We start from the raw sequence: 51,684 nt of genomic DNA on the forward strand, positions 1-51,684 counted from the left end.
ATCTTAGATCGTGCGATAGAACTGTGCTATTAGGATGATTCTGTTTTGATCTGTTGTTGTTTTTCTTTCAGTGATGCCTCCGAAAAAGGCGACGGCCGCCCAGAAGAAAAAGGGCGTAGTAGGAGAGACCAGCCGGGCTCAGAAGGGTACTCGGACCCTTGCTCAGATGATGCGTGATATTACATCCCGGCCAGCCGACTCTGCTACGTCTTCATCGTCAGAGGAGTCTGGAGCAGCTTCACCATTAGCTCCAGGGGCTTCAGCTCCCGCGCCTCCAGCTCCTCAGCAAGGGGCGGAGGACAGGACACTGAGAGAGGCTGTGCAGTTATTGACCACTCTGGTAGCGGGACAGGCTCGCAGACGCGGGCGGAGAGATGATGATGATGACGATAGGCGTGACAGCCTGAGGGTTCGAGAGTTTCTATTATGTGGCCCTCCAGAGTTTTACGGGTCTAAGCCCGACGAGGACCCCCATGACTTTATTCGGGGGATGCGGCGCTCACTAGATTTGGTCAGGGCTTCAGAGACTGAGTCTGTTGAGTTGGCTTCGCATAGACTACGGGATGTTGCTGCTCACTGGTATGAGTCCTGGGAGCTATCCAGGGGTGAGGGTGCTACCCCAGCTACTTGGGACGAGTTCGTGACTGCTTTCACTCACCACTTTTTGCCCCCAGAGTTACGGCGAGCGCGGGTTGACCGATTTTTGCATCTGCAGCAGAGGGGTCGGAGCGTCCGTGAGTATAATATGGAGTTTGATTCTTTGGCCCGGTATGCACCTGCCATAGTAGCAGATATGGCCGATCGGATGCACAGATACGTGATGGGGTTAGACCGCTATTTGATTGATGGCTGTATGGCGGTGGCATTGCAGGCAGACATGGATATTGCCCGACTACAGGCTTATGCCCTAGGTATGGAGGACCGACATAGAGCTGATTATTCTAGCAGAGATCGGGACAGGAGGCCGCCCAAGAGGGCCAGATTCGCAGGTTATTCTGGAGACTCTCGAGGCGGACAGCCTCAGCAGCAGCAGTCAGGCAGACATCCTCCTCCGTCAGGCCGGGGTACACCCCCACAGTTTACCGGCAGGAGATCTGAGGGTGTCGGATATTCAGGGGCAGGCCCGAGCTCCAGGGCTTCAGGTTCACAGTTGAACAGAGGTTCCAGCAGTCAGATGAGGCCACCCAGACCTTTGTGTTCCTACTGTGGGAGACAGCACCCGGGAGAGTGTTTCCGAGCTACGGGTGCATGCTTTGTGTGCGGCCGTCAGGGCCATCAGATGAGAGACTGTCCGGCTAGAGGTGGTACAGGCAGTTCAGCTCAGTCTACCGGGTCAGCCGGTGGTTCATCTTCAGCCTCGGTGGCGATGCGCCCTGCGGGGCGAGGTACTCCAGCACCAGCAGGCCGCGGCAGGGGTCGTGGCGGAGCTTCGGGTTCTAGCGGTCCTTCGAACCGCATTTATGCTTTAGCCAGCAGACAGGACCAGGAGGCTTCGCCTAATGTCGTCACAGGTATATTACTGGTTTTCTCTCGTGATGTGTATGCATTGATTGATCCTGGTTCTACATTATCATTTATATCTCCACTCGTTGCTGATAAAATTGGGATAGAATCCGAACCGATAGAGCCTTTTGAGGTAGCTACACCAGTAGGGGATTCTGTTATAGCCAGTCAGATTTATAGAGATTGTTCCGTGATTATCTGTGGCCGCTGCACTAAGGCGGATTTGGTAGAGTTAGATATGATCGAGTTTGACGTGATTATGGGTATGGATTGGCTAGCTTCTTGCTATGCTAATGTTGACTGTCAAAAGAAGATAGTCCGATTCCAATTCCCAGGGGAGCCAGTTATAGAGTGGGCAGGTAATACAGTATCGCCGAGGGGTAAGTTTATTTCATACCTCAAGGCTGAGAAAATGATCAGAAAGGGGTATATTTATCATCTGGTCCGTGTTCATGATTTAGAGGCAGAGGCACCGACTCTTCAGTCAGTCCCAGTGGTTAATGAATTTGTAGATGTATTCCCAGATGAGCTTCCGGGTCTACCTCCCGAACGGGAGATAGAGTTTGCTATTGATCTGTTGCCAGACACTCAGCCTATCTCTATTCCTCCGTACAGAATGGCACCTGCAGAATTAAAAGAATTGAAAGAGCAGCTGAGAGATTTATTGGAGAAGGGTTTCATTCGGCCTAGTGCGTCACCCTGGGGAGCTCCAGTATTATTTGTGAGGAAGAAAGACGGCTCGCTGCGGATGTGCATTGATTATCGGCAGTTGAATAAGGTAACCATCAAGAATAAATATCCCCTCCCCAGGATTGATGATTTGTTTGATCAGCTGCAGGGTGCCAGGTACTTCTCGAAGATAGACCTGCGATCGGGTTACCATCAGGTACGGGTACGAGAGGCTGATATTCCCAAGACAGCATTCAGGACCCGATATGGGCACTATGAGTTCAGAGTTATGTCTTTTGGGCTGACAAATGCCCCAGCAGTATTTATGGACCTGATGAATCGGGTATTCAGACCGTTCTTGGATATGTTTGTGATCGTATTTATCGATGATATTCTGGTTTATTCTCGGTCAGAAGCAGAGCATGCAGACCATTTGAGGACGGTACTTGGCACACTTCGGCACCAGGAATTATATGCTAAATTTTCTAAGTGTGAATTCTGGTTATCTTCAGTGGCATTTCTGGGACATATTATTGGGGCTGATGGCGTCCGGGTGGATACCCAGAAGATCGAGGCCGTAAAGAATTGGCCTAGACCTACGACGCCGACAGAGGTGCGTAGCTTTCTGGGATTGGCTGGTTATTATCGGAGATTCGTGGAGAAGTTTGCTTCCATTTCAGCGCCTTTGACAAGGCTGACTCAGAAGGGAGCTAAGTTTCAGTGGTCAGATGCTTGCGAGCGTAGCTTCCAGTTGCTGAAAGAGAAGTTGACTACGGCTCCAGTCCTGACTCTTCCGGAGGGTCCAGATGGGTATGTGATTTATTGTGATGCCTCTGGTATTGGTTTGGGATGTGTGTTGATGCAGCATGGCAGGGTGATAGCTTATGCTTCCCGGCAGCTCAGAAAACATGAAAAGAATTATCCTACTCACGATTTGGAGCTGGCCGCGGTCATTCATGCCTTGAAGATGTGGAGACATTACTTATATGGGGTTCACGTTGACATTTATACAGATCATAAGAGCCTTCAGTACATCTTTAGGCAAAAGGAGCTGAACTTGCGGCAGCGGAGGTGGTTAGAGTTGCTGAAAGATTATGATGTTGACATTCTCTACCATCCTGGGAAAGCTAATGTTGTGGCGGATGCACTCAGCCGCAAGTCTATGGGCAGCCTAGTAGACGTGCCGTCAGAGAGTAAAGAAATGGTTCGCGATATTCATCAGTTGGCTAGTCTTGGAGTTCGCTTGGCTGATTCTGGAGATGTTGGGGTTTCTGTTCGAGGTATTGCTGAGTCCTCTATTACAGAAGATATTAAGCGGCATCAGTATGAGGATCCTATTCTGGCAAAGTACAGAGACGCAGCGCTGGCACAGGAGAAGACTCCGTTTGAGATTTCACCTAATGGAGTGTTATTTCACAGAGGCAGATTGTGTGTACCTGACGTTGCAGGGTTGCGGCGACAGGTTATGGGCGAGGCACATTACGCCCGATATTCTGTTCACCCAGGGTCGACGAAGATGTACCATGATATCAGATGCCTATATTGGTGGGACGGTATGAAAAGAGATATAGCAGAGTTCGTTGCTCAGTGTCCAAATTGCCAGCAGGTTAAGATTGAGCACCAGAAGCCCGGTGGGCTATTGCAGGAGATGGAGATACCGACGTGGAAGTGGGAGATCATTAATATGGACTTTATTACAGGTCTACCTCGCACTCCACGGAGGTATGATTCTATTTGGGTTATTGTTGATCGGCTGACGAAATCAGCCCATTTTCTTCCGGTTCGGACCACCTATTCAGCTGAGGATTATGCCAGGCTTTATGTCAGGGAGATTGTACGACTTCATGGAGTTCCGGTGTCTGTTATTTCCGATAGAGGTGCCCAGTTTACAGCTAGGTTCTGGAGATCGTTTCAGGAAGGATTGGGAACCCAGGTGAGCCTGAGTACAGCCTTCCATCCCCAGTCTGACGGACAGGCCGAGCGCACTATTCAGACATTGGAAGATATGTTGCGTGCCTGCGTTATTGATTTCAGGGGTAGCTGGGACGACCATTTACCGCTTGTTGAGTTTGCATATAACAACAGCTACCACTCCAGTATTCAGATGGCACCCTATGAGGCTTTGTATGGCAGGAAATGCAGATCTCCGATTGGTTGGTTTGACGTGGGTGAGACTCAGTTCATCGGTCCAGATGTGGTCCAGCAGGCCGTGGATAAGGTGAGACTTATTCGAGAGAGATTGCTAGCGGCCCAGAGTCGACAGAAATCTTATGCTGATAAACGACGTCGACCGTTAGAGTTTCAGATTGGCGATTGGGTGTTCCTGAAAGTGTCGCCTATGAAAGGTGTTATGAGATTCGGCAAGAAAGGGAAGCTCAGTCCGAGATATATTGGGCCGTATCAAATTATTCGTACAATAGGCAAGGTGGCCTATGAATTAGATCTGCCAGCTGATTTGGGAGCGGTACACCCGGTATTTCATGTTTCTATGCTTCGTAAGTGTATTGGTGACCCTTCCAGAGTTTTTCCTGTAGATGATATTCAAGTCACAGAGGAGCTATCTTATGAGGAGCAGCCTATAGCCATATTGGATCGTCAGGTAAAAAGGTTGCGGAACAAAGATATGGCTTCTGTTAAAGTGCTGTGGCGGAACAATAACCGAGAGGAAATGACCTGGGAAGCTGAGGAGCATATGAAGAAGAAGTATCCTCATTTATTTTCGGAACCTACAGGTAATCCAATTCTCTATTTGACTTTGTTGTTTGATCAATAAATGTATGGTTGTGATAGTTGAGAAGGAAACTCCCCCAAATTGTTTGTATGACCCGTGAGATAAATCTAACATTCGCGGACGAATGTTCTTAAGGGGGGGAGGATGTTAGAACCCGTATTTTTGTACAGTGGAATAATCTGGATTAATTACGATAAGTTAGGGACAAAATTATTTCGGGATACAAAGTCGGGATTCTTGACCTTCGATTTTATTTTGAGATATAAGTTGTGCATGAATTTATTGGTATGGATCAATTAGGAAAAATTTGGGACCAAAAGTGATAAAATTAGAAGTGGAAAGTCATCCACAAATTCCATGTGGTGCCCACACAATTTGGTGTCATCTTTTAAGTGGTCCAACTCATTTAATGTGGGCCAAGGGACAACAATGCACTTCATATTAGTTAAAAGATGACCATGTATTCATCTTTCTCACTTCCCACAAAAAAAAAAAAATATCTAAAAGTTGAAGGAGAAAACCCCCAACCTCACGGCCAAGTTGAAAAAAAAAATCAAGATCAATTCTAGCCTTCCAAAAATTATTTCTTTGGCACAAATCAACTATATTGAGGTCCCTAAGTAGCGTGGAAGCATTGTGGGAGCGATCAATCCACTATTTCTCATCTTGTGGAAACCCTAGGCTTGTGGAAGTTGAAGATAAAAAGGTAAGATTTGATCTTGTTCTTGTGTTATGATGGTTATATTCATGTTGTAGTATCTTATTATGGTTAAAAATCATGAAATAAAGAATGGTGAAGTGGATGCCATATGTATGAGGGTTGGGCGTGTGATGGGTGTTGTTGTGTTGTGATTGAAATTATGAATTAATGTTTAGTTAGTTGATTATGATCATTGTAAGGTGAAGAACAATTGGGAATCATCCATATATGTGTATGTGTAGTGTTGATTGAAATGGTTCACATTATATGACAATGAGCGAATGAATATCGCTTAATGTTTTAATCGTCGTCGCTTTGAATTTTATGCTGGAAATGAATGTTCATTGGTTCAAATTGAGGTTGTAGATGTTGCGGACTGATTTGGGGGCTTTTGTATATTTAATGTAATTGGTATATGGGCGAGATAGTATTGTTAGAAGGTGAATTGTGAATACAAACCATAATTTGTCAATGAAGAAAAAGTTAGAGGGGCTGTTTCGGTTAGGGGGCTGTTTCGGGTAGCTGGAGAAAAATTTGGATTATTGGAAATGTTGTATGAATTGCTTAGAATGTCCTTAAATATTGTTGGTAGGGGCATGGGTTAGTATGTGAATGTATAAGCGTCGATTTTGGCTTGAAGGTAAGTTGTCGAATTGAATTTATGTAAGTTGTTGAATAGTGGAAAAAGAAAGCTATTGTTGTTGTATTGCTTTCCGAATTAGTTGTTGATGTTGTTAGGTTGGTTGTTGCTGTTGTTGTTGATTGATATGGCCGAGTTAAATTCTCGGGGTAGCCTATTTACAGGGGAAATGCCGCCCAAATTTCCGTAGAGTTAAGGGCGAAATTGGAATTTAATGCCCAAAAAGTCTTTAGCTAATGTTTGGCATTTTATGGCTTGTTTGTAGACCTTGGGCAGCCCGAATCATAGTTTGGACTTAGCTGGAGTTGGATCATATTGGAGAGCGTTTGAGGTATGTAAAGCAACCTTCCTTCTTTTGGCGTGCCTTAGTTTCACATAGGCTAGATTGGAGCTTTAAGGGAATTCCAAATTCGAGATCCGAGCATGTTATGATCCATATATATATATTCTTTGGCACTCTTATGTATGTTTTTATGAAATATGAACCATGATGTATTTGAAGTAATCGCTTTCCGAAATTCGCATGGAAAATGTTCGCTTTAAGGAATTTTGTAATCTCTGAATGCCATATTTTTCGCATAGAGGCTCGGATCGCTCCAATAATTTTTATAGGAGTTTGCTTGATGTATAATGGGTATGTTTTTCATAGGCGGACTCAGTTCGGGTCTATACTCGTCCGTGGGTCCCGCGACGCCCTTTATGTAAATTCGACAACTTTGAATCAAAAAGTGATAATTATTACTCCGATTTCAAATATGACTATTTTACTTATCCTTCGGATTTATAATAATGATTTTATGCATATGATTCCTCACTACTCCGCTCGTGCCTACTATGATATCGTTCGCCGGTTCCCGGGCCGGTTCTGTTGTCGTGCGCTTTTTGATATATTCCGGTGTTATGCTGTGTTTATGGTTCACCGTGCTCCTTGCTCGAGGGCCGGGTTCCACTTATGTTTGGCGTTATGCTGTGTTTGGCGTTATGCTGTGTTGTGATGTGTGACGGGGATTCGGAGATTTGAAACTTTCTGGTGTTATGCTGTGTTGTGGCGCCATCGACAGGCGGGCGACCACATTTTCCAGTGCCCTATGCATAATTTATACTTTGGGAATAAACATTTTGATATGTATTATTTTCTATATATCTGATTCGATTATTATTCAGATTTATTTCTGTACCTTCTGCTTTGCATACTCAGTACATATTTCGTACTGACCCCCTTCTCCGGGGGCTGCGTTTCATGCCCGCAGGTACAGACGCACAGCCTGGTGATCCACCTGTTTAGGACACCCTTTCTGCTATTCGGAGTGCTCCTCTCTTTCCGGAGCTTATACTTTTGGTATATATATTTATTAGTGCATTTGTATATATTCGTTCATGGGTACGGCGGGGCCCTGTCCCGTCATATGATTCTGTCGGTCTGTTTAGAGGTCTGTGGACATGTTTGTGGGTTAGGGTCTTTCTGTATGGATGTATGTACATGTCGTTTGGGTGATCCCATACGCCGAGGCGGCCGGTCCGCATATGTTGTTTGGGCGATCCTATACGCCGAGGCGGCCGGTCCGCATATGTTTATATCTTGCTTGGTTAGCCCTGTGTGGCTTTTGTTGGTATTTTCTGCGTGCAGGGTATATTGGATAGTCCGTAAAACAAAGGAAACTCTGCCGAAATTTTTCTGGAAATTACTTAAATTTGAAATAAAGCCTTGTCGGCTTCCGCCATATACTAGAATGAGTTGATGGAATTTGAGATAATACTTAATAGATGGGTTCGGGTGCTCAGATCGGGCACTAGTCACGGCCTACGGGGTTGGGTCGTGACAGAAGTGGTATCAGAGCGAGGTTTGTCCTCGGAGTGTCCACAGATCGTGTCTAGTAGAGTCTTGTTTATCGGTGTGTTGTGCACCACATCTATAAACAGGAGGCTACAGGACATTTAGGATGTTGTCTTTTCTTCTGATCTTAGATCGTGCGATAGAACTGTGCTATTAGGATGATTCTGTTTTGATCTGTTGTTGTTTTTCTTTCAGTGATGCCTCCGAAAAAGGCGACGGCCGCCCAGAAGAAAAAGGGCGTAGTAGGAGAGACCAGCCGGGCTCAGAAGGGTACTCGGACCCTTGCTCAGATGATGCGTGATATTACATCCCGGCCAGCCGACTCTGCTACGTCTTCATCGTCAGAGGAGTCTGGAGCAGCTTCACCATTAGCTCCAGGGGCTTCAGCTCCCGCGCCTCCAGCTCCTCAGCAAGGGGCGGAGGACAGGACACTGAGAGAGGCTGTGCAGTTATTGACCACTCTGGTAGCGGGACAGGCTCGCAGACGCGGGCGGAGAGATGATGATGATGACGATAGGCGTGACAGCCTGAGGGTTCGAGAGTTTCTATTATGTGGCCCTCCAGAGTTTTACGGGTCTAAGCCCGACGAGGACCCCCATGACTTTATTCGGGGGATGCGGCGCTCACTAGATTTGGTCAGGGCTTCAGAGACTGAGTCTGTTGAGTTGGCTTCGCATAGACTACGGGATGTTGCTGCTCACTGGTATGAGTCCTGGGAGCTATCCAGGGGTGAGGGTGCTACCCCAGCTACTTGGGACGAGTTCGTGACTGCTTTCACTCACCACTTTTTGCCCCCAGAGTTACGGCGAGCGCGGGTTGACCGATTTTTGCATCTGCAGCAGAGGGGTCGGAGCGTCCGTGAGTATAATATGGAGTTTGATTCTTTGGCCCGGTATGCACCTGCCATAGTAGCAGATATGGCCGATCGGATGCACAGATACGTGATGGGGTTAGACCGCTATTTGATTGATGGCTGTATGGCGGTGGCATTGCAGGCAGACATGGATATTGCCCGACTACAGGCTTATGCCCTAGGTATGGAGGACCGACATAGAGCTGATTATTCTAGCAGAGATCGGGACAGGAGGCCGCCCAAGAGGGCCAGATTCGCAGGTTATTCTGGAGACTCTCGAGGCGGACAGCCTCAGCAGCAGCAGTCAGGCAGACATCCTCCTCCGTCAGGCCGGGGTACACCCCCACAGTTTACCGGCAGGAGATCTGAGGGTGTCGGATATTCAGGGGCAGGCCCGAGCTCCAGGGCTTCAGGTTCACAGTTGAACAGAGGTTCCAGCAGTCAGATGAGGCCACCCAGACCTTTGTGTTCCTACTGTGGGAGACAGCACCCGGGAGAGTGTTTCCGAGCTACGGGTGCATGCTTTGTGTGCGGCCGTCAGGGCCATCAGATGAGAGACTGTCCGGCTAGAGGTGGTACAGGCAGTTCAGCTCAGTCTACCGGGTCAGCCGGTGGTTCATCTTCAGCCTCGGTGGCGATGCGCCCTGCGGGTCATGCCTTAATCTCAAGAAAAAAAAATGAGTAAAGTGAGTCGAACTGAATTAGTTTTAAAGACGAGAGTGTGTTAGTGCAAGGAAGATCAGTTACCAGTTTTAAATGGACATAGGATGAATATTAACTTACGGATCAAACTAGCCGTGCATACAAGAGAAAAAAACAGGCTGAAAGAGTCAATTCAGGCCAAGTTTCATGACCCAGCAAAATGATCTATAAGATGTATGGGAAAATCACGTTGTTGCTATTTTTCAAGGGTGCACTACAGCTCCTGCTTGTGGCTGGCATGAATTCTTTCAAAGTAAGTGAAGTTCTTCATCATCCATGCTTTACCTTAGCCTCTACTTTGAACCTATGAAGGTTTTTTATATTCATGCTTTTGTTGACTAACTTTTCTCATATTTGAGCATTCTTCATCTGCCTTTATGCCTATTTTCTTGCTTCTTTTACCTTTGTGCATAACACAATCAGCAGCTTTTTGATTCAATGATTGAAGAGGGAGTGAAGCCCACTTCAGAGCTCTATACGGCCTTGATTAGTGCTTATAGTAGAAGCAACATACTTGACAAGGCATTTGCTCTTCTTCACGCGATGATTGAGCTACCTCATTGTCAGTCAGATGTTTACACCTACAGTTTATTAATCAAGGCATGTGTAGATGCTAGCTGATTTGATTTGGTTGAGTCCCTTTATGAGCAAATGGTTGAACGTTCCATAGTTCCTAATACTGTCACTCAGGATATAGTCTTGAGTGGTTATGGTAGAGCAGGCAAGTATGCAGAAATGGAGAAAGTGCTTCTAGGGATGCTAGAGGGTGCTGACAGCCAACCTGATGTATGGACTATGAACACTATCCTCAGCATATTCGGCAATGAGGGGCAGATTGAAATGATGGAGAGATGATATGAAAAATGCCGTAATTTTGGGATTGAGCCGGAAATGCGGACATTTAATTATCCTCATTGGTGCTTATGGGAAGAAAAAGATGTATGATAAAATGTCGTCTGTAATGGAGTACATGCGTAAACTGTCATTTCCATGGACAACATCAACATACAATAATGTCATTGAGGCGTTCTCAGATGCAGGTGACGCAAAGAATATGGAATACACCTTTGATCAAATGCGTGCCGAAGGGATGAAAGCCAATACCAAGACCTTTTGCTGTCTGGTCAGAGGATATGCAAATGCAGGCCTTTTCCATAAGGTGATCAACACTGTCCAGTTAGCTGGGAAATTGGAGATCCCTGGAAACACTTCCTTATTCAATTCTGTTATTTATGCGTGTGCAAAGGCCGAGGATGTCCTGGAGATGGAGAGAGTTTTCAAGCGAATGAAAGATAATCAATGTCGACCCGATCTCATGACTTACTGCATACCAGAAAGAAGGCATGACAGACAAAGTTTATGATTTGGAACAAGAAAGCTCATGATGGCTTCCAGTCAGTCCAATGACAGCCACAATGATGAGGAAAAACCAGAGCTGCTGCCTACTTGAGAGTTAAGTATGCAATATTGGAGTGTCCAAGCTACATAATTTTATTTGTTTTATATAGAACTTTAGATTGCCTAAATCATCTAGCTGTCTTTCTGAAACTGATAATTGTCCACTGTCATTGAGTTTATGAAGTTTGGAGGTGACCCAGGCATGACTAAATACTTATTACTGTGTCAATAGAGTTGATGGTTAATTCTGGTGTACTTCAAATTGAAATGAAGATTTTGTTTTCTGTTTATATAATTGATTTCTAACTTTTAGTATCAGGCCATCCTGTTCTCCCAATACTGAACTGTTATGTGAATAAAACTTGTTATTTGAAGTTCAAGCAGGTTGTGCTCTATCTCAACTCACGAGCAATAGAAAGGGCGTCCTTGCATCATTTTCCTCACTTTAAACAAATACTAATAGATACAACAAGAACGCGGATAATGGATTTAATTACCAAATAGTAGTAGTTCATATGCGTAACTATATGATAAAGAATACTGGGACTGGCATGAATTGCCAAATTGGCATGATGATACAAGCGGATTATTTTATCACAATGAGACTGACTTCAATTTTCTTCTATCTGGCCTGTCCAAACAGAAGAGGAAATATTCTCTGTACAATAATTGGTGTCATGATCAAATTCTAGCTACTAATTAGAGCATGATATTTTTAGTAGTAATCCCATGCACAGTGACTTCAGCTTCTACAACACAAGCTCCTTTGACCTGATAGCGGTAATTGAATAACCAAATCGGTATAAATCTTGGCCATCCACAAGATGTATGTGATGCACTGAACCAATAGTTGGCTGCAACCAAAAGTAGTATAATGATGATGACATAATAATGCTCCATTAATCTTTTCAACACTTCATTAACTTTTATAGTACTGTACCGATGTTAAGTACCTTTGTCACTGTAATATCTCTCATTTTTTGAATCAGGGATACGCAATGTAAAATCTGCATATATTTGAGTGCCCTGAGAAAGGCTGCTTGATTCTGCTAATGTCAAGTATAGTGACAGGTGGCTGCCTGTGCCACTTCCTTTTCCCTTGGGGTATACTTGTATCTTCCTGTTTTAGTTTTATACGTACATACAAATAGCCATTATATATACATATTGAGTTACACAATTTGAGAAAAGGAAGCGAGTGATTGTACCATTTATGTTCTCCTGCTATGAAGGTCCTAGAGTCTTCACAATTTGCAGTAATAGCAGAGAACGTGTTGATCTTCCAGGTGTGCTCAAAGCTAATGGGATCTTTCACCATGGAGAGACAGTCCCCTCTACCTGGGAACTTTTCTTGACATACATAAACCTCTGCTCCTAAGACACACGTATCATCTACAACATACCCATTTTCTGGATTGCTGAAAGCTTCTTGACTCATGAATCGATCAAATCCCCATTCCACCTTCATAGCATGGAATCTTCTTCCCTTTTCATTAGATGAATCTGTTGTTGTAATTAAGAACTTTGATTCTTTCCCCTTCATTATGTGCATAAAAAGAAATTAAGTAGATGTAAGAGAGAGACCTTGGAGGACCAAGTAATTGTCGTTGTTTTGATCAAGCAAATAGAGCCGAAAAGCAGCATGAACCTCCCAACCTGCAGGGGCAAGTGAGGTTGCATCCGCCATCATCAGATACACAGAAACGTGCTTGCCTGCTTTATTCTTGTTTTTGTTTCCATTTGGATGAAACACCAACTTCCTGCACAACCAATCAACTGTTACAAATTTAAAACTCAAGAAACTAGTAATATTAATTAGATTCCAGTAGGGATAAAGTTGCACCATTTATAGCCGCCAGCTTCAAAATACGGAGAGGTGTATTTCTCAATATTGTTCTTTTTCAGAAGAGAAAGTGACTGAATTTTGAGTGTGTAATGAGTAGGGGGCGTTTCTGAAATGGATCTTGAAACTCCTGCAACAAAATATTTGTAGTACAACACAGCATTAGAACATATATACTGAATGCATCATGCAGGAAAGATATGCTAGCTTTTAATCCATAAGGGACCACCATCTTCGTTGCATAAAACAGCCATGTATGGCCCACCATCTTTGTTGCATGAAGCACGCATGGGCTTGGCAAAGCATTCGTTAGCCATGACCAAGTATTTGTTATTAATGCCTTTATCTTCCAGTGCATAGCATTTCTATAGTCATTAGCCTGTTATTTATATGTATCACAATTCATAACCGAGTTGCATCGAAAAGTTATCCTTTGCTTAAGCCGGATTATGTATGTTTCTTCTGTTAGCATTCTCTTCTCACAAACATTCCAAAGTTCCAAATGGAGGTTTCGAATTCATATTTACACACTACAAATTTACACGTAAAGTAGATTCCTACTTTCCCCTTTTCCTCAACCTTTGTTGCTTATTACCAAGTAGGATAAGTTAACCCTCATGTTTTCTTTTTACACGACAGTCTTCCTTTTTTTTAGCCTATTTAACAAGAATAATAAATTTTATATTTAGAAACTTTTTAATATCATATATTTCACTTTATATATCTTATTACAATCACACAAATGTCACTACATGTCTAACACAAGTTTTAAAGATACTTCTCTTTATTTTTAAATTTTCTACCAAGTCAAACATCACGGTATAAAATGACACGATTGAATAGTAGACAAAAATAAAAATATTAATATAACATCTTTTAAAAGGTAGAAACGTGAAGCGGGAAATCTTAGGATATGGAGTGAGGTGTAAGCCTCGAGAGATGATAAGCCTCGCGGATCTTTAATCTTTTATTCTATTAATTAATAAAATAACATAATAATACAAAACAATGTTGAAAAACCATTAGAAGTTTAAGAAAGTTAGAAAGGAATAAAGAAACTCATAAAAACAAAATCTAAGATTTTATTACAAGTATAAACAATGCAATAGTATCAAAGTTATTACTTATGATATACAAATCAACTGCAACATCTTAACTTTCAAACAAATTTAAAAATCAGTCATAAGAAATGTCATCAAACTACACATTTTACCTCCATTAAAGTAAATAATCAATAAACTTTATCAAAATTATTACTACAAAAAAATAAATAAATTAGAATTAGCTGTAAACTTTGTCACTAATTTGTTGCTAAATAGCTAGTAGCTAACAAACTCTTTCTGATAATTTATCCCCAAAATAGGATTAGCGGTTAATTTTGTTATTTAGCTACAAACTTTATTCGTCCCTTGTATCAAAGAGATCGGGATCAGCTTTGAGGTCTGAATACACCGGAATATTTGATCGATGAAGGGGACAGCGCAAGCTTACGGGGAATCATGGTACTGGGACAAACGATATACTGATGGAGCTGCAGGTCCCTTTGAATGCTACCAGAAGTATCCGGGGGCGGATGCACAGCCAACCGCTGAAGTATCCATCACTCAAACCACTCCTCAACCTCTACGTCCCTCACAACCATCGTGTCCTCATTGTCGGTTGCGGCAATTCTGGTATCATACATTCCTCTACACTCTCTATTCCATTTTCACTTTGTTTCCGAAAATGAAAAAAGAACATACAGAAAGTGTTATGTTCCAGTCCCCCATCGGTATTTCTAAGTTCTGATGTGGGGTTTATATGGCCTTGGCTCTCCCACCTTAGTCGTTAGCTTTTGGGCTAGGTTGTAACAGAAAACAGTTTCTGTGCATGTCATAATTCAATCAACTAGTTACAGTTAAAGCTTTGTTGTCCATTTTTTCAGTTTGATTTTGAAAAGAAACAGGAATCGATTTAAAAGTACATGGAAGTTGTCTCAAAGGACCTAATAGAAGCACGTGGCGATCCAACTAGTTAGATTTAAAGCTTTGTTGTCCTGTTTTACACTTACTTCAGGTTCTGTGCATGTCATAAATCTTTTAATCTGATAAGAAACGTGCATATTCGTGTAGGGTAATTGAATTTAGAGAACATCTAGTTATATAGAACTCCTAATTTAAGTTAAAAAAGACAAATCGGGTAGTATTAGACTGAATAGGCCTAAATAGATCTGAATGGACATATCACGAGAAAAGGACCAAAATCATCCATAATGTTTGGGTTTGGATCAAAATCATACATATTCTTTCACATGGTGCACTAATAGTACATTATGTTTGCATAAGTGGTGCACTTTTAGTCAAAATCCCAAATAAATTTAACGGAAAAGAACAAAAATGCCCCTGAACTTTTAGAAAAGGTATAAAAATACCCTTTATTCATCTATTTTGCTAAAACTACCCCTCAATTCAACTTTTTGGCTCATTTATTCCCCTTGACTAACGGACAACACTAATTTTTTTAAAAAAATAAATAAAATAAATTGCACATGACATTTTATTACTGAAAAATTGATTTATTCTTTTAAAAAGAAATCTGAAAAATCGTTATTTGTAGAATAAGGAAAAATAATTTTTCAACATCCATTTCTTTAAAAAAACAAATGTAGTAAGCCTTTTATATATATATATATATAAAAAAAACAGAATTGGATTTTCATTTAAACATGTGGAATTTTTAAGTTTGGAAAAAAAAATTTAACGGGTGGAAACCCCATTTTTTTTTTTTAGAAAATTCAATTTTTAAATCTGAAAAACTGATTGTTTTTTTAAGTAAAATGTGCAAAACTAATACTCCATAATTTTCTTCTAGATTTAAAAAAAGATAGTTTTCTGGTTTTTTTTTTAAACACAGTTTTTCCATAAAAAATTTAATTTTTTCAGATTTTTATAAAAATCCAATGTTTCACATTTTGAAAAGAAAAAAAATTAGTGTTGTCCGTTAGTCAAGGTTTTACTCGTTAAAAAAAAGTTTTCCAAATTTAAAAAAATTCCAAGGTTTCAGATTTCTTTTTAAAAGAATAAATCAATTTTTCAGTAATAAAATGTCATGTGCAATTTATTTATTTTTTTTTTTAAAAAAATTAGTGTTGTCCGTTAGTCAAGGGGAATAAATGAGCCAAAATGTTGAATTGAGGGGTAGTTTTAGCAAAATAGATGAATAAAGGGTATTTTTATACCTTTTCTAAAAGTTCAGGGGCATTTTTGTTCTTTTCCGTTAAATTTATTTGGGATTGTGACTAAAAGTGCACCACTTATGCAAACATAATGTACTATTAGTGCACCATGTGAAAGAATATGTATGATTTTGATCCAAACCCAAACATTATGGATGATTTTGGTCCTTTTCTCGACATATCACTGCCTCCAGGTAGTTTGGAATTTGAATTTGTTGATTCATTGAATCGAATTAGAATCTTATTCCAAGATTCAACCACTCTAAAGATATAATCTTTTATCTTCCTCTTTCTTTGTCCTCCAATGCGCATTATTTAGTTGGTAATGTAATCATTGATTGGCCTTGGCTGTGATTCCTTCCACTATTTCTTCCCCCTCGTCTCACAAAAGTTGTTGAAAAGCATTAGAAGTAATATTGTATATTATTTGCTTGTGTGCGTTTTTTGTTTCTGTTTTGGTGTGTTATTATACTTGACAGATATTGTGTTTATTGAAGCTTTTAGCGAAGGCATGGTTGATGATGGTTATGAGGATGTGGTCAATGTTGATATATCTTCCGTGGTAATCGAAGCAATGCAAAAGAAGTATTCTGATCGACCACAATTGAAATGTAAGCTCTTATATTTATAGAGGTGATGTTAGAGTCCCACATCAATGTGGGATGTGGTAATTTGTTTCCTTATATGATGGACAATCCTACCTCGTGAGGAGCTAGATTTTGGAGTTGAATCAGGCCCAACGTCCATTTTCATCTCATGATATGAGTATCAAACCTATCCATGTTGCGCCCCATGTTATATTGTCCACACTGAGGGATGGTAGAATCCCACATCGATATGAGATGTGGTAATTTGTTTCCTGATATGGTCTTGGACAATTTTCACTGCATGAGTTAGCTTTTATTCCTAGGTGAAGTGTTTGCTTTTTTCATGAAATTGAAGTTTGATGACAAATCTCGCCTTTAAAACTGTCCATTTTGTATTCACACCTTTACATTCCCAAATGTCATCGCATGATATCTTTTATACTTTTCCATGAGATGCATAAAGACGACGAAAAATAATGTTGCTTGCTAATAAGGCAAAATCTTTTGTGTGATGTGTGAACATTTTTTAATATCATGGGGTTTTCCTAATTAAGCAGATATGAAGATGGATACACGAGACATGAGTTGTTTTGAAGGTGGTTCATTCGATGGTGTTGTTGATAAAGGTCTTGACTTTTAACAACAATTTTTTTTCTGATTCTAAAAACTTCAAAGAGTTTGTGACACCTTATTTCATGTGGCCTTTCAGGAACTTTGGACTCTATCTTGGTGAATTCTTTGCATCACTATACACATACTTGAATAGGATTGACATTTTATAGAAAAATGTTTTTCTGCAGTGTGGACAAAGCTCGCAGCAAAATGCTGCTAAGATGTTGTCCGAGGTTGGCAGGTAGATCAAGACATTTCTAGTGCTTTCACTTATTGAGCGTCTCCTTTTGCTTTTTGATCTCTTCATTTATTGAAGCAGCTGATGGCAAATTTTAGGGTCTTGAATGATAAAGGAGTTTATAGTCTGGTAAATGTCTGTTCTCTTGCTAATCAAAGAGATGTTTCACTCGTTTGACCTAGCATTGTACTACTCCTAAACACCCATCAAACATCTGAAGACATGAAGTGTGCTAATAAACTAAGTGAAAAGTTACATAATCTTTCTAATCATTTTCCCTCTTTTTATCCATGTTGATTTCAGAATATCAGATATATCATGAATGACTCCTTCCTGGTTTAACTAATTCTGCAGATTACATATGGAATGCCAGTTTTCCGACTCCCATTGTTGAGAAACTCGTGCTTGTGGAGTATTAAACTACATGTGATAGGTCTCTTGAACCTTCCTACTGGTCTTTTGTGTTGGTGCTGATGTCATGTTTATTTGAATCAGCTTTTTCCCGCAAAAAGTGAAGAACATCTTTATTGATAACTCCGATATCCATGTTTATATCAAATATACTATGAAGAATATATTTCTAAGTTTGAGAGTGATTAGTTTGTAGTAGAGACACTTCTGATGGAATAATTGTCATCATATTCGGTCGGAACTCTGTGGTAGAATATACCTACCAAAAGTAATTGGAATAAAGATGATAACTTTCTCATATCTAAAGATCTTGAATTTCACTCATTTGTTATTCTCCTCATCATTCCCCATGTTGGGGGTGGGGCGTGGTTGCGAGGTGTGGGGGGCGGGGGGCGGGGGGGCGGGGGAAGGCTTCAACAGATAGTCAACTTGTTTGGGCTTATGACCATCTGACAATTCAAAGTCCAAGTAGGACTCCTAGAATTTGGGCTGTTTGCAAAAATCAAAGCCAAACAAATACACAAAATGAAGAAAGTTTGAACCCAAAAGGAATGTTGGAAACGTTCTCCACTTAGCAACTTATTCTGTAGCCTACTGTATTAAAAGTTAATAAAACACCTATAATTAGAAAAGAAATATATGGTTGAAATTACTGAATAAAAGTTACAAAAATATGTCTGCTTAGCAACATGAAAAGTCAATAGTAAAAGTACAAAAAAGGCTACAAATTCAACAAGTTTTCTTTGCTTCTAAAATGACACTTTCCTGATTTTTCCAAACATCCCCGACTCCCCAGTTTTTGAAATTTTGGGTCCACTTTTTAAAGACTCACAGACTGCAAAATCAAAAAATAGAAATGGTTAAATATAAAATTAAAAAAAAGGAAGAAAAGAGAGATAGTAAAAAAGAGAGGATATTAATAGATAGTCTCGAGATTGGAGTTGTAGTCTCGAGATTGGAGTTGATTTCTAATAGTTGCAACTTCACTTAGAACTAGGGTGTTGATTTTCAGATCTCACCAATTTAGTCATTTTTCTCTCTTTTCTATGATAAAATTGATCAACTATCTTGGTACAAAGAGAAACAAATTTGTCTAAATACTACCTGAAATTGAGCAACTTTTTATCATCCATTATACTATGGGGTAATCTTATCTCTGCAATTAGGAAAATGTCTCGTGTTTTCCCTTCAAATTCTAAGGGAGCTCCAACCTAAAATATAATCGACGATAATTTTAAACCGCAGTCAAAGTAATAGGGTAGTCGAAGTAATAGGATAAATGTACACCCTTTTTTAATTGATATAGTTTCAGTAGAATCCACCGTTTTAAGCTACACCTTCGCTATATATGAGAAAATATACTAACGACAAGGACAAATTTTGATATTGTCATTCGTTATACTCTAATAACGTATTCAGTGTAATCCCACAAGTAGAGTCTAGAGATGGTAGGTTGTACGCATACCTTACCCTTATATGTGGAGCATCCGTTATACTCATGGTTAATTTATTTTTACCCTATCGTTAAGAGAAAATCTTTTTTTTTTTTTTACTCTTGACTAATGGAGCTCCAGCCTGCAGTATATATACTAAGGGTAATTTTTTTTTATCATGACCAAAAGCAGAATGGTAACTTTCACCCTCTTATAATTACTGGAGGTATGCAGACACATATGAAGTCAACATTTCACGTCGAAGCTCTATATAAGATGATTTGTTAATGGAAAAAATATGAATGTATTTAAAGTATAACAGAGATAAAATTGAACATTTTTTTTATGAATATTTATTAGAAAATGGGCTTAATTATTATAGGAGGACAATGGAGTACTGAGGGTAGATTTGTTTTGAGTATTGGATAAAATGGAGTACTATATATTACTATAAAATTAAACATGAAATGGTATAAAGTTGGCATTACAACAATAGAATGTGATGTGACAGTGCATGAGATTGGCATTATGTAGAGAATAGTAATATTTGCAAAATACTCGCTTTGAAGGCGGGGCTGACAAATACACCCTACGACAATTAATATAATGTCACTCTCTCTCTCTCTCCCTTTGCACTCGTGGTAAAAATTTATTCGCACTCAATATTTTACACATAGCTGTGTTATCAGCTTGATTCTTGTGCTTCGGTTATCTCATTATTTCGTCGTTGTTATTATTCATTTTTCTGAATGTTATGTACTGCTTTTCATATCGCATTATTTCGTCATTATTACTGCTTTCATTTCCGTATTTTCTGTTTTATACTGCTTTGAAATATTTTACTTGAGCTGAGGGTTTATCGAAAACAACCTCTCTTCCTCTATGAGGTAGGAATAAGGTCTACGTACACTCTACCCTCTCCAGTCCCACATGTAAGTTTACACTGGGTATACTGATGTTGTAATATTTTACACACAATTAATAAATCCAAATACATGTATATTTACAATACAAAAATTCTTTATACAAATAGTGTATATAACTTAAACTCATTTCTGTACGTGCTGATTTGGGCTTGATCTATATATCATATAGTAGCTATGAAGGAACAATGCGGAACCAAACTTTTCACTAAAATGATCGAAGTTAAATTATAATTTACACCTTTTAAGGAGATTCAACGCACAGTGTAAATGCGTGGAAACATATTTTCGACCTATTGATATACTGATCAGCATATATTTCAAGTGCAATTGGTATTAACATGAAAAATATAATGTTGAACAAGACATTCTAATCAATTTTATTATTTTAAGCATATAATGACATTCTAATTGAAGTATTTTAAGAGTCTTTAAGTGCTTTTCTCTAGAAGATACTAGTTGGCAAGTTTGTAAGTGTCAAATATGATCAGCTAATATGTACTCAATCTTAGATCTGCTTGTTATTTCAAAGCCAACGCTATTTCGAACTTAGATTATTTCATTTTTCAATATTTGAAATGTTAGAAGAAGGGATATAAATCTAATTACTCAAAAAACTTGTCTAATACATGTCATGATTATATAATAAAAAGAAAGTTAGCAAAGTATAATTATTCCATCATAAATAAAAAAGATTCTTGGTCAAGAGAGGCAAAGTGAATTTCAGTACATAGGATAACTACATTAAATACATATTAAGGATATATACCTTTTCGCACATAACCGTGACGAATGGTTTAGCGTATTATTTTACTGCACTAAACTAAATTTTCTCTCACCTATAGCGTAGTAAAATACTGCGCTATAGGACACCACCATAAAACCCGACCGGCTCCACCACTGGTCCCTCCAGTGGCTTTAAAAAATTTCAAAAACGCCATTGGAGGCGATTTCAACGTGGTCCCCACATAAAAATATGTCGTTTTCTATTAATTTTTATTAGGAAAGTTTAGATTCTTGGTATATCAAGGAGCAAGATTCTAAGGTTGAATTGTGGAAAAAAGTAGCGTACAACTCGATTAACACAACTCTACAAAAATCCTGGATTAAGATTTTCTACTATGAACTTTTGTTATTAATTTATTATATATATTATATTGTACGCATGTTTTACATTTAATCATCGTTAATTTCCAAAAAAAAAAAGTCAAATTTCTTTCTTTTTTTTTTTTTTTTTGCTATGATCGGCTGGGCAGTGGCTATTGCCACTGTTCCTTTTTTTTTTTCATTAATTTTTTATTGATTCTAAAAAATTGAGTAATGATTACAATCTAGTAGAAAAGGAAGGAAACATATTAGGATCAGATCAGAAACCCTCAACAATGGTGGCCTTCAGATTTTTGAAGTTTCATCGTCAAATTGAGCTCAATCCAATTTCACTCGAACCCAAACTTCAGAATCGTCTTCCTTGAGCTATTTCCAACAAAATGAGGCAAACCTACGTAATAACTAGGAAAGTGAGTCAAATTTGGTAAACTAGATTACTTATGGGTATTGGGTCATAATTATTCCTTGAAAAAAATGGACCTTCAGTTTGAAAGCTAGGGTCTTTTATATTGCAGATGGAATGCGTGGTTCCGAATGAGAGATGGGTCGGTTTGGGTTCTCCGAGCACCTATCTGCTCAAGATAATATGGTTATAATATTTATTTAGTTTTTAATTAACATGTTCTTTTTCAATGAATTTCTGAATAAATACAGAGTTTGAAGTTTGAACTAAAATTATTGAGTCAGGTCGAACTCGTAGTCGATACTATAACTTCGGCCCTTGGCTTCAGTTCTTCTCTTTCTTTCATTTTTGGGTAAAGGGCCAAAAATGCCCCTCAACTATGGAAAATAGGACAAAATTGTCCTTATTTGAACTTTGGTCCAAACACATCCTTATCACTGGTGGATTGGTTCATATTCCCCCCTCAACTATGGGAAATAAAATAAATTTACCCTCCGTTTGAACTTGGTCCCAAATTGCACTTATGATGAGTGGACTAGCTAATATTTGCCCCACCAAAACTAATAAATTCATTTTTTATCAACTCTTTTATTTTAGGGTCAGAAAATTGACTTCTATTTCTAAAATAATGAGAGGAGTAATAAAAAAAAAAAACATGTAGATTTTTTTTCCTTCAAAATTACACATTAAAAGCAGAGATTCACAAAACATTTCGTGTTGCTCAAAGGACAACGAGTCTTCTCTCTTTAGTTTCTGCCTGTATGAAGATTAATACTTTTTGTCTGCACAATTGCAATTATATGCATAAATAATTTAGCTCAAAACAGCAAAGGCCCCTAACAAACCCAACGTAAAACTCAGCATGAACCTTATAGCGTGCACTTTATCACAGAGAACTTAACGACTAATCTAGCAGTCCATTATTCAGATTTCTTAGTGCTACAAAATCCCAAAATTCTCGTTATGTTAGCTTAAGGAAAGAGGCAGGTTCAGATTAAGTATTTTCCAGAGGTTTAAACAAATCATAGTACTTTCCAGAGGTTTAAACAAATCATACTCCCCGTTCAATTTAAGTGTCTTAGTTTGATTTGACACGAAGTTTAAGAAAAGAGGAAGACTTTTGAATCTTGTGGTCTTGAATTAAAGATGTGTGTAGTTCTTTAAATTTTGTGATCCTAAACTTGTAAAAAATTACTAAATATAGAAAGATGCACTCTTTTTGAGACGGACTAAAAAGAAAAATAAGACACTTAAATTGGGACACAGCGAGTGCTTAATGAGCTGGTCTTCTTTGGGAGGAGACGAGAAACCTAGGTAAATTTCAACACAATACATGCATGTCCTTATCAGTCCTTTATGAAAGTCTCAACAACAAGGATACAATGGTTGAAACTAAACCTCGGTGAGTCATTTTATTAAACAAATTACTCCTAAAAGACATCAACTTGTTTTGAGTAAAATATAGCTAAAGAGCAGTGGTTCAAAAATCTCAGGATAGTGGTTCATTACTAGTCCATGTGTGGACATTTTTTAGGAAAAGGAGATTTTCATTCCTACCTCAAATACAAGTCATGATTTTTTTATTTTTTTTTAACTAGATAGCAGATTAATCATATTATCCGGACACAAGTAATGCAAATTGATGACTTTGTGAACCAAATTAGGCGTACAAGCAACAAAGCAAAGAATCATATGAACCCATCTGTAGATTCAAATAGATAGTTCAAAGAAGAATTTAGATGAGAAATGAAGCTATTCAAACAACTACATGTTCCACAGATTTAATCTTCACGAATCAGTAGTTTTTTTTTAATCGAAACAGTAATATTTTCTAATTCAAATAGTAACTTTTTGGGCTATAACTCCCAAGGTATGTTTACATGCCGGCTTTTTAACCAAGAAAGAGTAGTAAAAGCAGATTCAAATCAACACTTTAACACAGAATTTAAATGAGCGATTAAGTTATTCAACAACATGTTCATCAGTTTTTTTTTTTTTTTTTAACTTCCAAGAATTAGTAACTTTTCCTTCGGAAAAAAAAAAAGAAAGTAACTTTTCCCTAATTAAAACAGAGTAACCCTTTTTTTTTTTTTTTAAATCAAAACAGGTACTTATTAATCAAAATAGTAACCTTTAAAAAAAAATCAATACTGTAACTTTTTCTCTACCTCCAGGGCTATTCAAAACTGATTATAGCAAAGCAGTGACACCAAAAGCAGTTCCTACGTATTATGAAGTTCTCATTAACCTTCCCTAAAAAACATATGCAAATGACCATAATTTGGTGTGAAAATATTGCGGCGATCGCATGTATACGGGCTTAAATAACAAACAAAGAACACAGACCCTTTTTTACTTTAATTCTCGCTTATTTACTCAAATTAGCAGTCCTAGGTCATGCCTTAATCTCAAGAAAAAAAAATGAGTAAAGTGAGTCGAACTGAATTAGTTTTAAAGACGAGAGTGTGTTAGTGCAAGGAAGATCAGTTACCCGTTTTAAATAGACATAGGATGAATATTAACTTATGGATCAAACTAGCCATGCATACAAGAGAAAAAAACAGGCTGAAAGAGTAAATTCAGGCCAAGTTTCATGACCCAGCAAAATGATCTATAAGATATATGTGAAAATCACGTTGTTGCTATTTTTCAAGGGTGCACTACAGCTCCTGCTTGCGGCTGGCATGAATTCTTTCAGAGTATGTGAGGTTCTTCATCATCCATGCTTTACCTTAGCCTCTATTTTGAACCTATGAAGGTTTTTTATATTCATGCTTTTGTTGACTAACTTTTCTCATATTTGAGCATTCTTCATCAGCCTTTATGCCTATTTTCTTGCTTCTTTTACCTTTGTGCATTAACATGTAATAAGAATTAACGGAAGTCCTTTAAGAAATTAATGACACTGAATTTTAACATGCATTGAAGATGTCTATTTAACTATCCTTAATTTTTTCTTGATAAATGGAAGTATACAAGCAATTGTCTTTAAGTTAAAAGAAAATATATTCCTGGTGTTGAAAGTCTTTCAATTCAAACGAACAATATATTTTTTCCAATTTGTCATTTATCTAACAATGTGAGATATTGTTCGTGATATTTACTTCTAATATGTCAACGTCTCTGTCACTCCCAGTGGCTCATTGGAAAAAACAAGAGGATAACGATTTCCTCTTCATTGGTTGTCTATGTGCTAATCTTTTTTCTTTTCCGTCTCTGTTAAATCTTTGAATTTCCTTTTTATCTTTTCCTTACTTCCTGGTAGTAGTTTCCCAGAGGTTACTCGAATGTTCCGCATATTCAGAGAGGAGTTTAGAGAAGCTGTTTGGTTATACTGTTTCTGTCTGTTTCGAGCTATAGAGATACAATTTTAGTTTTGTTGTGTTATCTATTTTACTGTGTTCTTCCTTGCTTCTATTGAGATGAATAGATGTTTCTTTCTGATGCTATATTGCTTACAACAGTGATTTCATCATAGAAAGGAAAATTTCATGATTGTAGCCTTTTAGTTGTCAAGTCTCGGGAATATTTCACTTCATGAAAAAAAAAGCTCCGATAGATATCTCATTGATAAGACCTTTTTTAGCGAAGAGTTTTAATGAACTCCAGGTATCCTGCATTATTTGATACTGTTAGAGTATGTGTGTGTGTGTGACCGCTAGAGAGAGAGAGAGAGAGATTGAAATCAAAATGCATGCCTTTTATCCTTAAATAGGCAATTGCTACAAGAATGTTTCTTTTGTACTGTTTATTTATCTTACACATAAATTTATGGATGTAGCTCATTTGCTTTTTGTTACTTCAAGCATACAATGATTCTGCTTCATTGCTTTTAGCCATCCTTTATTTCTGAAGTTTGCGATGATATAGAGTCTGCTAATTAAGCTGAAACTTAGTATAAGCATTTTGTTTTCCTGTTTGTGTGTTTCAAACTTACTGCATAATGATCACTACTACTGCCTTTTCTTTTTGTTGGGGAGGTTTTGATGGCAGTAAAAAAATGTTACTTCATCATATAGATGGGATGTTAAGACTTTAACAAATTTAAAAAAGACGGAAATTACCGAAGGAAAGCTTGAAGCTTGTGTTACATTATAAGCATTGGGTTTACAGTGGCACTTCAATCCGGTGAATCAAAATTCAGAATTTGCTATGATTTCTATTAGTAGCATAAATTTTAGAAAACACTTCCATACCAAGCTCCCGCTTCACATTATGTCTTCCTCATTTCTATCTTTACCAAATTCTTCCTTTCATTATCGGGATAACTGCAAATTTCATCCCATTGCTATGAAAGGAAGTGTTCGAATATGAAATGAGGATGAAAAATGTACAACTTTGTTCGACGATGCATGTAAATATTATTTACTGTTAAAAACTTGAAAAAAGAAGTATTTTCTTGGTGTTGGGACCTTTAACTAATCTTGTGATTACACAAATAACATAAACAATAATGTCGCACGGGCCACCTAGTGAATATTAAATCAGCTACATTGAAATGCCACTAATTACCTTAGGTTACACCTTCTAACAAGCAACTTGCTGCATTCCAGAAAGTAATGGCTATGATAAAAAGCAGCTCTGGCAACTTTAGCCTCATTAGCTATCTCATCACATCACAGTTACTCTATTATCAGGGATTAGGATGTTCTTCTCTTTCAGTGTTCTTGTGTTCTAAACCTTGTGTGCCTGGGATACTGCAGGAGGACTCTGCACACATATACGATTCTTAACGCCTTATCTGAAAGTTGTTATCTTGGTAGCTGCTAATAAAGATACAAGTCACACGCCCCTTGCTAAAATCTCGGAATGCAGTACTATGATTCTTGTTAAAGTAATGCCGTAACGCTCTTATTTGAAAGTTATCATATCAAATTTGAACACACAAAATGAGAGAAAAAAAAAAGAAAAAAAAAAGAGATAGCCCCTTCAGGGACATTTCGAGAAAATTGGAACGAGACAATAAATGGCAAAAGTTAATTACAAAAATGTGAGATTGCATAAATCTAACTTCAATTACCTGTTGCAAGATCATATTAGTTCGTATGTAAGAGATATCTGAAGACAGTTCTGATGAGTTAACTGAGCTTCTATTTTCTGTTTAATCAAGAGATGTCTCAAGAGACTTAAAAGTGTCTGTTTAAGTTCCCTTCCCTTTTCCACAGAAGGCGTTCGTCTCATTCATTGTGAAGTACATAGAAAAATCATAGTAGAAAAAGGCATAAGCTCCATGATAAACACAAATTAACAAGGGAAGGCTTAGTATGGAACAAATAAAATGGTGTAGACAGAAATAGCCATCAGATCATCATTATATTAAAATAACAAGAATTTTATTCTACTAATACTAGACGCAAAATTTATGAAGCTACTAACTTGCACAACATCATCAAGGCAAGCTTCAGAGGAAAACTTCAAGTGCCAGTTCCAATATACGAGTCTTCAGTTCACTCCCTTATGCCATCTTCTTCAACATCAATATCACTCAGATCAAGATCAGCAAGTAACTCCTCCAAAGGAATAGAAGGAACATCTTCTCCATCAGCAACAGAAGTAGTAGTTTCTGATCGTTGATATTCTTTATCACGATACAATGATATGTTGAACCTCAGATCAGGATTCTCCTCCAAATCTCTCAAGAATTGTTCATACTCCGAGTTCATCTTTTGTTCTTGATCTCTTCCCTTTCCAGAGTTATCGACTTCCATATTGAGTGACTTGAGCTTCCAAGACCGAGGCTTCACACGTTTCTTTTGGCGTTTCTCTTCATAGCTTTTCTTGATCAATATCACCTCTGGAAGAACAAGACCTTTGTATTTGTCTAGCTCAATATCATTATTATTGGCTCCATATAAATCATAACCGAGGGCATAGTCTCCAGAGTCTAGAAGATGGCCTAGATGTGTTCTCACAGAGAATATCGTATCATTCTTCCCAAAATCAGATACACGAGCAACCTGGACATCAGCTAAAACATATTTCGAGCCCCCAATATTAACTTCCGTGGAAACAACATCAACGTCTAAAACCACATACTCGACGAGCTGTCTACTAGACAACAAAGGCTTAAACGACGCCCTCCAGTACTGATCAGCATCCATGAAACAATGCCTCAGAGTAAACGGATCCAATAGAGAGATACTGTTGCTTACTTTTGTGCAGATCACTACAGGACCGATATTTCCTAAACTAGCTGCCACCTTTGGAGGAAGACATATGAGATCCTCACGACAAACCGGGCTGATTTCTACAGAGAATGTGTACTTATAATTGAAGGTATTGCTCTTATGATCATGTGACACGAGTTGCTTGTCGTTTCGGGTCCTGACAGGTACCACCCTACTGACAAAGTCCACAAACTTCAATGCATGACTTCTATGGCCAAAAAAGAAATCAATTCCCTGATCCAACTGTTGAATCTTTATAGCACGATTAGCAGCATCGTGCTTAAGTATCAGCTGCTCTAAATAGAAGAACGTTCTACGATGAGAAACGTGCTGTCTAAGTTGTACTGCAGCCACCCATTGATCAGGGTTAGCTTGTACCTTCGAACACGACTCACACATTTGGTCTTGGACAACGTACTCAACGGTGTATGATTGTTCAATAACCGCTCCATTTAATACCTCTTTTTGGACTCTAAGCCTAACTTTGATCCTTTTGGAATGAGGTTCAGTCCATATAAACTCGGCATTCACTAACTTAACTTTATTCAAATTCTTCAACCTCTTGATACAGAAGGTGAGTAACTCCTTCGATTCGAGCTGAGCTTTGATCCAACTCCTTGGAGGTTGCAAATAGCTATCACATTCATTGCAGTGAACAATCACTACCTGTTTTTGTAAGCCTTCTGTTACATCAACTTCGGATCGCAAGCATTTAGCACACATATTTGCAGCATTTGGCTGCATCGAGATTCCACATTTGCAGCATAACACATTTCCTATTGTTTGTTGCACTGTAAACATTCCGGACACTTCTGCCATACCTACCAAAAAAAAAAAAAAAAATTTGCATACATAAAACTCAACAAATGAAACATAGCTTTGCATGGCAGATTATAAGAAGCAATAAGTTACATAAATTTTCTTTTTCAATTACCCTTTAGCCTGCTTATTGGTCAAGCTTATGGGAAGACGAACTTGTTTATTTTTTAAACAAAGTACTTGTTTTAGAAAATGAGGTGTTTGGCTAAGCTTTTAGGAAAAACACAAATGAGTTCAAGTTGTAGCAAAAAATACTTTTTAGAAGCTAAAACAGGTAGTCTTACCCCGAACCACTTTTGAACTTGTACATGTGCAAATTACTGCTCCAATATTGGCACAAGTGCTTTTCATTTTAAAAAAAAAACACTACTTTCCAAAAATACTTTTTCAACGAACAGTAACACTTCTCAAAATAAACAGATTCCAGAAGCTCGCCAAACAAGCTATTTGTTTGTATTAAACAAGAGATAAAAAGAAACGAAATAATTTCTCCAAAATACCATAGATTTTCATTTTCAATTACCCTTTTATTTGTATTAAACAAGAGACAAAATGAAACTGAAGAATTTCATCAAACTAACAAGTCCTCCTCTGCCTAAACAGTTTCTTTTTTACAATCATTTAACATTTTTAACTATAAAAAGTTACTCTATTTATACAACTTTTGATGTCATTTCTATGCAAGTAAATATTACTTTAACAAGAATTAAGAAATTGATATCCAATTCTTTATGTTACAAAGGAAGAAAATACTATTAACAATAATCAATTAACCCAAGAACCTCTCATAATCTTTTTACAGATTTTTTAGATTACAAATAAAATTAAAAGGGGAAACTGAGGTTCCCAGAATTTGATAAACTGAATTAAGATATTAATATTACCTGGTGTTTGAAGAAGAAAGAAGCTGAATGATCAAGAATTGAAGTTGGTTGATTAAGGAAAGAGGAGAAAATTAAAGAAATATTAGAATTGGCTGTTATTTTGGACCTTAAATATAAACTAACCTAACCGACTTTAGGAAAGGGTCGTGGCGTCACTGCTTACTACTTTTTTTCCTTGGTTTGTTTTGATTTTTCACTCGGTATTCCGTATTTGGGCTCGATTAAATATGAATTCTCACAGGAAAGTCCCATATTAAAGGGTAAAGCGGTCCCAAAAGAGGCTTACTACTCCTTCTGCGGCATTGTCCATGGCTCGAGCCTTGTTTTTTTTTCCCTTTCACCAGGTGTCCCGTAGCCGCATTGGGGCCTGACTAAATTCAAATTCATGCTCGGAAATCCCAGATTGGTTAGTAAAGCAAAAGCCAATGGCTCAAGCCGTCACTTGCTTGGTCTTAATTTTGTTATGACTTAAGTTGTACCCAACGTCAAACCCCAGACACAGTTATAAATGCTCCTCCACCTTTAACCAAAAGCCTCGAGTCAGGTTGGAGCCTTGACGATAAAATTATTTTTTTATAAGAGTGATTTACTCGATGAGATCACAATCTAAAATCCTATAAGTTATTGCGAACGTTAGACGACATACTATGTTTGTCCATAAGATTGAGCAACATATAAATAAACATTAAATACGAGTCTAATATCATTCGGAAGGTAATTTCTGGAGGGATGTATTTTTATAACTTTTAAAAATAGGGACAAAATTTAAATGGTGACCTAAAAAGAGGACATTTGCGTGATTAAGCTGGAAACTAATGGCATTGAAGTGGGCCGATTATGGAGCCCACTTTCAATGGGTTTACTTCTTGTGGATTTTTTCTTGTTGGGCTTCATGTATATTCAGTAGCCCAAACTCACATCTTGCTTGACCAATGAGTATGGAAAGCCCAATACTAAATCATTGCTAACTTGGGGGAGAAAAACACAACTTCCATAATCAGAACTATAAATTATCGATGCTTTTAATTTAGAAAGAAATTGTATATCTTGATTTATGAATGATGTATATTTATAAGGAGATTATACTAATCAGCTATTCATGGAAATAAATTATCAAAAAGGCCTTTTACTAGACCTAACATCTTGTAATCGCTTTCCAAATTAATTGCATGGTTTACCCTTCAAATGGGCTGGTCTTTAATTTGCCCTTCAAATGGAACTTATGTCCTGGAAGGCATATGTTCCATTTGAGAGGCAAAAATTAAATACTAGTACAAATTAGGGGAAAAAGTGCAAAGGGCCCATTGCTTCAGATACAAGAAAGCTAAACTAGTTATTAGACCAACTATCTCAAGCCCAATCAAAGGAGCACATCTAGTTGAAAGACTCGTTTTCTTATCTAGAATGAAAAGATCTAAACTTAATCTGAAGAGCTTTATTCATAAGTAGTGAGAGGATTCTTCAAATTTTTACATGGATTACAAAAAGATAAAATTAATAACAAAATAAGCAGGTTGTTTGAATAAAAAGAATTCATCCACTTCAATCCGAAAGGATCACAAATCGGGAGATCGGTTTTATGATCCATTAAAACGTTCTTTTGCTAATATGGCTTTTCACATGAGATCAATAGATATATCATATATAAGATTGCAATAAAAAATATATAGTACTAAGAGATGTTTATTGGATTATTTTTCTTTTATTCAAATTGTAATTTACGCATCTAAAGATGTGACCTATTAGTCAATGAAGTGGGAGGAGAATCATGAAGTCTCAGGTTCAAATTAACTCAGCCAAGACAAAAACATTAGGTGATTTTTGTCTCATCTGTATAAGTCCTGGCGGATAACGTTACCTGGTACTATTGTCCCATGAATTAATCGAGGTGCGCCCAAAATGATCCTGACATCACGATTATTGAAAAAGTTGTAACTCGCGGTATACGTAAGATCATTTTTTTAACATCAATGGGTCAAAGCCCAGCTGTGTGGAAGGAAACAAACCCATTTTGTCTAGACTAGATGTTTTACTAAAAAGCCCTTCTTGCTGAATTGTCAAATCCTCTATTGTCTGTTTGTTTGGAACATTGTATTAGAGATAGAGAAGTACTGTTTAATACCATGATGTGACAAGGCCCGTTTTGGTCAAACAAGATTTCAAGAGAAGTGACAAGTAATAAACCAAGCACTGAAAGTGATTGAAATAAATTACTAGAATTTTTAGGTTCTGGTCATTTCTACTGTGCTTAATTTTCTAGGACAATTAACATTACGTGCAAAGTTGAAATGAATCAAAATTGTCAAAAGAATTAAAAGCATGTTTGAATTTTTCTTTCGTGCTGAATTTGATATTGAAGTGTAGCTGATTGAAAGGCTATAAGACGATCAGATTTTCAGTGCATCAATAATTTGATGATGACGATTTAAATAGTGATGAACTTGTGTGTGTTTGCTGCATTTCCAAGAAAATCCAAACAATCATTCCAACAACCCGCTCGAGTTAAAATTTGCATGAAATGAAAAGGACGATCATAATTTGTGTTTGATTTGGATAGACGAATTTAGGATTTAAAGTTTGTGCGTTCAGTCAAAATCAGTGGTCAGTGGATCAGTAGAACTCATAGAACTGGCCTAAATCTCTCACTAGTCTTGCCGACTTATTGAGTCTCGTGCAGGTAAAAGCAAAAATTCAATAACTCCAAAAGAAGAAAAAAAATTGTATCTGCGTGGATGTGTATGGGGGATAAAATTCACAAATAGCCACTTTTCACCCATGTAATTGAAAAATAATCATTATCATGAATATTCAAATTTCACGTGTTGGGCTAATGACCATCTGACAAGGGCAATTCGCAGAATGTCCTTCTTTTGGGGTGGTCTTTAAATTTTGCCACTCAAATTGCTGGTCTTTAAGTTTTGTCCTTCGCCTAAAATCCATGGATTCCGAATTCGAAGCTCTGCTCAGTTAAAAATTTTAAAAAAATTCACATGACAGAGTTTGAATTTCGCTCTGTCAAAGGAGGCAAACTTTGCCTTGAGGCATATATTTTATCTTTTACACTTTTCAAGGCAAACTTTTAGTTATGCCTTAGGAAAAGTTCCGTCTTATGAGGCATAATTTTAGTTATGCCTTAACTAAAAGTGTGTCCCATAAGACATAGCTAAAAGTATGACCCATAAGGTGGAACTTTTCCTTAAGGCATAACTAAAAATTTACCTTATAAAGCAAAGTCTATACTTTAAAGAAAAGTTCTGCCTGATGGGACATACTTTTGGTTATATCTTAACTAAAAATTTGCCCCATAAGGCATAACTAAACTATGTCTTAAGGAAAAGTTCTGTCTTATGGGGTAGACTTTTAGTTATGCGGGATCCGACATAACTTTAGTTTTTTCCTTAAGGAGTATATGCCGGATCCGGCATACACGCCCCCAGCCTTGCCTTGCGATTTTTTATTTTTTATTTATGCCTGAGTGGGGGTTCGAACCCAGAACCTCAGGTATTCGCCCACCTTTTCAAGCGAAGTGCAAAATTTAAAGACCACAAATATGAGAGATAAAATTTAAAGACCACAAATATGAGGGACAAAATTTAAAGACCACCGCAAAAAAAAAAAAAAAAAAGGACAATCCGAGCCAAAAAAAAATGATCTGACAATTCAAAGTCCAAGAAGGACTCCTAGAATTTGGGCTTTTTGCAAAAATCAATGCCAAACAAATACACAAAATGAACAAAGTTTGAACCCAAAAAGAATGTTGGAAACGTTCTCTACTTAGCAACTCATTCTGTAGCCTACTGTATTAAAATCTCCATAATTAGAAAAGAAAGATATGGTTGAAATTACTGGGAAAAAAAAAAGGTTAAAAGGTCCTTCTATCTAACATGAAAAGTCAAATAGCAAGAAGTCAAAAAAGGCTACAAATTCAACAAGTTTTCTTTGCTTCTAAAAAGACACTTTCCTGATTTTTCCAAACATCCCCTACTCCCCATTCCCCAATAACAATGTGACATATATATAGGCTGTGACAGATACCCAGTTTTTGAAAATTTTGGTCCACTTTTTAAAGACTCACGGACTACAAAATCACAGAATAGAAATGGTTAAAAAGTAAAAGAAAGGAAGAAAAAAGAGATATAAGAGAGAATAAAAATAGATATTCTCGAGACTAGAGTTGAAGTCTAATATTTGCTGCTTCACTTACAAATATGTGGTAAAAATTGATCTTCTATGATTAATTTGGTCAACTATCTTGTGCAAACAGAAATATAACCAACTTCTTATGGGTAAATTTAGACATTTTAATTACTTTTTCTGAAGTACTTTGACACATGAAATCCACCAATTCACGCTTGAACACGGTTAATGACAAGGGCTAATACAAGACAATCTGGTAACAACAGGGGTATGCGTAGACCCAAGTATGGCGGAGGATGAGCAATTTCGTTTTAGTAAAGGAAGAATTTTGGCATTAACATCTGTTTACTCACGGTTTATTCTTACCCTCATTGTTAAAAAAGTCTAAGTTTTTATTCTTGATTTCTAATGGAGCTCTAAAATGTAGTATATATAAAGAAGGGCAATTTTTTTTTTTTATCATGACCAAAAGTAGAAGGGTCTATTTGGATATTTTATGGAATTATTCAGATACACAAGTGCACCTATTTCACGTTGGAGCTCTGTCAATAATAAGGGAAAACACGAGACAAGCTGCTAGCACTAAGTATATGAATAGACCTGAAGTATAACAGAGGTAAAATTGGACCAGTTTTATAAATATTCATTAGAAAAGGGGCTTAATTATTTTTATAGGACAATTGACTCTTCACAGTGATGGGTGATGGGGGTAGATTTGTTTTGAGTATTGGACAAAAAGAAGTACTATATATTATGTTTATATTAAACATGAAATGGTATAAAGACTTAAAAGAGAGTGCAGAAGAAAAGAGAAAACTGTATTACAACAATAGAATGTGACAGTGCATGGGATTGGCATTATGTACAGAATAGTAATATCAGCAAAATACTCGCTTTGAATGCGGGGCTGACAAACTACACTCAAGGATAATATTGTCCTTGTCTCTTAAACACCCCCCCCCCCCACCCCAACGGTAAAAATTTATTCACATTCAATAATTATCACATCAAATTAATAAATACAACATTACATGTGTATGTTTATAGTATATATATTCTCGCTTTAATTTTTAACTGATATAGTTCCCTCAACCACCCCCGTGAATGAGGGTGAGGTTGAATATGTACGTATATTTCTATATCGGTTTCATTTTGATTTATATATCACATAACAATGGGTCGATGCAGGTTGGGCAGAATTCAGTAATTTTGGTTGAAATCTTATATATGTGTTGAAAATCCGCCTACTATGTACAAAAATAAATTAAAACTCAGTTACTAACAGTTAAGGTGACTATCCTACAATTCAAAACTCATAAAGAATAAATTCTGAATCCATCTCTGTATTGCGATATATATCAAGTTCAATCTGTAGCAACTTGAAAAATATAATGCTGAACAAGATAATCTAGTCAATTTTATAAGACTTTTATGCTTATAATGACATTTTATAGTATTTTAAGAGTCATTTAAGCGCGTTTAGTATAACTATTTCCATCATTAAAAAAAAAAAAAGTTCTCGGTCAAGAGAGGCAAAGTGAATTTCAGTACATTTGATAACTACATTAAATACATAGGGATATACTTTTTTTTTCTTAATTTTCTTAAGTCACAATCAAGTTAAGGGGACCATAGCCAGTAGATTGTCAATAAATTCAACTGCAGAAAAACCACAATTCTATTCTCTCATCATAGTGCCATCATAGGCTTGTGATAAACAATCCCCTAGCGCAACCCCCCACCACCCCCACCAACTTTGTGTCGTAGAAAAAAAGTAAAGTAGTGATAAGGAGGAAAAAGCTTAGTAAAGCCTTTTTTCTTCCCTTTCTTTCCTTTCTTTAATGAGAGGGAGAGAGAAGTAGTGTACTATCAAAACATAAAAAATAATTACGAATTTATTGCTGATTTGTCACTAGATAACTCGTTGCTAATATAAATCTTTTAGTAATTCATTGCTAATTTGTTATTAAATAGAATTAGTTGGTCGCTAATTTTAAATTTTTAATTAATAATTTAATCTTCTAGTTAATAACTGAAATAAAGTACGTACATATCAGTTAGACCATTCAATAAATGTACACTAGCTAGTAGGAAAAGTTCGAATTTTCGGTGGACATTTTCGTGTACGCCTGAAAGGTTCATCAGAGATAGCTACGACAAGAACAATTTCAGATGTATTATCAACGGAACTTCTATTGAAAATTCTGATTTTTCTACTAGTAGTATATGAAAGACATATTTTATATTGTGACATAAATATTAAGTTTGCATAAATTTTTACCAGAAGAAAGTATTCCCTCCGTTCTAATTTATGTGAAGGTGTTTGATTGGGCACGGAGTTTAAAAACGAAAAAGAAATTTTTTAAAATTTGTGATCTAAAATAAATTATAGATATTTATGTGGTTATAAGTTATCTCATTAAAAGTAAAATTGAAAGTTTAGAGTTAAATTGTTATTAATATATAAAAAAAAAAATATCACCCTTTTGGGAACTAAACAAATAAAACGATTACATAAATTGAGACCGGAGGATTATAGTAAACGTCACAATCACTTTTCTTTAATTTTTTTTCTTCAATCTGTACTCTAGCATCAGTGCATGCAGTAGGAGTAATTATTTTATTTTCTCTCTCTCTCACACACACATATATGTTCACTTCAATCATAAAGCAATCGATTACAAAATGATTTTACTATTCTCTCACATCAATATATGATCCTTTCTGCTCTCTGTCCAAAAAAAGTCCCTGTACCCCTTCTGCTCCCTTTTGCATTTATTACCCTTCTCTTGTCGTCAATAACGCCCTCTCCCTTCATTCATATACATTCAACCCCTCTTTTTTTGAAGAATGAGCCATCTAGGATTAGACCTCCTCTTTAACCCCCGCACCCAAACCCACGCACACCACCCCCACAATCTTCTCTCATATGTCAACTTCTAGTGGGGTACAATATTGTTTGCTCCGGAGTCGTTTGGTATGCTGGATAAGTATAAATAGTTATAAAATAAAAGTTTTGTAATGTCTTATTTCTTATTTAGTTACTAATTTTGAAATAAGTTGTCAAAATTAAAAATAATAAAGGAATAAGTTAGTTTTGCCCAGAGTGTGGAAAAATAGTATCGGGATTATCTATCCCTGAATAAAATAATGAAATGATGAAATACCCATGAGGTCCCTCAAACTCACTTTCTACTATAGAAAGTGGAGGATATTTTTGTAAACATATAACTTTTTCTTAGAAATTATGTAATGCGTGTTATTGTTAATACCACAAACCAAGCAATCAATAAGAAATAATACTAGGATAACTAATTACAGCATAACGCTTCTTCAAACCAAACAACCCCTTAATTAACTTGTCTTCAAATCAAACGACCCCTTCATGTTTATGTAATACATAGTATAGTTTGAATCAAAACGGATCGACATAGTTTGAATTGATACAGAGTTGTAGTTTGAAAAAGATATAATGACTATTGAAATAACATATGTGATGTAATTTGAATGACCACATTTCAGCACAAAGGTATAGTTTGAATATATACGGAGTTATAGTATTTTGAATTTGCACAAAGTTCAAGAAAGATATATATGGAGACTTCTAAAACGTGTGGTCTTATATGTCATCACGTTTTGTGGTTATAAAAACTTCTCATTAAGGGTAAATTTAATGCCAAGTGTACGATAATTATTTTCAAATTTAGAAGTGTGTTATTTTTTTTATTTTATTTTATAAATAGGGACTAAAAAGGAAAGTAAGTCATAAGAACTGAAACGAAGAAAATATATAATTACCTAGAACAACAGGTTGAAATTCATGGTGCAGAATTTTTTAACCATGTTTTTTTCTTGGCAAAGGGATTAAACCTAAGATTTGTTTAGAATTTAGATAGGGTAATTTTATAAATCTAGTAGTACCATGTCTGTTTTAATTTGGATAGCAAAAATGTGATGCTCATATTGATAGACTTTGTCCATCGGATTCAGAAAAAGAGTCGCTGAATTGCAGATTAGGACCAGTTTTAAACATTCAGCGTGAAAGGGTTACATCATCTTAATTTAGAACATCAGTATTTTAAAATTATATAGTATTGCATAGAACATTTGAGTAGCAAAAATTTCAAATAAGTGCAGCTATAAGCTATTAGGAGTATGAATGAATATCAGTATTTTCATTTTGAGTTTAAGTTTTATATATTGATAGTATAAATAACATTTATACTAATGATTTATTTAGATAATTATTAGCAATTACTCATGCTCATTTATATGAGGTTAAATTGCACTAATATGTAAAAGTTTTCATTACATTATCTCTACATCAGACTTCAGAGGTGGATCCAGAGTGTCACCTAAGAGCTCATGTAAACCTAATAATTTTTGTTCAGACATGTGTATATTCTAAAATAATTTATTAAATATAATATTTGACTATAAACTCATTTATTCTTGTATATTAATTTGAGGTTATTATGTGAATCTACAAACTTCAATTTATGAATCTGTATCTGTCGTTCGATATAAGTTACTTTCTTTTTTCTTCGGGATTTTAGTAAATAAACGAATATTTCGTGCAACAATCAAATGTGCTATTCTTTCAACCTCAATATATTCTCTTGTCAAAAGGGATTTTGAAAAATATACTCATTTCAATTCCTTTCCCTATTAAGCCTACATTGTCCTAATATGTCCACCACCACCCCCAACCCCACTTACCCTACCCTACCCCCCCCCCCCCCAAAAAAAAACTTTTTAATAGCCTTGTCAAAGTTGAAAGAGTAGTCTCAATCTTATAAAGGATGTGGACTCTTCCAATTCCCATCTCGAGGCTATTGTTTTTCATAGAGGAAGTAAATAAAGGTGCATTTATGTAGCAACCAACGTTTTCTACTAACTTGTAGATGGTAATGAAGCATATCGTAAGAGTGTGTATGTACCTAACAAATAGTACTATACCCTAACATATAGATAGCTATAGGTCTCATTCATTTTTCTTTGACCTAGAATAGAATTACTTCAATGTCTTTTTCCAACAAAGAACACCCACTTCTTGCAAAATGCAAAAGTAATAGGCTTAGCCAAAGTGATATATTTTTTTCCTGGTTTCACAATATCCACTTTTCAGCCCTATAATTGAAAAATAGTCACTTTTATGCAATTTCAAAATTTATAGGTGAAATTCCAAGATATTGTATGGAGTTTGATCACTGGTAGAATGTGAAAGTTGAAACACCATGACCCAGACTATTTTTAAAAATCATGACTGAAAAGTGCCGGTGGGCACTATTACTACGCTCGGTACCCACTTTAGTGCCTAACAAAATTGGGTTCAATTTGTAAGACTCATTAAAGGAGGAAGCGCTCCTCCTGGAATATTTTTATTTTCAGAACTCGAATTCAAGAACTCAGACAAAGAGTTGGTTATTTTTTGCATTTTAAAATAAATATAACGGAATAGGCTCAAATATGTCATCGAACTATCAGAAATGACTCATTTATGCCACTCGTCAATAGTTTAGTTCATTTATGTTATCGTCGTTACCAAAATGACTCATTTATGCCATTGCCGTTACCAAATAGCTCATTCATGCAATTTTTCATTAACGTCGGTTTTACAATACCATATATGACACGTGGCTTTAAGTAGAGGTCCATATCATTTAATTAAATCAGCACAAATTAAATCCTAAAACCCGACTCACCCAAATCTTATTTTTAGTTCCCTCTCCCTCATTCATTATTTCTCTTTTATCATTCTGATTTTTTAAAGTTCTGTTTGTTAATTTTGATTTTGTTTTATTTGATTCTGGCAGGGTTTAATCGTATAATGAATGAGGGAGAGGAAAATTAGAATAGAATTAGGATGGGTCGGGTGTATGGGTCGGGTTTTTGTTTAATTTAGGATTTAATTTGTGTTGGTTTAATTAGACAACGTGAACCTCTGCTTAAGGCCACGTGTCATATCTAATATTGTAAAACCGGCGTTACTGTAAAATGGCATGAATGAGCCATTTGGTAACGGCAATGGCATAAATGAGCTATTTTGGTAACGGTGATGGCATAAATGAGCCAAACTATTGATGAGTGGTATAAATGAGTCATTTCAGATAGTTTGATGACATATTTGAATTTTTTCCGTAAATATAATATCAAATGCTTACCCCTTTTCCCCTCCAGCTTTCTGTCCAAATCTTTTGGGCCATATTGGAGATCTTTTAAGCTCCCTTTTACAAATTCACCTAATTTTATATCCCTGCAATTAAAGAAGTAACAAATAAGAAGGGGACAAAAAAAGGACAACTTGAGCATAATGTCATTGTTTAATATTTTCACATTCAACATATTAATTAGTTCAAAAACAATTATCCACGCTTGAAAATCATGGAGCATATACTCCAGTAGTCTAGATTTGTCTCTATTTTATTTTCCTGAGACAACAAACATGCCTAACTGCAGTGATTGGAGCTTGATATATTGGTCTATTTGTCTGCATGTAACCTAAAAATTATAAGAAAAAAATAATTTGAATTTTTGTGATTATTGATAAACAAAGCAAAAAATACAAGAAAATTTCACGTGAAAATCTGAATTATTGTCTGAGGTTTCGAAACATCCTCAGCCATAATACTGTGGCCAGTTTTGTACTAACAGTATTTTTTCCTTACGCTATGAAAGCAAAACATCGTTCTCCTCAAAGCCCCACATAACATGTTATATTAAAGATATAAATAGAAAATGTTTGCATAACATCCTTCCCCTCAAAGCCCCACATAACATGAAATTAAAATATAAATAGAAATTTTTTGTATAAATACTCCCTTAAATTTTATGTAATTTTAATCCTATATTTATAGACTTCTAGTGTTTGATATTCTTTTGAAAAAAAAAAAAAACTGTTTTAAAAAAGAAAACAACATGAAAAAAAAATACAAAAAATGGGTGCCTTAAAATATTAAATAGTAGTAGGTATTTCCCAGTCTCCCTAATTGAACTCTTGATTTTAGTTTTAAAGTTCAACGATATCTCAAAAAATGCAGTAATGGGTTTAAAGAAAATAAAACTTAATTTTCCAACAAGAAAAAAAAAAAACGCATGCCATTGAGTGTCAATTATAAAGGAGGACAAGTAGAAAATTACTATTCTATCTATTTTAATTTATGTGAATTACTATCCTTTTTAGTCTGTTTAAAAAATATTACTTGCTATATATATTTAATCGTAACTATTTAACTCCAACCTTCTACATCACAATTTAAGATCACAAAATTAATTAAGATATGTTGATACTTGATACATTATACTTATCCTTAATTCTTTCTCACTTTTATTAATCTATGTGTCGGTCAAACGAAGACCCGTAAAATAAAAAAAGGAGAGGCAGCTGTCGAGAAAGAGAAAATAAAAGAAGTGATCATTTTGAGAGAGAGAAAAAAGAAACAGAATAATAAAACAAAATAACGAAAGGGGAAGAGATCAATAAAAAGAATTAGTATAACAGAAGAGATCCAATATTATTTGATTTTATATTTTAGAAAAGATGGATTATTGATTTGACGGTGAAGCAGAAATAGTCAAAGCATAAGAGTATGTGCAGAAAACGTCAATTCTTCTTCTTTACAGTGAGGTTTTTTGTCAATTAAAGTCAAGCAATTAATATTGGTTTTTCGTCGATCAATTAATATATTATTAGCTATGTGTTGTAAATAATATTTAATAGTGAATGTCCATGTATCATTCAAGTATTTTGGTGATTACCAAAGTAAGTTATCTTTTAGTTAGTGATCACCAAAGTAAAGTTATCTTTTAGTTAGTGATCACCAAATGTATTACTAGATTAATTTTTCTATAAATAGGACCACTCATGTCCTATGGAAAATATACAGAAGTGAAAGAAATCATATCAGTCTTCAAATCTCTTTCATATATATGTTCTCTTGCATTTTAATATTATTTTATAATACTGTGTATGTGTTTTGATGGCACTAGTATATTATAGGAACTCTATATTATAGCACAGTGTATAGGTCCAACTTGCAGGGAATGAAGAATTAAGATGAACGAACCATTTTGTCAAGACACCTATTTAATGTGAAATAAATTCGAAGTCCTAAGTTATTCCTTTTTATTGGTTAGTGTTTAGTTTTCAATTTATAAAAATAAACACACAAACTAACCTGAATTAATTTCAATAAAGTCATACCGCAGAAAACTGTCTAAAGAGCTTACTCATGACATTCGGTATTTACATCAAATTAATGATATTCATTGTGCTTTTCCATAATCGAGGCAGATAACAGTTGCATTGAGAAGCTTTAAAAAAACTAAATTGGTTATATATGGTGTATTAACCATTAATAATAACTTTGGTTAGGTATCATTTAATCTGATTGGTTTTATTTCTTGTTTCAAGAAATAGGTTTTAGGATTAAAACTAGATGGTCTATGCCCGTGCTGCGCATGGGCTCAACACTTTAGATTATAGTGCATCATGTGTATGTAGTTGTGTTTGGATAGTGAATATATATATATATGTTCAAAACACGATTAATATAACATTGTAGTTTGTGCTCCGTATCTAAAACTTTATTATATTCGTGTTTGCTATGAATACAAAGTCGGCAAAAATTTATTAATACTTTTTAAAAGAGAAAACTTGTTTAAAAGGAAACTATTTTCCTCTCTTTGAGATAAAACAATAGCAATATTTAAGCATCAGTTGATACTTTCAATTTTAATTCGATTAATTTAAAAGTGTAAAATACTTATTATTTTTTTATCAAATTTTGATTTGGATAATTCTAATTCAAATTATTAAATTAATTTTACATGTTTAAAACGAAACAAAGTAGAAATTGATTTTCTATTTAAACGAAGAAATATTATTTTTTAATTTTTGGTAAATATTCTCGGTTTAGCTCATTTTACTTGTCATGTTGTCTTTTGCATGGTTTTTTAAGGAAATGTGAATTGGAATTAGAATTTGACTAATTTACCTTATTCATTATTTGATCTATATTTGATATTAATCTCTTTTCACATTTATTAGAGTAAGAATAAAAATGAAAAAAAGTAATTCAATTCTATCTTATTTTAAAATATAAATATTTTAAGTATATTTATTTTAGTAGACATAACAAATAAATGACATGGCGGAATAGCAAATACAACAATTAAATATCTAGATTAGATCTCAGGCTAATATAAGAAAAGAAAGGAAATTGTATGTATTTGCCTACTTAACCTTTTGAAGAAAAACAATAATATGGGATCCATGTTTTTTGCTATGCAATAATTTCATTTGCTCCCACTAATGGGTTGATACGCATGTGGCAATGAATCCATATTATTGACTTGATGGGGATACTTTGGGAGTTACATGAACATTGTTTGATTTTTTAATATATGGGGTGCACGTTTTTTTTTTTTTTTTGACATTGCTTGTTTTTTTAATATGGGCTCCACTTTTTTTTCATGAGTTTGGAGAGGGTGGGGTCCACTTTTTTTTCATGAGTTTGGAGAGGGTGGGGTTGTAACACCCCGTATCAGAACTAAGTTTTGACTCATATCATTAGTGTTTTAGTGGAAAAAAACTGAAGGTTTGAACGTTTTGCGAAAATGGTTGATAGGCCTACTTCGGGCAGCCATAAATCCTTGATTAGTTGGGAATTTGGGAAAGTACCCTTAATGAAAGTTGTAGTATGTAGAAATACCTTTCTAACGATATAAGGACCAAGCCAATCAGAGATCGGAGCAAGGAGATATGATCGTCTCAATATGGCTAATAGTAAGGCACTTAAAATTTGATAGAATCGGCTAAATTTTCGATACGTCTGTCTTCCAGTCAAATTTCGTGAAAATCCGTTGGAAAATTTGAGAAAACTTAAAACATGAAAGTTGTATCCCTTTGAAATATATTTCCAACGGTATATTGTGGAGCCCAAAAAAGACTGTATACAAGAAGTTATGTCTATTTTACCCAACACTGTGCAGAATCGACACCCGTCGCTTCTCGGGGCGTGTGAGGGCGCGTGAGAGAGCACGAGATGGCCCCGCTTCGCGGACGGATCGCGCAACTCTGAGTTTTTAGCTGCAGAATATCGCGCGATGCACCCGCATCGCGGACCCATCGCGAAACAGGTCGATTTCGGGTTAAAAGTTGGGATTTCGCGTTTTAAGTTATATTTAACCTTGGGGTTTATTTCCCTAATACCCCTAGTCACAAAGAATTACCCTAAAGTCAGGAAGAACAAGTCCCAAGCCTCAAGAACCTTCCAAGGTAGGTTTATCATGATTCTAGGTTGAATTCAAGTTCCTAATCCCTTTCTAACTTGAGTAAACCTTTCCAACTCAATTCTAACATATACTCTAATAATCAAAGCAATAAATCATTGTGCCTAATCTAGGGTTATCAAGAAAACCATCTCAAGGTTCAAGAATCAAGATTTAGGAAATCTTCTCCAAAATTCAAGTTTTGGAGCAATTAAGGTATGTAGAACTTCCATCCACATGTGGGAATCTCTACGTTCTTCCCCATGCTCCGTTTCTTGATATTCATGAAGTTCAAATCCTATGGCATTAAACCCAACATATTGGTAGCCCGTATTTATGTATTTATGTACATGAATTTTGTATCTATATTCGTTGTTGTATTCCTAATCTTCCATTACGGTTATTAGGAACCCTAGCTTAATCCATGAATCATGAATTCATCCTCATGTGTTCTCATTATGTTTATATGAAACTTTATGATTTTATCTCGCAAGTTACAAGCATGTTTGCAAGTCAATTATATATATATGATTACGAACTATTCTTATTACTCATGAATCAAGAACATGTTTGCAAGACTTTACAAGTTATTTCATGAAACCATGTTTACAAGTTATTTCATGAAACCATGTTTACAAGTTACTTCATGAAATCATGTTTACAAGTTATTTCGTGAAATCATGATTACAAGTTATTTACAAGTTATTTCACGAAAATCATGGGCTTCTTAGCCAACTATATCATGTTCATGTTTTTGGGAATTGCTTAGTTAACCGAGAAGGCTCAGATAGCCTGAAACTACGTTGCCACCGCAGGATAAGGGTTGTAAGCAAGGAGGCAACACTTTCATTATGCAGTTTGGATCCTTACATGCTTATTATTACTTAAATCTCATACCCCTGGCAAGGTGTGAGTGTTCTGCTGGTAGGACGCAAGTACCAGAATCATGTTGTCGGTTATACTATAGCGTTCCCCACGTTACAAGCAGTTTTACATACATGTATTTCCATTGATTTACTGTTTTCAGACTTTACTCACGTTTCATGCTCATGTTCAAATTACATTCAGTTTCAGTTCATGTCCTATATCTATGTTGTGCCATGTTCTTCGTTTCAGCAGGTTTTACATACTAGTACTATTCACCATGTACTAACGTCCCTTTTTCCCGGGGCCTGCACTTCACGGTGCAGATACCGGTTTTCAGGAGCATACACCTGCGCAGTAGGATCACTTCAGTTATTAGTTTTTTGGTGAGCCCCACTCCTCTCGGGGTTCAACATGGAGTCTGCATTAGTATTCAGTTTATGGTAGTCCAGGGCTATGTCCTGGTAGTTAGTATTCAGACATGTTTTAGAGGTTTCATAGACAGATGTTAGTTCACAGAGTCAGTTGTGCATTCATGTTTGCAGACTATTATGTTTTCATGATATTTCATGCTATGAGATAATTTCAAGACTTTATTCCGCAAATTACATTTTCATGATTCATTTAAATTGCATCATGTAGATTATATTGTTTTGATGCCCATGTTGACAAGCAAGCCATGAGGTTGACTCGGACACATGCAAGCAAGGCCCGAGTGCCGTGTTACGCCCAGGCCATGGTTCGGGGCGTGACAGGGGTCCACCTTTTTTCCTTTTTTTTTTTTAATATTGCTTGGCGTTTTTAGTATGGGTCCACCTTATTTTATTTTTAAGAGTGACTGACGACGAAGCATGGGCAAACCGATGCTTCTATATAGTAGAAAAATAGAAATATAATAAAGTATTTCTATCTACATTTTAGAAGAGTTGGTAATATAAAGTATAAAATGTCATTTTTCTGCCCTTAAATAAAAAAGTGGGACCAAAGGACGGATGACGATCTTGCTTATAAACCGACTCTTCTATATAGTAGTAAAGTAATATATATATATATATGTTCAAAACACGATTAATATAACGTTGTAGTTTGTGCTCCGTATCCAAAACTTTATTATATTAGTGTTTGCTACGAATACAAAGTTGGCAAAAATTTATAAATACTTTTTAAAAGAGAAGACTTATTTAAAAGGAAGCTATTTTTGTCTTTTTGAGATAAAACAATAGCAATATTTAAGCATCAGTTGATACTTTGAATTTTAATTCGATTAATTTAAAGGTGTAAAATATTCTATTGTTAATGTATGTAGATTGGGCCTAAACAATACCTATTAGTTTTTATCAAATTTTGATTTGGGTAATTCTATTCAAATTATTATATTAATTTTACATGTTTAAAATGAAACAAAGTAAAAATTTGATTTTAACATGGCGGAATAGCAAATACAACAGTTCAATAGCTAGATTACATCTTAGGCTAATATAAAAAATAAAGAAAATTGTATGGTTTGGCTATTTAGAAAATTGTATGGTTTGGCTATTTAACCTTTTGAAGAAAAGCAATAATATGAGGTCCATGTTTTTGTTGTACAATAATTTCATTTGCTCCCACTAATGGGTTGATACACATGTGACAATGAATCCATCATTATTGATTTAATGAGATACTTTGGAAATTACATGAATATTGTTTGATTTTTTAATATGGGATGCACTTTTTTTTTTGACATTTTTTGTTTTTTTAATATGGGATTCACTTTTTTTTTTTTTGATATTGCTTGATTTTGTTAATATAGGGTCTACTTTTTTTTTGTCCGTGAGTTTGGAGACAGTGGATTCCACTTTTTTTTTTTTTTTTTAAATATTGGTTGGTGTTTAGTATGGGGCCCACACTTTTTTTTTAATGGAGGACGGACGACGAAACATGGGTCTAAACCCATGCTTCTATATAGTTAAAAAATTTCGTAATCAATCAATTATTAACTCAAGCTAGCGGGAGATTAAATTCTTTAGTATTATGAAGTTTGTAGAAAGAAAAGGTTAATGTAGTCTTCATACTATGACTATATAATAGGTTATATTTTTAGAAAATATCTAACATGACAATATTTTTGGAGGATTCAAGTGACCTAGGTCAATATTTATGATCATACGATTAGTATAGTATGGTTTCTTTTATTATGTGAGACTATGAATTTGGGGATGTTGACTTCTAACCATTGTCCATCCCAGGGGGGCAGAGCTATCCTTGCCCGAGGCTTCGCCGGAAAGTTACATTGTATAAATAGGTGATATTTTGATTTTATAAGTATGTATACTAGTGTTGACAATCCTTGATACAAGCTTAAGGTTTAGTGCAGTGGTTAAGGAGTTACAAATGTTCCCTAAGATTGTGTGTTCGATCCTGTTTAGCAACATGTTTATAATTTTGACACCTTTTATAATATGAATCCTGAGTAGACCACTGGTCCATCCAACTTAGGATATGATAATGATAGCTAATGTTTTTTTGGAAAAGAAGAAAAAAACCATGCACCACTAAGAGGACGATATAGTGGGATGGTTGGAATTTCTACACCCTTAACAGGAGATTTCGGGTTCGACCCTCAGTAATGAAGAACTTCATTTAGGATATGATGATGATAACTAATGTATCTTTTGAAAAGAAGAAAAAAAACCATGCACCACTAAGAGGATGATATAGTGGGATGGTTGGAATTTCTACACCCTTAACAAGAGATTTGGAGTTCGACCCTCAGTAATGAAGAACTTCATGGCAGAGCGCTCTTTACCTGACACGAATGTTGATTAATCAGTATAGTAAATTATGTGTTATCATTGATTTGGTGTAATCAACAACTTAAATTTTACCATGACTATATGAGTAGTTATCTGTCGCTGACAGAATAAAAAAAACCATGCACCACTAAGTGGATGATATAGAGAAATGGTTGGAATTTCTACACCCTTAACAAGAGATTTGGAGTTCGACCCTCAGTAATGAAGAACTTCATGACAGAGCGCTCTTTACCTGACACGAATGTTGATTAGTCAGTATAGTAAATTCTGTGTTATCATTGATTTGGTGTAATCAACAACTTAAATTTTACCATGACTATATGAGTAGTAATCTGTCGCTGATAGAATAAAATACACTGCTATTAAAAAGTTTTATACTACTAACGTGTATAACTTGAATTCAAAATAATTAAAAAAAGGGGTGAGAGAGAGGGGGATACTTATGCTACACTATATCCAGTATGAGTCTGATTACTAAGAAAAGACAGATATCAAAAATATTCCTCCATGCAAAAAGCAAAAAGGAATGAAAAGAAAGAAAGGTAGCAAAGTAAAGATAGATAGAAAAATAACAAAAGTGATGAATAATATTTTTTCTATCACTTTATAGAAAGTGATTATAACTTTGCTTTTTCAGAGGCACAATTATATACTTAGAAAATTCTTTTTTGTGGTCACCTTTAATTTAATGAAAATGAAAGCATTATTATGTGTTACCAAAGGGAGAGGAACACGGACCTTCCAAAAAGTACCTCTTGGATTTTGGCAATCACGAAAGTTGATTTGCTCATTTCATCTTACCTACCCACCTCCTTAAACTACCCACCCCAAAACTATGGGAATTACACACATATAGCTAGAGGGAAAAAAAATTATGCGGTATTAATATTAAACTAATAGATGCAAGATATGTATTCCTTATATAAACATTTTGATATGTCACTAGAAGAGAAAAAAGAAGAAGAGAATTAGCTATAAATTTTGTCTTGAATCAACTTGATATCTATCACTAAATAGCTCATAGATAACAAGATATTTTAATTTGTGGGTAATCCGCCGTTAAATAGGATTAGCAATGAATTTTTGTTTAACGAAAAAATTTATTCACTGCTAATTCCTTTTATTCTCGTAGTATGTATTTTCACTTTATCTTTAATCCCTTTGTCCAATTTAAGTATCATACTTTTATTATTAGTTTGTTCCAAAAAGAATGTCTTGCTTTCTGATATAGAAATAATTTAACTTTAGACTTCTCATTTTGTTCTTAATGAGATGATTTATATAGCCATATAAATTTCTCTGTCTTGTTCTAAATCACAATTTTAAAAAATGTTTCTTTCTTAAACTTTGTGTTAGTTAAACAAGGCCACATAAATTGGAACATGGAGTAATAGTTTAAATTAACAAATGCAAGATATATCTTTCACACATAAATTTTGATATATATAGTCTTTTTACTTTAAGTTTGATAATTAAGATTTAAGTATTTAAGTCTATATAAATATCATATGCGAATAAATATTGTTGATATAATTGGATGTTCCCTTACTTAACCAAAGGCCTTGGATTCGAGTCTTGGGTATGCGAAAATTCTTGATAAGGAGCGATTCCTCCGAATGAGTCCGCGGCGCGAATCTGAATATAATCGAGCTCTAATGTGGATATCAGACACCAGATGAAAACTCAAAAATAAAAAATAAAAATTATATAATAGGATGTTACCTTTGTAGAAATAGGAAACAAGAGAGGAGTGGGGTCAAAATTAAAAGCTAAAAATAATGAGGACAAGATTTGAGGGGAACAGCTGGTGAGACCGTAAGTATTGGAATGGTCCCATTCAGAATGTTGCAGTGTTTGAGAGTCAAAAGATGGGGCACAAGCTAAATAATCGGAGACTTTTATTCTCCACAGTATATTCTTTCACTTTGGTTAACATATCATTGGAAAATAATTCATATATCATATTTTGTTGGTTCTATTTTATGTGACGTTACTTTGATTAAGTACAGAATTTAAGTAAGAACGAATTTTTTTTAAACTTCTGTTTAGTGGTAATTTTTTTTATTAAAGATAAAATATGACATGTAAAGTTAAATTATTGTGTTGAACATGTCATGTATAAATATAGAAAGTGATATTCTATTCTGGAACAATCTAAAGAGAAACGTAAGATACATAATTTGAAATAGAGGAAGTAGTATTTTGATCTATGTTATTTAGATCCTTTAAAAATATCATTGCAATATGTGTCGAATCCTCCAAAAATACATAATTCTTAGCATGATATTTTTAAATTAAGAGAACTTCCTACGAAAGCAAGTGTTATTTATGGTCCATAAATTTTCCCATGCAAGCATGCTAGTAAAATAATACAATGATTGGTGAATGTTTAGTTTATAATTGGACTGCATTTAATTTAATTTAAGAAAAAGATTACATAGTTGGGAAGAAAAAGAATAGGTCATGTGACAACATCTTTCCTCACGTGACCTTCGTTTCTCAACGAGGGGAATCAAGCATTTTTAAGGGAAAATATATACTTTGCACTTTAAACTTGTCCCAAACAATTATTTATGCACTTTAATTTTGCGTATTAACCCCTTTATCTTATTTAAAATGAAATTATAATTGCCTCCTTAAGTAATGATGTGACAGAAAAAGGAAATTATAATTGCCTCCTTCCCAATTGTGCCTGAAAAAAAAAATCAAGCTAAAAACTTATTAAAGTGACATGTGTTATATTTTAAGTGGACGCTTAGCATAATTAATTATTATTTTTGTTTTTTATCCACTCTGAACAAGAATAAAAGGGTAAGGAGACGCTCGCAAAATTTAGATGTGTAAATAACTTTTTGGATTGGTTGAAGCAGACAAATTATTAGGAACCTTTAAACGTAATTTCAATAGTTATGTTTCTAATAGTTACATGTTAGAACAACATAATACTACTAATAACACCTAATGTTGTATTGATGCATATTAAATGTACATAATATATCCTTTCCAACAAAAAAGGAAAAAAAAAATGAGACCAACCTAAGAGGAAACAATATTGTTCCCAACTTTTCTTCCCTTTTTTCTTTCATACTATGAATGCCATCATTGCACCAATAATTGAAATAAAGTTTCATAAAAGATAAGCACTAAGCTTCTTTTACATACTTCATTCAAACTCTTCATCTTTTTGCTTGTTTCCAATAGGCTTTTTGCCTTTGGCCAATCTTTTTATCCTATTTCCTAGCTACTAGTACGGTTGATTCATGCATGAAGATAATGCCCTTTTCATGGAAATTATGAGAATTGTAATATGTTATTTCCTCCTCTCTTTTTTAGTTTATTATTATTATTATTATTATTATTTTATATATATATATATATATATAGGTTTCATGATTTGATGTTTCTATTAACTAAAACAAATCAAAAGCTCACTTTTTCTCGTGTCAAACGTGCTTTTGCTACATTGACTTTCATTTTTTGCCTCATACGAGGGGACCAATCTTTGTTGTATATATATTGTAGGCAAAAACCCTTCTCTTTTGGGATTTGTAAACACGTGAAAGGATTTTTTTTTAAAGTTTTAATACGCTTAAAAAATAATAATAATTGTTGTTAATCTATCGTTAAATAGTCTGTAGCATGCAATTGTTTTTCATAATCTGTTATTAAGCGACGACGAAATCTTTGGTGATACTTGAGGTGACCAATATATGATTGAATATTATGGGATTTAAGAGCTTAAAGTCAATTTTTTTAGGCAGAAGGTTGTGTTGGAGTAAATCAAAGCGACAACAGGAACTTGTTACCTAGGTACCTATACAAAAATAGCCAAACAAGAACAAAGTTGTCCACCCAACTTGATAGAGTGCCAATTTGCTGTTCATCTTCAGGATTATTTCTGTGAACATGTCTTCTCTATAGTTCATTGTACTGTTAAGAATATTC

General features: G+C 35.6%; 3 protein-coding genes and 1 pseudogene across 4 annotated transcripts; 2 read left to right on the top strand and 2 right to left on the bottom strand.

The window, feature by feature from the left end:
• Positions 1 to 9,804: 9,804 nt before the first annotated feature.
• On the top strand, positions 9,805 to 11,383 carry LOC132615270 (pentatricopeptide repeat-containing protein At3g06430, chloroplastic-like; annotated as a pseudogene).
• A 111-nt stretch (positions 11,384 to 11,494) lies between these two features.
• LOC132613807 (protein RESTRICTED TEV MOVEMENT 3-like) lies at positions 11,495 to 13,250 on the bottom strand. Its single transcript, XM_060328048.1, has 6 exons — positions 13,103 to 13,250; positions 12,874 to 13,003; positions 12,615 to 12,790; positions 12,239 to 12,533; positions 11,984 to 12,150; positions 11,495 to 11,884 (listed from the first exon to the last, which is right to left on the bottom strand). Exons 1-6 carry the CDS (start codon positions 13,188 to 13,190, stop codon positions 11,730 to 11,732), a joined length of 1,011 nt encoding a protein of 336 aa, XP_060184031.1. The 5' UTR covers positions 13,191 to 13,250; the 3' UTR covers positions 11,495 to 11,729.
• A 1,037-nt stretch (positions 13,251 to 14,287) lies between these two features.
• On the top strand, positions 14,288 to 18,167 carry LOC132613808 (uncharacterized). Of its 2 annotated transcripts, none has more exons than XM_060328050.1 (6): positions 14,288 to 14,546; positions 16,585 to 16,698; positions 17,232 to 17,300; positions 17,384 to 17,403; positions 17,475 to 17,527; positions 17,879 to 18,167. In XM_060328050.1, the coding sequence occupies exons 1-6, from the start codon at positions 14,399 to 14,401 to the stop codon at positions 17,916 to 17,918; spliced, it is 444 nt and encodes a 147-aa protein (XP_060184033.1). In that variant the 5' UTR covers positions 14,288 to 14,398; the 3' UTR covers positions 17,919 to 18,167. The 2 variants fall into 2 exon arrangements, with proteins under 2 accessions (XP_060184033.1, XP_060184032.1); XM_060328049.1 differs by having other exon boundaries at positions 16,592 to 16,698.
• Positions 18,168 to 27,045: 8,878 nt separating this feature from the next.
• On the bottom strand, positions 27,046 to 29,828 carry LOC132614403 (uncharacterized). The gene is made up of 2 exons (XM_060328850.1): positions 29,672 to 29,828; positions 27,046 to 28,789 (listed from the first exon to the last, which is right to left on the bottom strand). Exon 2 carries the CDS (start codon positions 28,785 to 28,787, stop codon positions 27,249 to 27,251), a length of 1,539 nt encoding a protein of 512 aa, XP_060184833.1. The 5' UTR covers positions 28,788 to 28,789; positions 29,672 to 29,828; the 3' UTR covers positions 27,046 to 27,248.
• Positions 29,829 to 51,684: the final 21,856 nt, after the last annotated feature.

This window comes from Lycium barbarum, chromosome 10 (genome assembly GCF_019175385.1).
Source record: "Lycium barbarum isolate Lr01 chromosome 10, ASM1917538v2, whole genome shotgun sequence".
Classification (NCBI taxonomy): Eukaryota; Viridiplantae; Streptophyta; class Magnoliopsida; order Solanales; family Solanaceae; genus Lycium; species Lycium barbarum.

Bases quoted from the DNA above. Each gene is read 5' to 3' on its own strand.
- LOC132613807 (XM_060328048.1), bottom strand. From the start codon at position 13,190: ATGGCTAACGAATGCTTTGCCAAGCCCATGCGTGCTTCATGCAACAAA. The intron at 12,791-12,873 runs GTGCAACTTTAT...TTGGTTGTGCAG, and splicing joins GAAGCTGGCGGCTATAAATG to GAAGTTGGTGTTTCATCCAA. The intron at 12,534-12,614 runs GTCTCTCTCTTA...TTACAACAACAG, and splicing joins CAATTACTTGGTCCTCCAAG to ATTCATCTAATGAAAAGGGA.
- LOC132613808 (XM_060328049.1), top strand. From the start codon at position 14,341: ATGAAGGGGACAGCGCAAGCTTACGGGGAATCATGGTACTGGGACAAA. The intron at 17,404-17,474 runs GTGAATTCTTTG...GTTTTTCTGCAG, and splicing joins GAACTTTGGACTCTATCTTG to TGTGGACAAAGCTCGCAGCA. The intron at 17,528-17,878 runs GTAGATCAAGAC...CTAATTCTGCAG, and splicing joins ATGTTGTCCGAGGTTGGCAG to ATTACATATGGAATGCCAGT.
- LOC132614403 (XM_060328850.1), bottom strand. From the start codon at position 28,787: ATGGCAGAAGTGTCCGGAATGTTTACAGTGCAACAAACAATAGGAAAT.